Source organism: Lupinus angustifolius, unplaced genomic scaffold, assembly GCF_001865875.1.
Source record: "Lupinus angustifolius cultivar Tanjil unplaced genomic scaffold, LupAngTanjil_v1.0 Scaffold_50_72, whole genome shotgun sequence".
Classification (NCBI taxonomy): Eukaryota; Viridiplantae; Streptophyta; class Magnoliopsida; order Fabales; family Fabaceae; genus Lupinus; species Lupinus angustifolius.
The window spans coordinates 1-67,195 of record NW_017722400.1 but is presented as its reverse complement, the minus strand read 5'-3'; the positions used below and the strand labels follow the sequence as shown (position 1 = coordinate 67,195).

Genomic DNA, 67,195 nt, shown 5'->3' with positions numbered 1-67,195 from the left:
TGATATGATTATGAGTAGAATGTTGATTATATTATTTGATATATTGGTAATGTTGGAATAAATGATAAGTTATGAATTTCTTCATGATGTAAATGATAAATGATGAACTATATGTTAAAAATATATTTTATGTTTGAGTGTGATATTCTGAGTAAGTCCACGCCGTCAATGAATTTATGTTCATTAGATGTCTTACTCTCTCTGTTGTATTGTTCTTGTTTTGTATATATTTGCTATGCAGATGTCCAATAGCAACAATCACTTTCGAGGTTATCACTTCATGATGTCCCCGATGGGACAATGGGATAGTGACGAGCACAAATATACATACACAGGTCCCTGCGGTCTGTCGTTGCACATGGTGTGCAACGGGGCATCGATGATGATCTCTCAACCCGACACCTACATTGACACTTCTTTCACCCTGCCGCCAAGGAGGCTAAGGTCTCCAAAGGATGGACTTCGATACCCGCCAGTCAGGAGTGATGGCGCTGCTTCCTCCCACGGTCAGAGGACGTGGTCGGATTGTTTGGGTTCTCCGTCATCCAGTAGAGCCACGAGGAGCCGGGTTCTTGGAGGAGGTCCATGCAAGAAGGCTTCAGTTTTGAGAATGTCATCCCCTCCGAATTATGCCACTAGGTTATGGCATAATGAAGTGGAGTAAGAGGAAGAAGAGGACGAGGTCGTTGAGCTCGTAAATGTAGAGAGCTCGGTGGAGGTGATCGACCTCGTGTCTGACTCGGAAGAGGAGGAGGACCCGAGTGAGGGGTCCAACATTCCTGGAATCTTTTGAGTTAGCTCGTGGCCAGTCAATGTCCCCTTTTTGTTTTTGGTGGAGGGCTGTGTTTCTTTTTTATTTTGTATATGTTAGTGGCGATGTAGTTTTCGCCTCGGTTGACCTAGTTTGTATGAACTAATTATGACTTAACTGATTATATGCATTAGATTATTCAGGAAATTGTGAATCAGGTTAAGTTATCATTCGATAACGATAAGTTGATTTTCCGCATTCGAGTTACTTAAAGTAATGTCCCGGAAAAGGAAGATTTGAAAAGGAGGCAATTTTATATAATTCATTTCAAGAAAAAAAAATTACCCGTTTTTCTGCAATGTTTTCGGGGCGTTACACATGATGTTTCGAGATTTGATTTGCTATGAGTGGCTGGTCAACGCATATGCGGACTAGTATGGAGAGCTTTTTTTTGAGGGATTTTTGTGTGTAATTCTTGGTTGTAATTTTTACATGGAATTCTTGTCTTTTTAGTGCTTTTTTTTTTTGTGTGGAATCCCCCCCTCCTGTTCTTTGGCGAATAAGACAATCTATTTATAGACTATGACTTATCACATATGCTTAATGAGGAGAATATCTCCCATTAATTGATTAGAAATAACTCATATTTGCAACCTAATCAAATTGATTTAAAATTTTCTTGATTTGATTTGATTTACTTATTTTCATATTGCAACTTTAATTTACTTGATTCCAAATCTCTAAAAGGTTTAATTTTACATCAAATCAAATCTCTAAAGATTAACTATTATAATCAAAAGGGAATAATGTATGTCCTGGTGGGAGGAGAAAAATTATCTCCTCACACCCATTCATTAATTGACACTTGTCATATTTTATTTTTTGTTTTTTTATTCATTTTAAAAATAGCTAAAAGATAATTACGTGTCACTGTCTGATTGGTGTAAGGAGAGAACTTATCTCCTCACACCAGGAGATGTTCCATCCTCTAATCAAAATTATTTGTGCAACACAATCAGATTGATATAAAAAATTTCAATCTTAATTTGATTTGCATATTTCCTAATTGCGATCTTTAACTTATTTTATTGATTTGCAACCTTGATTTATTTGATTCCAAATCTCTAAAGATTTAATTTTCTAATCTAATTGATTTGTGCAACACAATTAGATTGAAATGAACTTTCTAATTTGATTTGATTTGCGTATTTCCATATCGCAATCTTGATTTGATTTTTTAATCCTTAAATATTTAGTTATTATCAAGGTGATTCATGCAACTTAATCAAATGGATATGATTTGATTCAAAATACGTATTTTCAAATCATTAATTTATCCGATAATCCAATCAAATCTTTAATTCACTCATCTTTTATTTTTATTTATTATTATTATTATTATTATTATTATTATTATTATTAAAATAACTCGAAAAAAATCATTCTTTGAAAATTCAATTACTTTAAACTTGAATTTTGGTTAACCTAATCACTTAGATTTAGGAACCTTAACACATGGTTTAGTCTTATTATTTTAAGTTTGAATTTTGGTTAATCTAATCATTTAGATTTAGGAACCTTAACATAACATGTTTAGTTTTATTATTTTTAGAAAAGTATTTTTGGAATTCTATTATTTTTTATTTAAAAAAGTTTTGGGTTTTTTCTGGGCCAGACAAAAATGGCTGTTCACAGATATCCCTCTTTTCTTGTTGTTTACCTGATAGCAAGCAAACTGATGTTTGAGAGGTATCATGGTATGTAACCAGTAAAGAAATGAACGTTTTTTTGTCAAGGTTCAGAAAAAGTCCTTGAGGAGATTTGATGAAGTAGATCGATGCTCTGCTGGTGGGCCAGAGATTTGCTGAGATAGTTCCCGCGTTTGCCATGATGAACTAGGGATTTGTTGAGTCAGTTCTAGTGTTTGTCGTGATGGACCAGGGATTCGTTGAGGTAGTTCCCGCGTTTGCCGTGATGGACCAGTGATTCGTTGAGGCAGTTCCCGCATTTGCCGTGATGGACCAGAGATTTGTTGAGGCAGTTCGCGCATTTGCCGTGATGGACTAGAGATTTGTTGAGGTAGTTCCCGTGTTTGCCGTGATGGACCAGAGATTTGTTGAGGCAGTTCCCGCGTTTGCCATGATGGACCAGGGATTAGTTGAGGCAGTTCTCGCGTTTGTCGTGATAGATCAGGGATTTGTTGAGGCAGTTCTCACGTTTGCCATGATGATTTAGGGATTTGTTGAGGCACCTGTGCTGCCAAAATGATTTGGGGATTTGATGAGACACCCGTGCTGCCAAAATGATTCACGGATTCGATGAGGCACCTATCCTGCCGAAATGATTCAGGGATTTGTCGAGGCACGCCTGCTACCGAAATGATTCAGGGATTTGCTGAGACACTCATGCTGTCAAAATCATTCAGGGATTTGCTGAGGCAGTTCTCGCGCTACCAAAATGATTCAGGGATTTGTTGAGGCACCCATGCTGCCAAAAGGATTTAGAGATTTGCTGAGGCACCCATGCTGCCAAAAGGATTCAGGGATTTGCTGAGGTACCCATGCTGTCAAAATGATTCAGGGTTTTGTTGAGGCACCCATGCTGCCAAAACGATTCAGGGATTGGTTGAGGCACCCATGTTGCCAAAAGGATTCAGGGATTTGCTGAGGCACCTATGCTACCAAAACGATTCAGGTATTTGCTGAGGTACCCATGCTGCCAAAACGATTCAAGGATTTGTTGAGGCACCCATGTTGTCAAAACGATTCAAGGATTTGCTAAGGCACCCATGCTGCCAAAAGGATTCAGGGATTTGCTGAGACGCCCATGCTGCCAAAATGATTGATTGTGTTTTTTTGTATGATGCTAGAAAATTCACTTGAGGAATGTAATGTTCCGCACTGATTGTTAATGCATACATTGTATAGAAATGTATTTTGAGATGTATGATATGCAATTTTTTGTTTTATTTGTTTAGGTTTATTAGAGGAATGATGTAGAGATGCATATTTGAATGTTCTGTTATATGCAATGCAATGATTTGTTTGCGCTTAATGGAAGAATAGTGTACGGATGCATGTTTGAATGCTTGGTTATATACAATGGACTGTTTTGTTTGTTTGTTTGTGCTCATTAGAAGAATAATATAGGGATGCATATTTGAATGCTTGGTTATATACAATGCAACATTTTTGTTTGTTTGTTTGTGCTTATTAGAAGAATAATGTAGGGATGCATGATGTTAATGTCTATGTTTGTGATGTAATTATTAATGTATGAATGTTAATATTCAATGATTGATATAGTTATGATGTATGTATGACATGTATGATATGAATACTATATGTTTTGTTTGAATGTAATGGAAAAATGATTAAGACTCGTGCGCCAATGTTCTAATGTATCACTCGTGATTCTTTGGATGAAACTCATCAACTTTTGTATACTCGATTGAAGCGACCTTTGTTATCTTCTGTTGAGTGGTACCATAACTTTTCACCCATCAAAATCTGCCCCAGTTTACTTGAAGATACTTTTTTTAAGGTGATCCGTAAAATTGCTCCGATATGATCTTGAGGATAGTGGCTAAACCCATCTATTTTGTCCGAGTGTAGGTTTGCTGAAGACTTCTTGTGAGAGTGTTGGTTTTCTTGTGACAATAACACTACCCCAGTGTCCTTAGTTTGAACTCTTGTCTTCATCCAGGTTACTATGACTTAGATTCTCCCAAAAGTTGCCCCAGTTTGGGTGATTGAGGATATACAGTAGTAGGTAGTCTTCACCTTGGGGTCTTCATTTAATTTTCCCTAATTTTTGCCCAGAATACCTTATGTAGGCATCTGTCGGGAATTCTCTCATTTTATTATGATTCAAAGTCGCCCTTGCAAGTTTTCGACTTAGGACCACTCTCCTTTTCCTAGGTTGCCAACGTGGGTTTTTAACCTAGCACTCTTTTTCTTTCTTTTTTTTGTTTTGTTTTTGTGAACGCCCCTAATGTGGCGACCTTAATTGATAGGAAGTAGGAGATATAAATGAGTCGTTGTTGAAGTTGTCCTTGAAGATGATAACTTAAGATCTTTCTCCTTACTTGAGGCATTTTGGCTTATTTTGATCGAATCAATTTGGATCCAAGCAAAGTCACTTCACTATTGCCCCAGTTTTAGGCTTTTTATAAACTTTCACAAGAAAATGAGATCAACTCCAAAATTGCCCCAGTTTGGGCTTCTTGTGACTTTTCACTCCCCAGTGTGAGATAATCTGAGTCATTCTTCTCTTCAAAATGATCTGGCAAACTTGGACTGTAAGACTTTAGAGCATGAATCATCTTAAAACATGCCCTAGTTTGGGATGCTTCCAATTTTTCTTTGCTTTTAGTGATCCTTATTTCATGCATAAAGTTTTTGAAAACAATGATCATGCAAACTTTGGTAAGTGTTTGGGCTATGAGAGGTGATATGTTGGTGTTGACAAAATTTAATATGGGTATGGCTTGGGTAGACATGGTGATCATGATGATAATAATAGAATTCAAGTTGAGTTTGACTAATGTAGATGTGATGGTGGTTAGGATAAAAATTTAGTTTGTGTTTGGCTTATGAGTGACGGTGAAGTTATGATAATAGTGAGAAAATAAATTTTAACTTATGCATTAAAGATGAGATATTTTAATCAAAATTTTATGAGCTTAGTAGAGTCTGCGTTTTTTCTTCATGATGTGCATTTTAGGCAAATAAGTCTTCGACAAGGTCTTTTTAAGCTTGTATTGTGGCTTGACTAAGGGTTTTCAAGAAACAAATATAAGGCTCAAAACATGTATTTCCCATACCCACCTTTCTCCTTTCTTCTTTATCCTATTTTCAACAGTTTTCTAGCATGACATTCAACTACTAAGAGAACTTTTTAGGTTTTGATAAGGATGACCTAAGAATAAGGCGATACTTTTTTTCATGAATGGTTCCTTTTGTGGTTATTCATTTTGCACTTTAGTTTGCCCTAACTTTTGGCCGAGATATTAATTGAGGATTCTCAGCAGGCTCTTTTTCACTTTTGTTTTTTTCACTTTAAGGAAGGATCATTCTTTGTATTCTTTTATCCTTTGATCACATGAATTGCAAAACAAATACATTTTTTCTTTAATAGTTGAATGTCAAGGAAAACAATTGAAAAACTACCATCCCTGGGTTATTGACATATTGAGGGTTATTCAAAAATTATATCTTTTCGTGATGTCTAGGCTGAAATGGGGTGACTAGGTATATCTCCATGGTGTTTAAGAATTACAAAAAATGCCTTGTGTCATTAGAAAAATTTGCTTGAAGATGTACATCATATTTTTGTTTCATATTTGCATCATTCTCCATTTTATGTTATTTTGAATCAAATATTTCACAGTAAGGCATAGATTAATTTTATTTGGGTTTATTTGGTTATGTGTTTTTGGATAAATATTGTGAGTGAAGGTAGTATGGTGGGGTATAAGATGGTGAAACTTGCATGATCAATGCATTAGTATATACTTAATAAAAAGATATGCAGTTGAAAGTAAATCTTTATTCATGAAAAAGAAAACTTGGGTGAGTGTGAGATGGACTTGGTCTTGAGTGGAATCCTCAAATGAGAATTTTTCAAATTGGTCTCTAATTTAGCTGGGGTTGAAGACAATGCATTATTGAATACGGTCTCGACCAAAAACTTGGAGTTCTCTGCCTTCTTGAATGTCTTCAGTTTCAACATTGATTGTTTTCAGTCAAGTTTAACAATATTGTTCATAAAATCGATCTTCAATTGATGGGTCTCCTTAGCAATGAGATCATGAAATGCATGCAGAAAAGTGATTTCTTATTGATGCATGATATGCATGAAGTGAACCTTTTTTCATGTTACATTAATTGAGATGCAACTTATAACTCAAAATGATGCATGAAATGATAATTTTGAGCTCATATTATGTGTTATGTATATGAAGAGGCATTTTGGGATGTATAAATGATATGAGATTAATATTTTTGAAGTATATGATGCATGAGGATGTATGTGATTTTATTTTTAGTCCATGAGACTCTTATAAAATGCAATTTATGATGTATATATGACTTTGAACGCATGAAGACTATGTGAAGATGTATGAATTTTTTTTTTCCTTTTATGATGAGATGAGAAGGTTTGCAACAATGAATGCAATGAAATTAAAATATATGATATGGTAATGCGTGAAATAGAATATTTTGAATGATTTATTTTTACTTTATTTGATGTATGCATAAGTGAGTGTATGTATGAGTTGTGTTTATTTTTTTAAATTGCATGTATACATGAGTGAATGAATGTTTACTAATTTTTTATGCATGAATGAATGCCTAAGTCAATGAATGATTACTTTTCTTTCTGAATATATCATTAATTTTTTTTAGAATAATTGAATAAAATGTAGATGAATGTATGATTATTGTATTATTATTTTTTCCAAATGAATGTATAATTTATTTATTTATTATTATTTTTAAAATACATGTATGTATGCATTAATGAATGAATTAGTAGAAGAGTACATGAGTAATGTATGTATGGATAATTGAATGAATGAATAAATGCGTAAACCACTTAATGAAAATATTTTTTTTAATGTGATGAACGAATGAATAAGTCAATCGATTTTTTTATTTTTGAATGTATGATTGAAAGAATGAATAAAATTTCTTTTTGATTGCATGAATGAATGAATGTGTGAGTAATGTACTCTTTTTTAATGAATATATGAATGCATAAGTCAAGAAATGTTTAAATGATGTATTTTTTCATTTTGAATGCATGAATGAGTAGTGGAATGAATCAATGAAGAGATAAATGTTTGAGTTATATGTGTTTTTTACATGAATTATATATTTTTTTATGCATGAGTGAATGGATGAATATATAAATAAATAAGAGAATTTATAAATGATGTATTTTTTCTTTTTTCTTTTAAAAAAAATACATATATGAATAGCTAATTAAAAGAATGTATGAGTAATGTATTCTTCTTATATCCATGCATGAATGAATTATTTTGAACAATAATTTGTTTTTGAGTTAGCGTATACATGGGTGAAATGATTTTTTAATGTATGTATTTATGATAAATGAATAAATGCATGCATAAGTAGTGGATGATGAATTTTCATATATCTATGCATGTATGAATGTACGTATAAGTCAATCAATAAAAAAAATTCTTTTTTAATCTCATTGTTAGGGGAATAGGAATTCCCCTCAAAAGTGTGATGTTTTACATGATTTTTATTTTGCATGACAAAATTCCAAACAATATGTTATAATACAAACATTATACAAATCACAAAATTCACAACAAGTACAATGTCCTGTACCAAGGTTCTAACATATAATGGACGCCCTTGGCAAGTTCTAGACTCCCTATAAAGGTGCCCATATTGCATATCTCTGAAATAGAGAAACTCAAATATTATGATATTAGAAACAAGAGACCAGCTCGAGCGACTAACTCATAATAAAAGGTAACAATATGAGAGGTCCACATCACCAATACTTAGAAGCGACATAGACCATTACCAATGAGGCAAGTGTCCCTTCTATTCAAAAAGGTATCACTAATACATGGAGTGTAGGGCATATGTGTGCCTAAAATGTGTACATGATATATCACACAATAACAAAATAATACATACATAAAACATGCACTTAATATTTATAATATTTATAACATGACATGTATGAATGTACGTATAAGTCAATCAATAAAAAAAATTCTTTTTGAATGCATGAATGCATAAGTCAATACATGAAGATTTTTATTTTTGAATGCCTAAGTCAATCAATAAATTTTATTTTTTTGAATGCATAAATGAACGAATAATTGAGTGAATGTTTAAATATGTACTTTTTATGTTTATACATCCATGAATGAATTTTTTGAATAATATATTTTTTATTAATACATGATGAATGAAATGTCTAAAAATACACCCATATTGCATATCTCTGAAATAGAGAAACTCAAATATTATGATATTAGAAACAAGAGACCAGCTCGAGCGACTAACTCATAATAAAAGGTAACAATATGAGAGGTCCACATCACCAATACTTAGAAGCGACATAGACCATTACCAATGAGGCAAGTGTCCCTTCTATTCAAAAAGGTATCACTAATACATGGAGTGTAGGGCATATGTGTGCCTAAAATGTGTACATGATATATCACACAATAACAAAATAATACATACATAAAACATGCACTTAATATTTATAATATTTATAACATGATATACCCCATATATACAACATATAATTATTAATTAAGCATGCAATTGATGTTTATAACATACAATTAATAATTAAGCATTCAATTCATATTTATAACATATAATTAATAATTATGCATGTAATTCATATTGATATCATAACATACGATAATAATTAAACATGCAATTCTCGTGATGTTGAAAATCAACTAATTAACCAAATAGAAAAAATAATATTAAACAAACAGTCACACATTTTGTTAATTATGGGTCGGACTCTCTCAAAAAATTCCTCAGCATAGTCGCCAACTGTCGCACCCCAATTTTCGGCTGCACGACTTTATTTTAGATTCACTACTACATTTTATAATTAAAAATGTAGAAAAATCTTTTAAGCCCGATTACCTTGGGCTTTTGAACTTTTGGTATACAGGTTCGGGAGTCGGTTATGAGGTAGAGAATGTATTAGCACCCTACATGCCCGCCTTAAGCGGTACCCTTCATTAAAATATGTGACTTTATTATTATTATTATTATTTTTATTAAATTGTCTGATTAATTAACCAATTATTAAAAAGAAAAAATATTTATTTTTATTATTGTGTCTGACAAGATTGACCTCGGTCCTACGTATCATATTAAGGGAATAAATGCTTACGTAGTTCTTTAGTAAAAAACATTTGTTGATTGACAAATTTTATTAGTGAAAATATTTATTATTGTGTATTTAAGAAAAAAAACGTTTTGATTAATTATTAGTTTGCATTGATGATCGTGCTAATAAAAATATGGTTGTTACATTAATTTATGGTGATTTTTATTTGATTTGAAAAAAAAGATATATCATTGACTTTCTATTATAAAAAATAAATGACTTACTAGGCTCGATGACATGTCGGAACTAGATTGGTCGACACTACAAAGTGTGGAGAATATGACCACGTGTAGATCTGCACACGTTGGGTGAGGAAGAGTGCACTTAGACGTTGGGATAATCTTATGTTCATGTGAGAGTAGTAATTTGGAGCGACATGATGTACTACAATCGCATGATGTTTCGAGATTTGATTGGCTATGAGTGGCTGATCAACACATATGGGGACTACTATGAAGAGCTTTTTTTTAGAGATTTTTGTGTATAATTCTTGGTTGTAATTTTTACATGGAATTTTTGTCTTTTTAGTGTTGTTTTTTTTTATGTGGAATCCCCCGTTCTTTGCTGAATAAGACACTCTATTTATAGACTATGACTTGTCACATATGCTTAATGAGGAGAATATCTCCCATTAATCGATTAGAGGAGGTTAAGGGAAATAAATCATATTTGCAACATAATCAAATTGATTTGAAATTTTCTTGATTTGATTTGAAATTTTCTTGATTTGATTTGATTTGAAATTTTCTTGATTTGATTTGATTTGAAATTTTCTTGATTTGATTTGATTTGAAATTTTCTTGATTTGATTTGATTTGAAATTTTCTTGATTTGATTTGATTTGAAATTTTCTTGATTTGATTTGATTTGAGATTAATTATTATAATCAAAATTATTTGTGCAACACAATCAGATTGATATAAAAAATTCCAATCTTAATTTGATTTGCATATTTCCTAATTGCGATATTTAACTTATTTTATTGATTTGCAACCTTGATTTATTTGATTCCAAATCTCTAAAGATTTAATTTTCTAATGAAATTGATTTGTGCAACACAATTAGATTGATATGAACTTTCTAATTTGATTTGATTTGTGTATTTCCATATCGCAATCTTGATTTGATTTTTGAATCCTTAAATATTTAGTTATTATCAAGGTGATTCATGCAACTTAATCAAATGGATATGATGTGATTCAAATTACATATTTTCAAATCTTTAATTTTTCCGATAATCCAATCAAATCTTTAATTCACTCCTCTTTTATTTTTATTTATTATTATTATTAAAATAACTCTAAAAAAATTATTTTTTGAGAATTCAATTACTTTAAACTTGAATTTTAGTTAACCTAATCACTTATATTTAGGAACCTTAACAAATGGTTTAGTCTTATTATTTGAATTTTGGTTAACCTAATCATTTAGATTTAGGAATCTTAACATAACATGTTTAGTTTTATTATTTTTAGAAAAATATTTTTGGAATTCTATTATTTTTTATTTAAAAAAAATTTGGACTTTTTCTAGGCCGGACAAAAAATGGGTGTTCACATAAACTCATTAGTATTGTTGTGATAAATGTCATAAGTTAAATTAAGAATGTTCAAATACAGACCGATCCAAAAATAAAACCGAAAACCGATCCAAAATAGATCGAAACTGCAAAAACCGAATGTGTTTGGATCGTGTTGGACTTATTTTTTAATGACCATTGGTCCAGTCCGGACTTTGGTTTCACTTCTTGGATCGAGACCGGACCAAATTAGTATGTAAAGTTTAAGTGTTAATACTTTTAAGTGTCTTCCAAACTTAATCTTAAGTCTCAACTCATTCTATAACACATACACACACACACACACACATATATATATATATATATATATATATATATGAAGAAGATTCAATGTTGATCTTGATTAGGTGCTTTATTATCAATTTTATTGTTGTGAAAGTTATTATTGTTATTAATCATGAGTAGAACAATCTAGTTATTAAACTTATGTTGCAAGTGCTCATATTATTGTTATTAATATCTTGTTGTTTTGTTATCTTGTTATTGTTGATGTCTTGTTGTTGTTGCCATCTTTTGATTTTATTATTATTGTCTTAATGTTTATTATTATCTTATGATGTTGTTTACTTATACTATTATTGCACATATTGTAATAATGTTGAACAATATTTTTACTGTTGTTTTATGTTTAATATTTAATCATTTTTATGAGTTTTGAATGTAAGTGCAATTTCAATATTTTATATAAAAAAACTGATCCAAACCGAACCGAAACTGTATATAATATTTGGACTGGATTGGATCGAACATCTTAACATAAATAGATTAGACCGGACCAGACCGCATGTTAATTACGTGTTTTGATCAGATCATTTTTTTTTTAAACCGATCCAAATGGACCGCGAACACCCCTAAGTTAAATCATTATAAGGCATAAATCACTTTGATAAAAGTTATCACATCAACGTTTATAAATTGGAACTTTTTTTTCTTGTGAAAATGTCATCAAAAGCTTTAATTTGTCAAACACACTCATAATCTCTCACCCTTATTAATTAGGCTTAAAATACTATAAAAGAGAAGAAAAATAAAAATTCTTAAAACTTTAAACTTAAGATGAGTAGAAAAGTACTACATCCATTTGGTTCTAATGAAAGTGGAAAGAAAGGTAGAAGAAAATATGCGGAGAGGAAAGTAGAAAAAAAGGTTTTTCCACTATTTAGTTAGAAATAAATAAAACCAATGAAAGAAAAAGGCAATGAAACCTATTAAAAACTTTTTTTCTCAGGAGAAAAAATAAATGGAAAAGTCACATTTGCTTTTAATTTAATATTAGTAAGAGATGTTCTTTGAACACTTTTTTAATTTACTAATATACATTTTTTCTTTCATACCATACAAGTAAAAATTACTTTATGTTATTATTTTTCTTTTTTGTCATCTTTCATTTCACTCATTTTCCTCTTAAACTAAATACAATGTCAATCATATTACAATTTTATTAAAATAATTTATTTATTTCTTTTATCTTTATAACCATTCTAAATGTATGAAAATTTTAAAATTATTTTTATCGCTTTAGTCTGTTTTATACAACGAGAAAAAATAGTGAGACTCACATTTTTATATATTCTCTCAAATATTAGGAATAAAACTAAACTAAAGAAAACAAGAAAATACATAATATAGTGGGTCTATGCCTTTATATTTATTTTCATGTCTTTTTTATTATTATTTATAATTATATATTTTTTCTGTATGTATTTCTTTTTAATTTTCCATCATACCAAACAATTAAAAAATCACCATATTTTTTATTCAACTTTTCTTTTATTATCTTTTCTTTCCTTATCTTTTATGAGGTAAACTAAACATAGTGTAGATATATTTTTAGATTGTACCATACAAATTGAATAAATATATATTTAATTAAGTTCATTTAATATTTTATGATTTTGCTCTCTATCTCTATAATACTACATAATTATAGTCATTCATTTATACTAAAAATAGTGATTAATGTTATATGTTATTTTGATATTATAAAGAAATAAATGAGAATAGAAATCTCATTTGCTAAAAATACATTAATACAGAGAGTAAGGCAGTAAAAGCAACGTTGGGTACATTTTAACCAAATTGGCTTTAACTAAATTTACATAGCATGATTGATGTGAGTGAAGGAGGGATTTACCCATCCATATCTATCAAAGATGAGACTAACAAACATCGCATTAGATATTACAAATTTCATTCTTATATAAGTTCCGTACTCTATTTTATAATTATAAATTGATAATAATATATTTTTTCTTCATAATAGTAAATTTTTTATATTTTTATTTGGGTTCCTTAATTTAGCCCACATCTTTCAACCTTTTTATATTTAGGATTCATATTTTATGATAAGAATAAATATAAGTATATTCTTATGCAACGAGTATTACTAACCAAGGTTAGTAAGAATTCAACAATAGGAAATGAGACAATAATATTCTTATTTGAATAGAGTAATATAAGAATGAATTGATAGAGACGTCTAAGTATTATTAAACCCTAAAGATATTTTAGTTATGCACCAAGAAAACCTAAGGATATTTTAGTTAAAAAGTTGAACGAAATATGAGTAGTATAGTATTATTTGCAGTAAAAGTAAGCGATGAATGGTGCATGGGTTGATGAGTTGGATGGTACCCAATGTTCAGTAACCAATAAGATTAAATTCTGATCCATTGCATGTAATGGGAAAGGGTGGATGCGACAGGTGGAAATGCAACAAATGTAACCGACTGGGAAATGGAGATTGTTACATGAATCTATGGAAAAAGACAGGGCGACCAAACCAATCCTAATGGTAATAGGTGTTTTCATGCATGGCGCCCAACCCCACACGCGTTATGATCATAATATCTCGTGTAAATTACAAGCTTTTAATCAAATTATACAAACTATATCTTAATATAGTATAAGATATATAAATGTAATATTTTAAATAAAAAATACTTGTTGAGTGTAGTTAAGTTAAACAAAATAGAGAATATTGTAAAGATCTAAATAATATAATAGTTAATGACTATTCATTATTTTTAATATGTTACATAATGATATAAGAATGATTCAAATATCTCTTTCGAATTATTAATGTATTTTGTATTGAACTAAAAATTATAAAAAAATATTGACTATTATAATATTTGGATTTATCTCTATAATATATCATATTTAATTTAGTTTCATCTATTATAAGTTTTTTTTGTTTACAATATTATACTTATATTTTCTGGATGGATAGTCAATAGAATGTATGGATATAAATATGAATTATTTTGTGTTGGAGTATAAAAATGGAGAAGTGTTTTGTGTAAGGGCAAAATAACGGAAAAGTTCTTTGTTAATTTCATTAAAATTAAAAAAAATATAGCTGTTATTTACTTTAACATATTTTTAGTGAACATATTGTATGATTTCCCACTAATGAGTTTAAGTTTCAACTAAAATTCACCATCCGTGATGCTTTAATGATTCTAATTTAAATGTGTTATTTCAAATTAATGAAAAAAATATGTTTGAAACCATTGATAGTAGACCTTGTAAAATTTCTAGGGCTAGCTGGCCACTCCATTGGCTTTGGACATTCACCCTTCTAATTGACTTTAATTTCCACAAATCTGAAAAGACTATAGACATTGGTTATTTCTAGAATGTAATGTATTATTACTATAAAAATTTATATAAAGTCAATTATTTATCATTCATTCATTTTGATTAAGTAACAAAAAGCTTTTCACATCTGAATATGATTAAGTACTTTATAACTTAGTCAGTAGTTTATTATTATTTAGAAAAATAAATCGTAAGTTGATTTCAGACTATTCAAATAAACTAATATGTTTAAAAATAAAAATCTGTCCAAATTACCAATTTACAACTGTTCTTAACCAATGATATTGCTCTGTGTAAGCATGCATGGACCCACTCCTTCCATCCAAGCCTCATAGATTCTGCCATGCTAACACGTCCCCACCGTACAATTACAAGTGTCACTTTCTCCTCTCTTATTTCATCATGTTGCCTTACTCTAATTGGCTAATTCTCAACATATAATAGTACATTTAGACCGGTTGAGATACTATATTTTTTTAATATTATTTTATCAAAAAATAATTAAAATAAGGACAACCAATTTTTTCTATACCACTTATAAAATTTCCGTGTATTAGAGATAATTTTAAAATAATTTTTGAAATACATTTTTGAAATAATTTTAAAGTTTTTTATTTTATTTTTCTCTAAAATCTAACTCAATCTAAAAATCTAACTACTACTTAAATTTTAGAATGGAAAGAAGAAAAAAGAAAAACTCAAAACTATCTTCCATCTTACAAGTGTGTTGTATAATTTAGTCTTTCTCTTTCCTTGTAAGGCTTATAAAAGCCAATTCACAAACATACTATAAATCTCTCACAAACAAAAGACACATCTCCACAACATAAACCCTTCAAACACAGACACCAGTCACACTCTCCTTTCCAACGCTTGGCTCCTCTCACCATTTCACCTCCTCCTTTATAACTCTTCCCCTTATGCCATTTCCACAAACCTATACACCCTCATCACCCTTTGTCCCATTGCACTAAGTGCATTGTTCTTTTTTTGTGTGCAAGAAATCAAAGAAAAGCAACCATGATCAAGACCTTAAGTCCTTATCCTAATCCATCAAAAACAGCAGAAATCATGTCAAGGTACAGGCCTATAGCTCCAAAACCAGAAACATCCTCAACTTCCATTAATGAAGGATCCACCTCACAAAAAATCAACTCCTCTCCTTACCTTAGGACCCTATGGTCACAACTTCAAGCTAGGCCCACTAGGACAAGAAAGAGAGGTAGAGTTCCATTATCACTACCCTCTTCGTTCAAAAGACATAAAACTCATGTCCTAGGGCTTTGTCCCCCTTGTCATGTAACTTCTCCACCAAAGAACCTTTGCTTTCAAACTTTTCATCCTCTTCCACAACCCCATTTTCCACCACCTAACCATGGCCTTGGAATGCTTAAGAGTGTCACAAATCAAAATTTGGTGACACTTCCTCTTCTTCCATGCACACCTGAACAATGTCCTGCACCCAAATTTGACTCATCTGAAGAGGTTGTTGCTATTTATTTGAACACCAAAGCTGGAAATATTCCAGAAGAGAGGGATTTCTTGCAACAACTTCAAAGACCAGCTGGTGTTATAGGCAACAAAGTTATAGCACCTCAACCTATAAGACCCATTGGTTCATGCATAAATGTTGGTTGCATTACTGAAGATTCAACCTTGGCACCAGAATCTGCAGTGAAAGCCAAAACAAAACATGAGGTTGAGGTTGAGGTTGAGTGTGAGGCTTTGCCAGCTGTGATATCAGACTCAAACAACCGAGTCAGGATGGCAAATTCTGCATACAAGGAGATGGTGGGTCAACCAGAATGTGCATGGCTTGAGTCTATGGCTAGTGGTGGTGCTGGTGGAAAGGCTGTTCAATGTAGCAAAAGGATCAGTGGGGAGGTTGCACTAAATCTTTGTGATTCAAGTGTTATACCAATTTCATCAAATGGGTTTTCATGCTGGGTGAGGATTGAATGGGAAACTGATCAGAAGAAGAAGGTATCAATCAATGCTTTCTGTGATGTTTTAAGGTTGCCTTGTGAATCCAGGGACTATCTCTTCACATGGAGGTTCCATACTCGTTTCAGAGAAACTTCTCAATGAAATTGCAATGTTTGAAAAACAAATCAGTATTATACGTAGTTCTAGACTATAGTGTTAAGCACCTTAATCTTAGTGGTCATACATATATGTATATATGTTATTATAGTATTAGGGATAAAGTATATATAGTTTTGTGAGTCTCTTTTACTGAAATGTCTGGAATGGCTTGTGTTAGTTTACAATATGTATTAATTGCCAAGCTGTTTATTATATTACAAAGTTCTATAAAATATTTTATATGCACTTGATTACAATATATCTCAGCTTAATTTCTCATAGTCTTATACTATTGCAACTAAGCATTCACACATTTAAAGTTGTTTGCATAAGAAAGTAGGTGGTCAGCATAACTTTTTAGACCTTTTGTACCATGTCCTACTTATCGGTACCGAAGAGAACCGTTTATCAAGTTTATATGCGTTAGTGAGTGAAAAGATTTGATACATTCTTCAAGTGTTTGAATGAGATTTTTGAGAGGCTAAAGGGTGTTATAGTATACCAGATGTTGATTTGAGGGAACAGAAGAAGGATTATTGCAGAGGAGAGTGTATCCTTGTCCTGAAAGGTTGCAAGGGTTGGTTAGGTAGACTTTTAAGAAGGTCTAGATCAGATACTGCAGATATTTGAAGATTTAAAAATAGTAGGTCCTCTTTTATTGAGATTCACAATCTGTTTCTTTGTGTTTTATTTTATTTGAAAGCTGGTGTATGTACTATGTAGTTGAATTCAAAACTTGGAAAGGCATGTTTATAAGTACTTAAACACGATCCAATTGAACTTTTTATTCATTGTGCTTGGAGAACATGTAATCCAATTCAATGTAACTCAGTATATAATATATATTCTTCCTGTAGAGTTTTCCTAACTTGTACATGTAAACCAACATTTGACATAGCAAAAGTATAATTAACTAAGATACGTGCATTTCTAATACGATTTGCTTAATTTTGAAATCTAATTTTATGCTAAAGTAGAAAGTTCTTAACCAGGAATTTCTCTTATAGCACTAGAAGTTATTTATGGACTCTTCACAGTGTTAATGATTTGTAAAAACATTAGTCATGTGAATAATTTTTGGGGGAAGACTTCCTACCTTTAACATTTATGTCAATCTTTCACATATGTTAACTGAAATATATGTGTCATTTTTCAAAGAGGAATCTATGATGAATTCATGTTCTGAAACTTAAAAAATAAAATAGTCTCCTGATTTTTCACTTTATGTCAATTATTATCTGATTAAATGTACCTGGCCGAATAAGCTTACAAAATATAAGGGTCTAACAAACAAAATTATAACAAGTATTAAATCCGAACATTTTTAGTCCGTTTTGGATTTGGGCTGGCCCGACCTATTTTATGGTTACACGATTTTTTAATTTTAAAGATGAAAAACTGTTCAAATGAGGTTTAAATGTCATCATTGAAGGCAAAAAAAAATTTATTTTTATTCTTGTAGTTTTTAATGTTGCTATTCTTATTGCTTGTTTTATGTTCCTTCCTTTGCTCCATTTTTGTTTTTGTGTTTCCTTCTGTAATTGTTGTTACTTTTTTTTTATTGTTGGTGGTGTCTAAATTTGAAGTATGAACTGATGAGTAAAATATCAATATCAAATGCTCATACTAAATTTAATTAATAGAAGTCAATGCTATTGTTATTTTATAAATTTTGTGGAACCGGTCAGAATAAACCTATTGCTTATATAGGAGAGCACATTTGTTGTCCCACGCTTTGAACCACTCCATATACCATGAGCTTATTATTGATTAGAAAAATATTTAATAATTAAATTTTAACTTAAATATATTTTTTCTGACTAATCACATGCTCATAGATAATGGAGTGTCACACAGAGGTTCCATACATTTTAGTATTGGGATTTGGAATATAAGTCAAGCCTTTTAAACCTAGCCGAAAGTCAACTTGTGACCCAAAGTTGACTAACTAAACTAGTTGGGTATCTCCCTTTTATGCTCTTTCAATGCAAATCACATGTTCCATTTTGATGTTCCAATCATGTATCTCTCAAATAAAAAGTAACATCTAATTAAAAAGAAAAATTATAAAATAAAAATAATTTTTTTATATTACTTGATGAAATGTGATTAGTTTGGGACACAAAGATATAAATTTTTAAGACATATGATCCTTGTTCCTACTATATAGTATATATAAGGGTGAAACAAATGAGAGCCTTTTTCACTCAACCTATAACATACTAGATTAAGTGAGACTTTTTCTTCATAAATAAAATAGGTGAGACTTTTTAAAAAGCTTATTTAACTTAAAACATTAGACTTTAAGTCATTTTTCTGGTACACATCTAAAAGACCGACCTATTTTTTTTTGTTTCCCATAGGTATGCTCGCACTAGAGATAATTTTGTCCGAGCCGGAAATATCTACAAGTATGTAGTGCTAACTCTCTCAGCATGTATTTTTCATCCACAAGACTCGAACCCAAGACTTTGCTTAAAGAGAATCAAACATGTACCACTTCAACCAACACTCATTGATGTGCCGATCTATTTAATTATATAATAATATTTATTTATATTATAATATTTTAATATAAAAAATATTATTATAAAAAATGTACCAAAGCATATAATTTCATTATTAGAGTTAGAAGAGTTTAGTTAAACATACTCACATTAGTCTATTTAAATGTAAGTATATTGATATATTTCAAGATTTTATAGTATCACAAACCTTTAAATAGACTAACAATCAAACCTTTAAAAATACTATACATATATTTTGACATTTTTTCAAACAGATTAACATCCCAATATCACACTCTTACATGCGACATAGTTCAACCTCTCTTAAACTCATTAACTTCTTTCCGGAAGTATATATGTTGTCTCACAGTTTATGACACTCTATGTACTATATGTTTATTTAATGATTAAATTATAACTTAAATATATTTTTATGATTAATCACAAGCTTACGACATATGGAGTGACACAAACTGTGGCACGCTGATGTGTAACCCTTCTTTCCACCCTCTAGGATATATAATGACCAAGTTAATGAAGTGATACCTATGGGCCCTGGGCTGGGGCTGTTATATGATCCCTGCCTTAAACGAATCTAGAATGAAACGCAGTGACATTATTCCATACGTGACGCTTTTGGTTGTCGTTTTAAAATTACAACCACCAACTGATTCGGTTTGGTTCACCAACAACAGTAACGCATATGCTGCTGCAGTTTAACCCATCAACAGAATCATTCCCTTTCTCTTCAAAGAATCTTCCCTCAAACTCAAACTCGATATCTACCCTTTCCAATTTCTCATCTCTTTCACCCAATCCAACTACAAAAAGAACTAATGGCAAATCAGAAACATTCAAACGACATCGTTTCATCACTCTCCTTCACCGAATTCCCTGAAGATGTTCAAATTACCATACTCTCCTTCCTTAACCCTTCAGACATTGCAAACTTCGCTTGCATCTCAAAACGCTTCGCTTCTCTATGTCAAAACGACACCAAGCTTTGGTTCACGTTGTGTCACCGTAGGTGGGGCCCGAAGACACATATCAATAAATGGATCAAAGGTGAAATTACGTATAAGCTTCTCTATAGAACCCTACATGGTTGGGATAATCTTATCGGTTTTTGGCGCCGAAGCGGCAGCGAAGGAAAAACCGCCGCAGTAACACCGTCATTGGTATTCTTTGAGTGGGGCCCTTCGTTTTTATCAGGTTCTAGGGTTTCGCCGTCGAAAACTGGAACCTATGAAGTCATTAAATCCCCTTTTTTATGGATGAGTTTGTCATCGGAAGGTCGGGTTGTTAAATTTATTGATCCGTCCGGCCGTGCTGATTTGAATTCGGAATTGTTCGAATTCGGGTGTGGAGTTTCTGAGAATGAATTGATTCCGGTCAATGTTAGTTTTATAGGAAAAACTCACTTTGTTGTGGAGGAGAATTTGAACATTGCTTGTTCCAAATTTAAAGAGAACATGAGGCATGGATTTAGGAGAAGCTCAAGTGGAGCTAACTTTGGCGGAGGTGATGATTATGGTGCCGGAGAGGATGTAATTGGGATTGAATCATCAGGGAGCTTGCCAGATCGGGTAGTGACTGAGATTTATCAGCGGTTCGCGAATAGGACTAGTCCTGGAAGCGATAAATCGAGGAAGCAGAGGAGGAAGGAGAAGGAGAGATTGGCTAGGAGGAAATTGGATCCTGAACATTTTGTCAAAATTGTGAATTTCTCGCCGACACCATCGCGTCCTTTACAAGGCCTATGGAAGGTTTTTCCTTGCTCTTTTTATACTCAATCATGTCATAGAACTTATATACCATGGTGCGTGTAGAAAACATTGTAAAGGACAGAGTAAGGGTAGTAGATTATTTAGAGGATAGCACGATCACGATAGGTATTAAGAGACCAAGAAAACTGTAGACAAGACCATTAAGACAGATTTAGATGTAAATGGTTTGTCTACAAACATGATTTACAAAACAAGACATTATTGTATTGTTTGACATGACGACCCATCTAGTGGGAAAAGGCTTCGTTGTTGTTATTGTAGATTGTAGCTAGTTGAATAATTAATGTACAAAAAGAATAATGTTAAAAGATGAGAGAAAGACCGAAAGAGCAAAAGAATCATGATCCTTTTGCCAATATGGAAATAGCTAGTTTGTTAAGAAGGGTTAGAAAATTTGATCTTTTGGGATATCTTAATTAGGTAGTGTGGACAATGTTGCAGAGATGATTTATCATTATTGATTTCTGCGCCAATGTAGATCAGGAAACCATATGTATCTACTGGTTGCATTTTAAGTGAACCATGGACCTACTGCACAATTACCCTTTTCTTTTAAGTCAATGGTGATTTTAAAGATGAATAGTGATGGAGCTCTTTGTATGACTGTATGATGAACTCTTTGCTATCATTGTTGCAGGGAATATGTGATGACTTGACTTTAGCGTTTTACCTTGTGGCATATGATGACATTGGGGGAATTTCCTGCCGACTAGTTGGGGATTATCCAGAACACTTTTCCAGTTATGCACCCATTTTCTGGACATCTAAGGCTGCATTTCTGGAATCTCCATTTTCTCTGGAGGAAGAATCGTTGTATGACAATAGGATTCATCTTCAACCACTCCAACCAGACGATGAAAATCACGAGCAGTTCCCTTTCTCAGATGATGAAGTGGTAAATCAAATTCGGCAGCTCCATTTGTCAGAAAATGAAGTGGTACATCGAATTCTTCACATCAGCTCAAGTTATGATTTAGTTATATCAGACCTGGCAATAAATCCAAGGTGTGCAGAAGGAAGGATTTGGCAGTACCAGAATGGCACTTTTGGATTCGGATTCATTCGTGACAATTTTGTCATAGACATGAAGCATATCATCCAAGATGGTTATATTCTGGATACAATAAATCCTTCTGGCGAGTGATTCATGTATTCTCATTCTTTATTTATAGATCAATAATCTAGCGGGATACCACATGTATCTTGTGGCTTAGTGTATTGTTAGCTGTGAAAATTATTGTGAAGGTAGTTTATGTTTCAATGCTACTTTCTTTACAGTGTTTTAGGCAGAAAGTATCAAGCAGTCACTGTTTTATTGCTTGAACTTTCACTGATACTGCTTTACACATGACTTCCTTTGAAATGAAGTTTGTATCACATTACCTTTATTAGTTCAGATGTTTACTTATATAATTATATACAGGACTGTTACTTCAGGTGACAGTTTCTCATACACTTTTGGAATGCACCAACTAAATTGTTTTTTGAATAAATGCAGACTGAAAATAGCACAGAAACAGTTTGGTGTAACGTGCAAATGTTTTGATTTATTTACTTCTATAGTCTCTTATAGCATCTCCAATGGCTCATTCTTCCATCATTCTTATTGAAATTAAGAACATTCTTCCATCATTTGCTATTGTCAAAGTTTTCTATAAGAACATTTTTCAGGTTATTTTTATTAAAAGATGTGGATCCTAGGGGAAGGAGGAGAGAGAAACTGTGTGGTAGATTATGAAATAGGTCGTGAAATCAAACTAAGAATAAAAATGATATTTGTTATTATGGTAAAAAAATATATAATATTCTTAATTAGTGAAAATATGTATTAAAATATAAAATATTACGGAGGATCCAAATATGAATTAACTTGACATTTTCCAATAGAGATGTTCTTACCTTCACCCCAAGAATTGAACATATTGTTTTCCATTTTTTTGACTTTAATATTTTTGTTCTCTTGAACCTAGCCTCTCACTATTTTTGTTGGAACTTTCATGTTCTTGCTTTTAACTAGTCTGAAAAAAAATTCTCATTCGTGCCCCTCTCATGGGTTCGGAGGAAGGACATTTCAATATTAGATTGAGAAGAAATATAAAGTTGATTGCATTTTTGTATACTTGAAAGAACTTTGTGTGTCTGGGTAGCAGGAAGGGAAAAAGTTTATTTCTATAATGTTGAATATCAAGACCATATTTTTATACCTAGACATATTTATTTAGGGAACTGATTCATTTACTCCAAGAATACGTTTTTAATGGTGTAAATTAATAAGTAAATATAAATTATTAGATTTTCCTAGAATTGATAGCTAAGTGAAACATTTATTTATATCTTCCGTTTATTCTACCCCCATCATTAGGCAATAGCTAGGAATACCATATGTTATCTCCTAGGAAAGTTTGTATAAACTCAATCACGTAAGTTGTTTTAAGAAGTGTTGTAGCATGAACTTCTCAATGACACTTTATGAAAATAATGCTCTTGCTGTCTCATTTAATTCACAAACTAGCAACAACAGAACACAAAGTGACCAAGATCCACACACTTCAACTAAGAAAAAAATGGAATACCATATTTATTCCAGGTAAAGACTTCCCAGACTCTAAGTAATAGTAAAGCAGGAATGGTAGCAAAAGCTTATTGTGCAGTAATATGGAATTTGAGAAAGGCAAAAATTGTCAGACTCTCAAAACTCTTTTTTCAAGCATCATGTCTCAGCTGCAACTTAAGCATCAATTTTCTCATCCACTGCATTCTTCTCTTTGCCACCTTCAAGTTTGCTTAAATTTCCCTTCTCCTTGATCAGTTGAATATGGTGGTGCTTGCAGTAGAGTTTTCCCTCATGAGCAATGTAGTTTGAAGGACTGATAACACATCCTCCATAGCTGCATTTGAAGCAAATCTTATGGTATGGAGTTCCATTCACTGTAACCTGTGTCATCAGTCATCACAAAATATAAAGAGTATTATACTCATCATGAAGTGTTTCTATTAGATAAAGGGTAAAGAATTGTATGCAAAGAAATGCTTTGTAATTATCAATTTTGGCATTAACATGTGTTGATGGACTTATGGTGTTATTGTTACCTTCTCAGTGGGATACACAGTTTTCTGGCAACCAGAACATTTATCCCTTGTTCCACCAAACATACTTGAGACTTTGACTGATGCAGGTTTCTGATTAAAACATCTCAAAAATTAGATAAATGTTAGAAAAGTGATTGTTCTGTTGTGGAATGCTAACACCTAGATTTAGTATATTTATTACCTTAATGTCACTGGGTTTTTCTGGCTTGGCCACTTTTGGTGTCCCTAATTAGGCAAAAAGAAGCATGTTTGAGTTAATGAGAAGAAAATGGTATTGGGATATTTAATTATTCAATTCAATTCAATTCTTGATCCTTTGTTACCTTCAAAGCTCTTGTCAAGGCTACCAGTTCTTTTGATTGTTTGGTCATAGTGTGGCCTGCAGTAAAGAACTCCCTCGAAAGAGTTGTAATTACCAAGCTGCAGATACATTCATTTGTCAGCAAATTTCTTATCATGAAAAAAAACAAACCTTAACCTGTGTTTGGGAGTTAGGAGGGAAAGGGAAGGAGAGAGATTAGAAGGGTTAGGAAGGGGAGGAATAAGACAATAAACTAATGATAATGTAAGAATATTTTTTATTTTCCCTTAAAAATGTAATTAACAATGACAAATGGACAATAATATGTAATTATATATTATTACTAAACATATTTCCATATTTAGTTATTTTGATATTTTGTCTCAAAAAACCCCAAATTTGGGGATTTTAAAAATAGACACATGGAAGGTTTGAAAAGCACTCCAAAACCTTCCCCTCTCCTTGATCCACCTCCCAAACACGGGGAAGAGGGCTTTGAAAAGCTATCTCTTCTCTTCCCCTCCAAAACCCCACTCTTAAACAAAGCATAAGGCAAATAGGTTGTATTATTATATGTTTGTTGTCTAAAATTTTGACAACAAAATTTAGGACTACACACAAACCAAAAATGATCCAAAACAAAGAATTTGTTGGGTATTTCAAGTATGAAAAAAAGTCTCATCATACAGAAATCATATTGTTTTAAATTATGGTAGCGATCGTGACTGTTGTAACCGTTACGGTTACTGCAATTGTAATGCAGATTTGGCCATTATGGTGAGAATTATTTTGTAATTAAAAAATATTTTTTAATTTGATGTGGTCTCACGCGGTTGCGATGTAGCCCGATGTAATCACATCATTGTGATTTAATGTCATACTGCAATTGCAATGTGATACGGTTACAACAATCACTACGACCACAGTAATATAATCACATCATATAATGCAACCTGCAATTGAAATCACTATGTTGAAGTGAATTAGTTAAAAATCATATAATGTCTAGACTTATAGACCGTACCCATACAAGAACAATTTAACCCTTGATTGGAATCTCCTATAAATAATATTCACTAGGAAGGGACCCTTTTCTATCTTTTTTGTCATATGATCATGTGAGGCAAAAAAAGTTTATATTTTTTATTCACTCAAAATTTGTGAAACTTATTAGGAGCATTGTATTTATCTTTCTCCTTCACATGATCACGTAAAAATGATATGAGAAGATAGATTCTCATATTGATCATGAAAGTGCAGACTAATTAAACAAAGGGCAAACACATTTACACATATTCATTTACCAACCAAGTGCACACACCAGATCTAATGCTACAAGCTTGAAATGACAAATAAAATGAATAAGAATTAAGAGTGTAGAGAGAAAAAGACCTTAAGAGTTCCTCTGCAGTGGTGGCACTTGAAGCAAGCTTTGTGGTAGACTCTGTTATCTGCAGTCAACTTATCAACCAGATAAACTGTTTTGTCACAAGCCATACATTTTTGGGTTGTTCCTGCAAATGCCATAGTGCTGCAAAACAAACAGGATATGATACAAGACTTCCTAACAATTATAATGTCATTGTCAATCTTGATACAAGTTTATGCACCTAACTACACACTCCTCACTCCTCACTCCTCTAATATTATTATTTTATTATATTTGTCCGCTCAAAAAGAGAAAATTGGATTTGGAAACACATCTAATCCATCATATTTGAGACAAATAAATTATTGATTTTTGTTATCTAAAATAGTTATTTAAAATATTACAATTAATTTTTTATTATATTGTCAATATTTTATTATTTCTGATCTTAGTAAAAGTTTTTCTCTAGTTTACTACTATTGATATAAATGACTAAATCTAACATATAATACGACAAGCATGTACTAACCAAAAAAATTGTAAGGGTTTAGATTTGTAATTATATTTAAATTAAATAAATTAAAAATTTGTAAACTTTGCTTTTCCTTCACATTCAAGTATATGATATGGTATTGGAGTGAATCTCACTTTTAATCAAATAAACGTTGAACCATTTATTGAAAAATGTACCTTGTAATTTGGTTGGTGAAAAGTGTGATTTATTTCCTTAAACGCTTGCTTTTGGAACATTAACATTTATATAAAGTAAGATAAAAGGTATAAAGAATGACCCCGCCAATCAATACATACTATCTATACTATATATAAAGCCAAAACTTGAAATAACTTCCCTATAGTGTAATTTTCATTTCCTATTTTGCCCTTCACATTATTTAATTTTTACAAAAAAACTATATAATATTAAGCGACCACCACCAATAAATTAATTAACCACATATCCCACTTAAATTAAATATTGTCATAAGCACAAAAAAAAAATATAAAGTACACCGAAGACAATAAATACATTCTAATTCAAAAAAATAAAATATATAAAAATTAAATATGTAATATCACACAATATTCGCCGGCCGGCACGAAATGCCTATACACACTATTTAGTTTTAATCTCAATACTTACTATTAGTTAGATCGTATATTTTATTATATAATTTGGTTTAGTCAATGCATATATCAATGGAAAGCCACTTTGTAAAAGTGGGATCGCATGTCTTCAAAATGGTCACTGCCAGCAACGCAGATCCATCCACATTCTTTTAGTTTATTTGAGTTTGGCAATAAATAAAAAATAATACTTTACTTTAATTTTATTTTACAAAAATAATATATTAATATTTATACGTCTAAATTTAAGTAGGTAGACAGAAAATGATATATAAATTAGGGTCAGATAATTGTATTCAAGCCCCATATCACCCAACATCTATCTGCTTTCATTCTCTAATCCCACCTATCAAATACTAACACATGATTTCTTGAGTTACAAAAATGAATAAAATTTAAGCAATTCTTCCACTTACAATCTATGGAATTATTTTCTTACTATTACATAACATCCATATCTCCTTTAATAAATTATATGAAAAAAAAAGTATATTTTCCCGTTTTGATATGAAGAAAAACCATGAGATTACTATATTTATAGGAAGTTTAAAGGAAAAATAAATGTTACATTAATATTAATATTATATCGGCTTGTAATGATGTAGTGGTACAATGGTTCAATAAAGATTCACTGATTAAATCACATACCAATTAAATTTTATATTTTCCAATAAATTTATAACTGTTATTATTTTCAATATATAATTCAATCATTAACATAATTCAATGAATTGACTGATGAGGATCAACCATGCTAATTTGGCACAAACCTACAACTACAATAATGAGGTATGTATCATATAGGTTGTATGTGATGAGAAAGCTTCATCAAAATGTATTTATATTTTTATGATATTATTTAGGACGAAACTTCAATTAAAAATAAAATTTTAATATATTGTTAAAATTTTGTTAATTATCTTTACATGATACGTCTCTCCACAAATGTCAAAGTCTTTGTTTCACTGACGTGCTTATTGCAATTTTGCAAAACACTCCAATTATGATGAGGGCTTGTGTTAATCAATCTTTGCATCATCTCTATTAATATTAAAGCTAATGTTTACACAGCAAGGGCATTTGGTCTAGTGGTATGATTCTCGCTTTGGGTGCGAGAGGTCCCGAGTTCGATTCTCGGAATGCCCCATTTTTTATGTTTTTATTTCAGATCTTCCAATTTATACTGATGATGCTCCTGAATGATTTCAGAATATTATCCTGTTGTTGTCACCACTCTCTTCTCATTTATTTCTGGGTCCGACAACTACATATATGTCAACATTTTGAGAGTTGCTGAAACAGTATCGTGACAGCAAATGTAACCACATTGACTATAAATACTCACAAATGTATGAATTATCAAGGTTTTCAAAGTTTTGGGATGGTTACCGAAACTCTTAGTTAACATCTTAATATCAAGTGTCTTTCTTTGTTTTTGGGCCTAGCCCCTCTTTCACCATGGAAATAATAGAGAGAAAATCATAGTAAATAGTGATTGCATGAACAAAAAGTACCTTTATTATGAAAGAAAAAGAAACTGCTTGTGAACCAACTATCACGGGATGAGGGATCTAGATAAATAATGTACTGCCTCCAACATACATCCAATTTTATGTCTCCCATATTTATCAACTTTCTGCAGGTTGAAATAAAATATTTTTGTCAAGATCCTTATCACTCATATTTATAACACTTAACATATTATCACTAATTATAATTAAAACTTGAATGTGAGATAATGTATAAAAATAAAATATTATCCATGTATAAACTATTTTCTCTTTATTAATTTCATATTCCTTATCACTATATAAAATAAATAAAAAGTATTATTTTTTTTCCTTTGTTTGACCTTATTATCTTGATTCTGAGTCTTAGTTATAATAGAGATAATATAAGTTAGGACCACCTATTATAATTATGATATTTACGAAATTAGGCCACTTGCAACACTACAAGTTTCACACTCCAAATGTATGAGAGGACATGCAGTGTTGAAGTATGTATGACAATATACTTGAGTGAGTAAGATGATATTTATTAATGAAGAAATAAGTACTATAAAAATAAAAATAAAATGATAATATGGTATGGCATTTTTTCCTTTTATATATAATAAAATAATATTTTTCCTATTTAAAATACAGAAAAAAAAAACAAGTATTTGCATCTCCATTACAAAAAATATACTAGTTCATAGTTGGGTATAAAATAATTAATCATTTTCTAACTTAGACAACCCTTAGCCATGGTAAATCACCCAAAGGCTGATGACATTATACATGCTTGGAATTTTCAGTAATCAGAAACTCACTGATAAAAAATGATGAATTGAGTATAGCCAATGCTTATCATCCACCACATGAAGATAATATAACAAGGTTGGTACTTGGCATTAACAATATTTTTCTATCACATGACATCATTGTGGCTGCTGCAATCACTAATCAAAGCACCAAGTTTTGCCTACAAAATAAGTTAGCATGTCACTAGCAGGAAATAATAATTAGTTCACACAATCATGTGATTTTCCTCGTTGTACACCCCATGTTTTAAATTACCAAGTCAATCCAACAACAACATAGTGGAGAATTAGGAACACAAAATAGCATAATAATGTTATGAAGGGTCAAGTTTGAAGGTAAATGCTACTATAGTTCCATTTTCTGGATTCTAAGATATGATTGACTCATATTTCTGGATTGATAATTTTTTCTAGAAAATAATAATACAAGTTATAAATTTGGGCTAATGTAAAAAGAATAAGGTGTAATAAAGCTATATATTTATGTATTATGTAAATCCTTAATGACAAGAACAACCATAGTTACAAACACAAATTCTTATTCTTTAATACATAGTGATAGTTGTTTAATACATTCGGAGACATAAATGTAAATTGGTTGATCTCATTAACAATTTTTTATGTTATATTTATTTTCCTTATTCTCTTTTAATATTTGATTGCTCGCTTTTTAACAATAAAATCAATTCAAAGGACAATTTCACTAAACTAATTAACACCATAAAAAATATAGTGGTTTGTTTGTTTGAGGGTGACATTTTCTTACATGAGTTATTATACAAATGAAACTAATTCATGAGGATCTAAGTCAAAATATCCTTTTTCTTTAATCTGCATTATAATCCAAAATTTCAACATAATCGATCCACATCATTCTATTAGAGATATATCATGAATTCTACACGTTATAGCAAATATTTCCAATTATTTTTGTTGCTGACAACTAACCCTTATTGCAATCTAATTACGGACCTCATATTCAAACCATGTCCCTTCTAGAAGATATTGTTGATATACATGAAGTATATAAGCACCATTTTAGAAGAATCTATATTTATGAATGATAGGCTAATTTCATACCCTCCTCCCCCAAGTAAAATGTTGTCTGATTTTATTTGGTACTACAAAATGTATCATTTGAATTTATGGATAAAGAACTACTCTCTTCCAGGATGTACATTTATTTCTGCCAACAAATATAGCACACAAGAATCGAAACATTGACATTTTGATCTTTTTAAGGATCTATTAGAGCTTTATATCACTTGATCTACACCTTCTTAGTAAAATATTCAACTGATAGTACGTTTTTCATTTATAATTAGTAGTTCATTTCCTACGGCACTATATTCTTTTGTTTTCATTTAGATTTGAGAGTACTTGGTCAACAAGAAGGACTAAAAAATTAAACAAGATATATCTCCACCTCACAATTAATAAGTCAAAATCAATATACCCTTTAGAAACTTCTATATGATTGACTTTAAATTAAACTTTTATATGATGATAAAGTTATTTATATTAGAATTAAACCAAATTGTATTCTAAGATATTCCAACTTGAGATTTTTTTGTTAAGCTAAAACTACCTTATACAAGTTTATCTAAAGTTTGATGATCCTATTGTTTTGATTCCACTCTTGATCCCTTCTTATGAGTCCACTTTGTCTGTTTTAAACCTCAATACCTAGCCACCATTCCTTCCCAAAATTCGCCAAAAAAACAAAAAACCTCTGGTGCAACTAAAACCATCTTTTCCAATGCTGAAACCTTTTGTTTGTGGAACTTTTCATCATGAAGATGATGATAACCCATTACTTGTAAGCCCTGGTTTTAGCCCAAGAAAATCCAAAAGAAAATATGAAAACCCTTACTCCACACGTGGCCTAGACAAGTTTTCTGAACTTCTTGCTGATCTTGATGAGAAAAGGCAGAAGATTTACTCAGAGATGAACCCTAATGATATATCTTTCGTTCGCTTTGTGTACTCCAACACGGATGATTTTGTTCCTATAGTGGTCAAGGTGAAGAACAAGGATCATCATAAGCAACATAGGAGTGAAGAGCTGAGAGTGATTAAAGCAAGACACTTAACTCCTTCTGAGTCAATGAACAAGTCTACAACTGAATCCAATGCTGCTATTGTGGAAGAAATAAAACAACAACCCAAGTTGGAACTTGAAGCAAAGGAATCTACGAAGAACTTCTCTTGGAATATGAAGAAATGGGATATGTGGAAGCCCTATTTCTACGTGCCAATTGTTATTATATTGATTTTGATGTTGTTGACTATGTTTGGAAGATCATTTGCTACTCTTTGCACTTGTGTTTTGTGGTATATAATCCCAACATTGAAGGATAGCTCATCATTAAATCCAAGGAAATCTATGCAGAAAAAAGATCATATTAGAGGGTTAAGTGAAATTAAGAAGGTGGTGGTGACCAATGAAGTGAATACTAATAAGAAGAAAGATTATGTTAGAGGGTTTAGTGAAAAGAAGATGGTGGTGAATGAAGGGATGAAGAAGAAAGACTATATCAGAAGGTGGAGTGGGAAGAAGATTGAGACTGAAGGGTTAGTTTCTCTAACAAGTGATCATAGTCCTGAGGCTTCAAAAAATTACAAATCTATTACAGCAAAACATGGCTATAAGAAAAGCTGGTGAAGATTATTATATGTGCTATTCATTCCCTTTTTTTTTTCTTTCCTATTTTATGTTTTTTCTTGCTAATGTAAATATGTGTATGCTTAATTTTGTTGGTGATGTGGTCGAGATGAGTTGAAAATTCAACCCTTCTCGTTACATGTTCTGAATGTAAATTACACTAGAGCTAATTGGAATCAATGGCAATCCATGTCATGTTAATTGTTTATGAATTTGAGAAGATATAAGTCATATATGTATCAAGATCCTCTATGTCAGATTTTTCTGTCTCTATATATTAGTTTAATGATGTTTTGTCAAATATTTAATTATGTTAGTATAACAATTAATGATAAAATTAAATAAAGTGTGATATTTATTATTAGGTAAAATCTTATTAAATTGGTAAAGAGCATACAAAACTTTTACAAATCATTTGGGTTATTGAAAGGGTATGTACATCCATGGATGTATTTAGTCACTTATCCTCAGCTCTAGAGACTCAGTTTAAGAAAACTTTATTTGAAAAAAGTAAAAAAAAAAATTCAAGAAATTATATTTGGTTGATCTGAACTTTAGTCTAACAAATTAATTACATGGCACATTTTTTTAATCATCATGCACCATGAATTTGCCATTTTATTTCAAGATTAGAGTTACAATTGTTGAATGAGATATTTAAAATATCTAACAAATGATCACAAAAATTGTTATGAGATCTTAATTCACTAACTCTTCTAATATAATAATAATACATGACTTGGTCATGTTGATCAGACATGACACATAGGTAGTCCAATAAGATCCTTACTGGTCCTACATTAGGTAGTATAATAAATTTAAGTCATAAAACTTTATTACTTAATAAGTTAATCTTTTAAGTTGAGTTATCCTCCTATCTTAAAGCACTTGTCTTGGATAAACATATCTTACATGCTAAGGCATGCCTTACTTACTTGGCCCTGGAATCCTAGTGATTTGACCAAGTTCATCATATCTCAATTGTCTATCATAGAAGTTGGGACACCCCTTACACCAACTTGAATAAATATTTGTTGTCATAAAACATTTTCCAAATCATGTTTGCTAATATTTAATTCTTCAAAAGTTGGTTTCAATTCTATGTAATTATAGGAAAAGACTTATAAATCCAACTAGTTATCCCCTTTATCGACAAGTTCTTGCCCTTTTTCCCTAGTTTCTTTTAGGGTTTAGTGTAAATTACCCATCCATTTAAGAGTCAACTAATAACAAGTTTATCTAATAATATGAGATCCTATTGAAAATTACATATTCATTGGGTCTCATTAATGGATCCTCATGTGTCATACAAATTCAAAGTTCGATCCACGTCAACTATAATATATTTATCGGAAGAACTAATAATGCATCTTAAAATAGAATTAACAGACTAATTATTTATTCATATATATCCCCATTCACATGAACTTGACCAGACTCCACCTAGTCCAAGTCAATGACCCCAAGAAATTTTATCAATTCCATATACCAGAACATTGTATGAGGGAAATTTCTATGGGTACCGTTAACATTCCTAGAGCCATATATAATGTTAGTGCAAAAATTTATATACAATCAATATATTATACATCATTCATTTATATTACTTATATTTAAAAATCAAGAATAAATATAAATGACATATGATAAGTAACAATGTAAAATTTCTTACACTATTAATGCATATATCTTTTACTCCAGCATATTCCCTATAAAGCAGAAAAAAAAGTGACATGCTTATTAAGGATGTTAGTCAATCTCATTAAATTTATCAATTTTATCAAATAAATAAATCCTGTTACCTAAATTGTCATTTATAATATTATTGGGAATATGACAACAATATCTTTCCACTTAAAAGTACAATAAAAACACATTATCACATTTTGATTGGCTGTGTCTACATAATCACATTAATAAGGTATGTAAGTACATAGTCACATCCCATCTAAATTTTATTCAGTTGTCACATGCTTGTCAAAATAACATTTTTCTTAAATTAATTTAGCCGGTCATGCAGATTTTGTTCCAATAGTCTAGTAAATAAGGATTCCCATTTGGAAGAGCTCACCAAACACTTTGCTAATGATGACTAACTGCACCGCATTGAAGGAAAAGGAACGATATTTAGAAGTGTTTTGATGACTCAAACCTCAAATCATAATTTCAAAAAGTGAATTAGTGTTAGTACAGTTGATTTCTCAACATTATCCCACCTCATGAGCTTGACCAGACTCCAGCCAGTCCAAGTCAATGACCTCAAGAAATTGTATCATCTCCATATACCAGAACATTGTATGAGGGAAATTTCTATGGGTACCATTAACATTCCTGACGAGTCTAAAGTCTAAACTTGAGCTCAGATCATGGCTAAGAAAATTCCTGAGTACTTATTCCTGCATCAAATAAAGGGGTTTCTGATCAATATTGGCAGACTAGTCAAAAAAATTCTGATGGTTCAACTAGTGAACCAAATGACATGACATAACTGAACAGATAGTTGGGACAATAAGAGAGATCCTTGAGTCTTAAGATATCAAAATTAACCTTGAATCTCCTAGGGCGCACATTATCTGGACTGTGGCGAGAGCCATAGGCCTGACGTCTAGGAGCTTCACTTCTGTTATGATCTGCAGCAACTGCTGCTACCTTGTTCTTCTCTAATGTTTGATTCCTTGAGTTCCAAAAAAATCCATCTTTGTCCCAATTCACCTCATAATCAGCTTTCAATCGCGATCCTTGCTGTTCATATACAACTCATAAATGGGCAACAATAAATTATATTAGAACAAAACCTATGGTGTTCTCTACTTACTTGTGGTGCTCTTTCCGGATAAGAACATATTATGTGTAATAACTTTTGAAAAAGGGCACAACAAGAACCTAAAGAACAACACCTAACTTAACTCCATTGTGTTAACATTTTTCAGAGATTAACATATACAAGCTTCCAATTTTGCAAAGCATTGTTCATGCTAATTGCTACACATACTTTCCCACTTACATCATTCATGAATATAAGGCAAGTTTGCAAATGCTTTTATAATGTCAGTTTCAGTAATTGTTGGTAGTATTATTTGAACTACTGTCATTGGCAGCACAATGATCTGGATTGCAAAATTATGTAATAATTTATCCATTGGGAAATAAGTCAGAAACCAGTCAATACCTTTTGCAATGAGCGACTACAAAGAACTCTCAATGCATCATGGAAGTCTCTATGTTTCTCAAACTGAACCACGATCTTGCAGTAAAGGCCTGAAATTAGGTCTTCACTGCCTTCATTTGCCTCCTTACCTAGATCATCGTCCTCAGCAACATTAAGATTCCTATTGAATGCAAGTTATGGATCAAAAGAATTATGTACAATGGGGTTATTGACAGTAATATGGTACCTAATAAGTCAAATATGAGAATTCCCACATAGGCAACATAAACATTATCTAAGCTATTATTAGAAGGCTTTGGTGGGGGGTGTAGCACTAATATACTTCAGAACAACAGGTTAAGAAAGTTGAAAGAGTATGTAGTAGGGTTCAAAAAAGGCAAAGCGAGAGAGGACACTATCACATCACAAACCAGAAAACACTACTAGCCTTGACAAGTGTTTTGGCTAACAGTGTTGCTGTTGCCTACAGAAGTACAGATCACCTAGCAATGTGGGATATGTAGCAGCTGAAAATTGAAATGGATCCTAAGCCTTACAGGCAAGGTGTTATGGTACTTATTACCAGCTGAACAATCCCCCATTGGCTGCAACAAGTTATTTGGATTTATAGTTATAAAGGATAAGGAAACAAAAGAATAACAAAATAAGAATGCGATCTTCAGTTTCCATGCTTTTTACAACTCCACAATTCAAGTATCACCTCCAACCCACTTATGACTTGAAAACATTCAATTTGAGCATAGTACAAAAACATATAACGGACTGCTATGTTTCCCTTATAAGAACTTAAGAATTCAATGTCCCAAAAACAAGTGGAATGAGAGTCTTGGAAAACAATCAAATAATGTAGGTACCTGATCTTGCCAAATGTTGAAAATATGGTATGAGTGACCAGCATAGAAGGCTTAGATGAGACTCTCGGCTCAGCAAACCACCGTGACGGCACACCCCTCAGAATAATGGTATCTGGTTCACGCTTCCCTCTGGAATACCCTATCAAAAGTTCAAACATGCATATCCAATTATCCACTAAGAAATAGCATTTGGAAGCGATGCTAGAAGGAACAGAACATAACATATGCAGGACTATAATTTCGTAAATAGCATTTGGAAAAGATGCTAGAAGGGACATAACATAAAGTTTGCTCTAACGCTCTATATTCGTCGTATCTATTCTTTTCTCGCATGATAAAAAAGTAAATTATAGAATGGATTACTACCTATGCCCATATCTTGGATAAATGGGAATTTTATTGATAGGACCTTTTCAATTTTAGCTAATATCATTTGTCGAATCTATAGATATAATGGAATAGGACTGTGGAATTAAAAAGTATGACGTTATTGTTCCACTATGGGGCAACATTTGGTGTCATACCATCATGTTCTACGGTTCTATTCTATTTATGAAATACGCCAAACAAACCCATATGTTCTGTTATATCATGTCCTGACACGTCAGTCAAACAATGTCTAAGGGCAAACCAAAGAGATCATAACAAAACATTCCGCTCCAATATGTTCTATTAACACTGAAAACTACCTTAAAGTCAATTACTAATATAGTACTAACAATACAACTAACATGATCACTGCCTACAATTTAAAGCACTAAAACAAGCATTTACTCCTTTCAAATCTTATGGCACACAAAAATAACACAAACCCCGATTCTGAAAAGCATAAAACTCTTCCCAAGCTTTCTTCATGCCATGAAAATCATCCGAAATCGGAACAATCACATTAAGCCTAAACCTAACCCCTTCAAGGTTCAACTCAATCCCATCCAACTTCTCAACTAGCCCCTTCCTCCACTCCAAAAACTTCTCCTCAATTTCCCTCAATTCATAATCCTTCTCTAAACCCTTCTCCAAGAATCCAAGGTCCCAAACGTGTAACGTTCCCGCTGCAACAGCATCTTCACGCTTTCTCTTCTTAAGATCCTTGAGACGCTTAACCGTTAGATCCTCTTCAGGGACAGAAATGGAATAATGAAATGATGAATGAAGGAAATCGAGGAGAGCGCGTTTCATCTTCCATTCGTCGATAGGGTTGGTGAGAGTTAACGGTGTTGAAGGGTATATGGTGAGGTTGAGCTTCACGCGCGGGACGAGAGTGAGACCACTATCGATTTCTAATGATTCTGTTGGACCAAGTTGTTTCAGTTTCAAAGGTTGTTGTTCTTGTTGTTCGTCTTGGTTGTTCATATTCACTTGCTTAGGTAGTAGTAATAGTTTTGTTTTGTGAATAAAGATTTGATTTTTCGTTTGCTATAATTGATGTGAGTGGATTCAGAGGTGAAGATCGAATTAGGGATTTGGGGTATTGGCGGGGAAGGATGAAACGTCGTCGCTTTGTGCTTATTAGGGGAATATGACAAAAGGACTACGTTGCAATTGGAAGAGTGATTGATATTTTTCAATTTTCACCAATCATTACCCAATCATCAATTTGAAAATAACATTTTTATTATTGATGTCATTAATATTACTACTAGTGATACTAATTTTTTTATTTTTGAAATAAAATTGTTTTAAGGACATCGTGTCATGGTTTAAGATAAATTTTTTGTATCGGTTAACCTTAATTTTTTTTTTAAATTAAATGTTTCTTTTTTTAATATAAAGTTTTTACTTTTTTGTTTTATGGATATTCCCTCATGAATAATTTATTCAAGGATATTTGACTATGTTAACCAATAGGTGTAGTTCCCGTAAACAAATTTTGGCATTAACTCTATACCATGTTTGGTGTATTAATCAGATCTTATAAACAGCTACTTCATATAAGATTTAGCAAATGTTAAAAGATATAATATATATACTGAATGTGTAAATATTTTTTATACTGTTAATAAATTATTCATCATTTATATGCTAATTATTATGATGTACTGATAGTATAAAAAACTTTATACGGACTATGCACAAATTTTAAACTCATTAAATAGTAACTTAACACAATTACTAATTTCACCTTAGTAAAATAACTTTTCTACTCTTAAATGTGTATGTAGTAGAGCTTTTTGCCGGAATGAATATTTTTAGATGCATAAAAAAAAGTATTCATTATTTAAGCACGTTTGGTAATTATAGTAGAAAATATCCATTCTATTTTTAGCTTAAAAAGTAACATTTTATAAGTTTGGCATGATATTATTTCAAAATCGCTACCTAAAATTCTAAATACTGTCTATTAATTAAAAAATTATCGTCCAATTTATCTCTTAAAAAACCAATATAACATTAATGCCTTACTTTACAATTCTATCATTGTATAGTTACTAAGAAAAATAATGAGTACAATTATAACGAGTCATTTTTATGGATGCAGATTATATTAACAACAAGATTCGAAGTCGTGAAATATAAGTTGACTATTTACCCAAACTAACATTTCTTCCAGTCGAACTTTATGGAAATGTTTAAGAATTTAATTTAATCTTTCAAAAGGAAAAAAATACTTTTTATATGCAATTTGTTTATCATTTAGTATTCATTTTTTATTATCATCGACTTATACAAAAATAATGCAAATAAATAGTTAATAATATACCAACTGTGTATAAACTTTTGTACAGACAATACAAAAATATTAAAAAATTATACACAGTTAATATATCTTTTACAGTCCTTAATATTATTTTTATGAGTTTATTATATGTGTGAGAGTAAAGTTTTTTATAGTCACATCATATCATTCATTATTCATTTTATTATTTTTATTTGACAATAATAATTAACATATAAATAATATATTGACAATATAAAAATAATTACATTATTAATATATAGATATAGATATTAAATCTTATTTTCATTTAATAATTACCAATAATAAAACATAAATATTAAATAATACAATAATAATCTGTAAAATTGACAGATCATCATTTTCTCTTTATTGTATTACATAATTCTTTTTGTGGTGTATGACATAATCTAGTTGAAAGTAGCAACTCCCAATAGAAGCGGTAGACATAAGTTACTCAACCTTCCTTGTTTTATTCCCACACAAACCTTAACGCGGGTTACGTGAAGTGGAGTGCATGTCCTCCTTAATCTCTATACTGTCTTCTCATTAACCATTAATACCAATATTAATCGCATGTTTCACAACGTCAAACCTATCCAAAATATAATAATAATATTATTATAAGGTAATAATAATTAATAAGTGTCAGTTATAGAAAAGGGGTAAAAAACAAGAAAAAAGAAAAAAACAGGTTGTAGAAGAAGAGAAGAGAGAAGGGAGAAAGAGAAGAGTAAGATGGCGTTCCTCTGTAGTTGCTTCACCGGAGGAGCCAAACGTATGACTAAGGAAGAAGAGAGATTAGCCTCTGAAGAAGCTCGTCAACGAGCTGCTGAAGCCGCTCAAAAAAGGTGCTTTTTCATCCTCCATTTTAATTGCAATTTCGTTTATATGATTTTAAGTTTTCATTTCGCTGCAAATTTTAATTTTTTTGGACATGATTTGGATTTTTATTTGATAATTTGCATGGTTTATAATACTCTTGATCACTGTACTGATTAATAACATTATGCATGACAATCAATCTATCAAAGATGGGTAAAGGTTTCAGAAACTTCGAAAACCTTGATGTTTTGGATAATTGCTGGCATTTGCATCCTTGTTGAAATAATTACCATCACTATAAGAATTGGGCGACTCCGAAAACCTTTACATATAGTGGTTGTAGACCCATATTTAAAACCCTGACGACAATTTGTTTCTCCATTTGCTTTATACATCTATCTAGTAATCACTCCCTTTGGGCTTTGATGTTTTAGTTTTATCCCTCTAAAGCAATAACAAGCCCTAAATTTAAAAAAATGAAATGTGGTAACTATTGACTCTAAACCTTTATTTAATTTCATCTAATTGTGTATGTGGTTTTACAGTTAAAAAGCATAATATTTCTGTTTCTTTATAGAACTTAATCAGCTCATTAGTGCTTCTCATCCTTGAATGCCATAAATTAAAATACGGTATTGTTCTGTAATACATTGATATTCATACGCTACAGAAATCAGAAAAGTATCACAATCACTGAGGCGAGTTCGCTTAAAATTCCATAGGTATTTTGCTTATTAACGCAACTTTGGGGTTGTGGTGCCTAATTTCGAGTTAGGTATAGGATAACAGGAATAGATATTCTATGTGAGATTCTTACATATTCTGACATGTTTGTGGAGTGGAAGTCCATATAATAGAAGATGCATAAGACTACTGTCAATGTGAATTAATAAATGAAATGAGGCCTACTTAAAATGAATTGTATCCATTGGTAAGCATGGAAAAACAATAGACATTTTTTCGGAGTGCGTGACGGCCCCTCTTAATAAGTATCGCTCACAGGAATCAAACGTTTGACCTTTTAGTCTTTTTGGAGATCTAACACTAGACCAACGCCTTGTTAGTAATGACTTTCTGTTAATGACAGTATAAGTAACTCTATGCAGTATTCTTTTGTGTATAACCAAGGTTATTCCCTCACCCGGAACTAATCCTTTTTGGGGTGCGTGACTGTTTCTCCGAATAAGTGTTGCTCTCAGAAATCGAACTTTTAACCTTTGGCCTAGTACGACACTTGGCGATCCAGTATGGACTTACACAACTAGACCAATGCCTCGTTGGTTAACTCTATAAAGTGTATACTAATTTATGTGTTGATTGGAATTGCAGACAAGAGCAATTTGACAAGTCAGCAGCAGGACGAGCTGCACGTGCTCAACTACAAGGAATGGCAAAACAAGCTGCAAACTCAAACAAAGGCGAACCGGTTCTAAAGGTATTACAGTTCATTATTCCATGTGCCTTTTTCGAAAGTATTAATCGACACTGGCATTAAATCTGTTCAAATATCATGATATAACTCTAGAGATAGATTTAGTGCTTCTTGATTAAGAGTTTGTTGCACTTTATAATTACTTAATTTCTTCAAAAGGTAATTACCCTGTAATTTGCTGCTTTGTTGCCCATGCTTTTGTAGCTAACAATCTTCATATGGATTTATACCATACTCATTTAATTATGCCTTACTAATAATATTTTTTACTCTTTCATCTGTGGATGCAGTGGCAGATGGGTTGAGGTTAGGTAATTTATTGTAGCAGTCAGCTCTTCCTTACATGTAAGGTAAATGATCTATCGGATAAATTCCTAGTGGTCTGTTTTTTTGGTTATGAATTTTTTGTTAGTTAAATTTTTTATGAAAACAAGCTCATTTTTTCTAATGACAAGTTATTTTAAGACAGTTAGCATTGACATGCATATGAATGTATACTAAGTATATGATAATAGGTGTGCCCATTATATGACATTTTGTAACCTTACATTACTTACAGGCATGGTATATTCTTAAATTTGTGGACTAAATCAATTTGGAAATTTTTTAAGGCACCAGTAGAAATCAAACAAAAGCATCTTTTAGCATTTTTACTTTTGGCTGAAAACAAGAATTACGTAAACGAAGTTTAATGCTTACAGAAGTTAAAAATTCCTGAATATCCTGTTCGACAGTAGCATATGCAGCATACCCATGTCTGCAAAATGTTACGCAACTACAAGACTCCTTCATATGAATATAAGAGTAATTAAAGAATTAAGTTGACAGGGTACTGAAACAAAAAGATTTAGTTTCTGGTGTAGGCTAGGTTGGTTGAATCGACCAAACTTAACAAAACAAGCTGACTGAACCATACCAACCCAGGTGCTTTATGTTAACTGCTTTACACCAAACCAGGGCATTCTTAACACATTGAACCGTGCTATCGCAGAAATAAACTGAAGTATTTTTGTTTTGTGTGCATTCAACATAATGAAAATTTGTCTTCATTGTTTAAGTGATCATTTTGCTCATTGTTTTTTACATGTGTCAGTATTACTGATAGGTCCAGTTGAGCTTCCCATATTCCAAAGATGAACAAGTGGTCTTCACCGCAACTGTATCATCTGTACAATTTTTTTTCCAGACCAATAAATGTTATGTTTGATTGTGAATAGAGTTTGTGGTGAATGCAAATGGAGATAAGTTGAGAAGATAGTTTGATGATTTTTTCCCTTTCTTGCAAGATATTTCATCTAGCAACCCCATTTTCTTTCTATAACAATTAAAACTTGTTAGTTGTTCATTCATTTTTCCAGCTTAGAGCATCACCATCAGTGTTTTTATGTGAAACAATCAAATACCAAACGTACTCTTAAATCATATTGCCCTTCTTAATTTATATATGAAAAGCCTTGTAATACAACTATTATAACTGACAAGGTAGAGTTTGCTATACTTGAACAAACTATTAACCTAGTAACAGTAACCGTGGGATGAACATATTATAGTTTTCTACTATGATCATGGTTGAGCTCACTTTCCCTTTTAAAATTAATTATAGTTCCTCAAAGTCACAATCACTCGAATTTTTGCACTGGAGCTGAAAGTTTTAGCTCATATGCAGCTTGAAAGAAATCTGCTGCTTGTTGTAATGAGCCTTCAGTTTTAGAAATCAATCCAAGGCTGAACCATGCGTCATGGTTTGTGGGTTCTAATCTCAATGCATTCATTAAAAAGCTTTTTGCAATTGGAAGGGACTGCATATCAAGTTTAATCAACAGTTGTGCAGTTGAGATGATACTGGGAATGTAATCAGGTTCTACTGACAGTGAGATTGAGAAGGAAACAAAGGCCTCCTTATATAATGATTGAGCTTCAAACAGCTTCCCTGTAGTTGTTCACAGCCATGCAAATTGCAGATTAGTGATTTGTTAATGCATGGTGTTACTATGGTAGGGGTAAGCAACTTAATCAAGGAATCAATAAGGCGTTGGTCTAGTTATATAATGCCCAACTGAATCCTTAGATAGGCCAAAATATTAAATGTTCAATTCCTGAGAATGACACTTGTTGAGAGGGACAACCGTGCACCCCATAAAAAATAGTTCTTTACTCATAAGATGAGACAATATCATTGATTATACAATAAAAAACTTAATAACACTTGTCATGTGAGAGCTTATGAACTTCCTATAAGCTATTTTAGTTTATTTAACAAGTAGCTTTGGCGCTTATTGAAGTAAGCTAACAAAGTTTATAGGGGGGTTCTAATATATTTTCATAAGCTTTTCCAAATAGTTGCTAATGCGTGTATATGATAATATAACCCTAAATAAGTCCTCTATAAGCTCTTGCAGAAGGCCAGTATGTCCATAAATGCAATGCAGAATCATGCAGTAGTTCAACCAAAAAAGACTGAACAGACAAGTATCATGTTCCATACCTGTAATATGCCAACTTCTAGGAGAGAAAAATTCTATCAACTTGGCTTTTTCTACACAAGCTTTTGCATCAAGAGAGGAACTAAGATCTGCATAAATGGTAGCCAAATCTTGCCAGGCTTCCATTTCCAACTTCCTTTCTGTTAATGCCTGCAAAAAGATGAATATGCAAGAAGAGAAACTCTGGTCAAGAATTTAGGAGATGAAAGCAGTCCTTGCACTAGCACAATATTCAATGTTGTCCCTGTCAAAATTCTCAATCTTTTACTAATACGCATAGGATCATCTTGGCCTCACAAAATGAAAATTCTTGCATATAAAAAGGCATAGGGTTGTTGGTTAATGATTTTAACTTTTAACTTTTAGCTTGAGTTATCCAGTTTTGAGTCTTGACTCTTGACTCTTGACATTTATTCATGTGTCCATGCAACTTCCAGCAGACAAGTGTTGTTGAATCTTTACAATCAACTTTAGTAGAAGTCCATACATGGTATGTTATAGTCTTGGTTCCTTAGCAACAATACACACCTCATGTCTAAATGCTTCTACTTGATAGACGTTCTTAGCTTGAAGCCAAAGCTCCTTTTTTGCTTGAATTAGTGCTAGCAGGATTCTGTATGTCTCTACTGCTTGCTTGGGTTTCTGTTGAGCAATTTGAAGTACAGCTTTCAACTTTAGAAGTTCTAACTGATCTATCCTCCCAGACTCATCAAAAGCAAAATCGACTGTAGTTTCCGCATCCTTAAACCGCTGCTTTGCAGATACTATGAGTGCTAACAGCTGCCAACCTCTTCTTGAGCTTCCAACCGTCATGCCCGAGTACATCCTTATATTGTCATAAGCTGCATCTAGATTTCTTTGAACTGCATTTTCCAGACCAAGGCTGAATATCACTTCTGGATCATTGTTTTCAATTAAAGCAGCATCATTTAGAAAGTTCAAAGACTCTCTTTGAAATGCAGTCCTTTCATAATCATGGACAGATGTTCTAGCTGCGGCCCCATAGCAAATACCAAGAATTTTCCGGCCTTGACTTAAAAAATGTTCGTTTTGATGCTTGGCTAGATCAATAACTTGCCGTGAAAGTTGAATGCCTTCACGAGCATGGTTTGGATATTCGGAACACAACTTGGCAGCAAGCATAAATGAAGGAAAATGGGGTCTATGCTTTCCTGCAGAACTACCACAAGCCTTCCTCAAAAGGTTCAAGGCTGCTTCATTTTGTCCTGCTGCACTGTAACAAAGAGCAAGAATGTACCATCTCTCAGTTCGATCATACACGCCCGGAAGGATCTGCTCTACATGATCTGCCAATGATTCAAACAAACCAGTAGTTGAATATGCAAAAGTAAGATGATCCATTATTTTAGCATCCCAGTCTATTTCCTGAAATGCCATCTTTGTCAAAAGTATTAATAGCAAAAGTATGACTTCTTCAATGTTACTATTAGGTGTTGTTACACTCTTCACTTGCAACTGGGAGGGTAAGTTTACTTCAAAGCCACCATAGAGCAGTGTGGTAGCTAAATCTTTTTGTACCCTGGCCAACCTTAGTGGCTCCAAATTCCAGGGTTTGACTAGAGCCCGCCGATAAGCCGTGACAGCTTCATCTAGACAGCCTGCCTTGATCAATAGATTTGGAAGCAACTCCAATGCTCTGTGGAAGATTTCTTGCAACTTCCAATCTTCACCAATACCCCCAGGCATTCCATTAGGAATAGCAGATTCAACTGTATCTAGAATTATCCTGCATTCTTTTGCAGCTTCTGCTAAATCATAAAGTATCAATAATGAAATGGACAAAAACTTAGGTGTTTTTTTCCCAATAAGGACATAGCATGCGTAATAGCTTATCAATGGAATATTATGTGCAACAGTTCAGTTATTATACATGCTTATCTGCAATGTTGAACAGCACCACCTGCAGAACTGGCCCTATGTTTTCTCCTAATTAGAGTTGGCACCCATGAGTCCAAAGTCATTAATGCATAGTGTAATTGCATTTATGATACATTGATGTTCATATGGAGAATTGTTAAAGCTCCACTTAATCAAAGAATGAAGTTTTCTATATCACATGCAAAAATTGCAATTCGATTTCTAAGAGTGACGGGAGGGGCAACCACACCCCCCGAAAGAGATTAGTTCTTTATCCATAAGGTGAGGGCATACCCTTGATATAGTAACAAAAAAAAAACATGCAAAAATTGCACCATTTAGCAAGGTATGTATAATAAAACAAAATATAAAATAAGCAAAATATGCAAAAACAATAAAGAGATAAAAAGGTGGTAATACCAGTGTATCTCCCAAGTTCCTCTAAGCATTTGGCTTTAAGCAGAATTGCCTCAAGAAGCAAGCTTACTGAATGCATTGACATCACATTAGGAAGCACATAATCTGCTTTAGAATGTGGTTTTCTTTGCTTGGTTTTTTCAGCAATAGCCCTTATCATCCTTGGGGTTAAAACCCTTATTTCAATTCCATGAAACACTTGAAGGGCAGCATCATAGTTCCCTCTTTGATATTCAAGCCTCCCCAATAAAGCCCGGGCTTCCTGAAACTCATCACAAGAGATAAAAATATAAATAAAATAGCATTTTGACAAGTAATTTAACAAAGAAAGAAACACATTAATTCCTACTTCATAGTTTAATGAGAGAGTTTCTTTTAGAGTGGATTCAACATCTTCAACTTGGGTTTCATCAAATTTGGATTCACAATCTCCAGTCCTTGAAGAAAGCCCACTTGCAGAGAAATCCCTTGTTGCCAATGACTCTGGTGACTGTGGTGCCTCGTCAATTTTGAATTGCTCCCCAGAGCATGAACACAACATCTTCCAAAAAAATATGAATTTTTTAGTTGAAGTTAACAGAAATAACTTCTCAGTGCACAACTTCACCAACAGCAATACCTTCAAACCAATTTGATAAGAAACATAGTATGTTAAAATTCAATAATTTATTAGAATTATTATAAATTGATCAACACAGTTGAAATGACTAGAGTGGCTATTGAACTAGACCAATTTTGATCATTAAGTAACTTATCGAAGAATGCAACACAAAAACTCAAAACTTAAGACCATGCCAGACAAAATTCTCAGAGAAGGGATCTGTAATGTGTTTTTATTTGTCACCTGAACAGAGAGAGAATGACAAAGAAACTTTATTGGTAGTGTAAATTTCTTTAATATATTTTGTGCGTATATATCTCTCCCACATCACCACAAAAGAAAACCACATTCATCTCCATGTTCTTATCACAAAATTATTATCAGAAAGATATGACAGGGTTTTCAAAGACAATGATGGATATCATAAGACAGAAGAGAGGACAAAAGGTTTTCTAATATGAACATGATCGTGCATGTGAGAGTTGAGAGTGGGAAAAAAGGGGAGACAAACAATGATGAGAACAGAAGCTTTGCACACTTATCATAGCCCACGTTCCAAAAAACTTGAACTTTATGGTTTAAGGGATCTAACACATTAAAAAAGCTAAAACTTATAGCATAAGGTTAGCAGTTGAATTTTGGAGGGAAAAGAAGGCTGATAAGTCATCTCATAAATGTATTTCATGGCTCCCAAACTTTATATTTCTCTTCCTTCCACTCCAAAATCCAACTCTCAAACTAACAGAAAAGAAAGTGAGAGGAATGAAAAATGAGAAGAAAGGAAAGAAAAAAAAAATGGTGGGACTATGTATTATGTTTTCTCTCTATTATTGGGAGGAAAACAAGTAGAAAAATTAGATCATGATCTATTGTCCCAAAGTATCTCACAAACCAAGTTTTAAATCAATGACGGTGAAGGAAAAATAGAAAAAAAAAAAGACAAAATATAAGGGTTAGATTCTTGGGTTATACACGTATAGATAGGGACAATCATATATCACGAAATAGATTATTTCCTTACTCACCATGATGATGAAACATTTTTTATAGTACAAAGAAAATATCATTATTAATAATAATTATATAATTTTATCTCCACCTTCTTTCATTTTCTATCATACCAAATAACTAAAAAATTACCATATTTTCTACCAATTTTCTTCTCTCAATTTTTGTTTCCTCAACTTGTCTCTAAACCAAATACAGTAAAAAAGAAGGAACTGGGAACCAACCCAAAGCTTATGGGAAATGTCATGAGCACAATTTAGAGATGACTTTGAAAGTTTAAGTTATTTAACATTAGAATTTGACAGCTTTCTCTTTAAAAAATGAAATTATCTATCAAAGCAACAACCAGTATTGTCTCATTTTCTTATGCACATAATTCATAATTCATTTAAAAATGTGTTTTTAATGCTCTCTCTCTGATTGAATCGAATGTTTGTCAATGGAATAAGCTAACCCGAGTGGCAATGTGGTGCAGAGAGTAGTAGAAGATGTTAGTTGATTGTTTTTTAAGTTAGTTTAGTTTCAACAATGTTTGATAGAGTTATTGAATGTGCTCAATTGTCAATCTCCACTCCATACTGATAATAAAGTATGAATTAGAATTATTTTTAGAATAATCAAAGTCTTCTCTCATTCTATTGATAAATAATTATTCTCTTAAGAGTGTGTAAATGTCTCACACAAATATCACTTATGGCGATTGAATCTTTAATTTTTTGATTTTTTTAAGAATTTAGTATAACTTTACACTATTAAAGTAACGAGTTGATATATGGAATAGGATTTAAAGAAGAAAATTAAATAATAGAGAAACAAAAAAGATGGGCTGCTTAATAATTAGTAATGGAAGAGGCAACATGTGACCTCATCAAAGTGTCTCCATTCATTAGTGTTGCCTTAAATGTTGTTTGCTTTTGTCAGTGAATGACTTTAAGGCACTTATTAATGGGTTTGTCCTAAATCTTCATAAATGAAAATGGAAACAACTCAGACATAGATGACTATATAACTTGAACTTGAAGACATTTGTGGTTAACCCAGCAAATTGAAATAGATGATATTGAACTGAAAAATACTTTTTAAGCATCTAGAAGCACTTAAACCCATACAACCAGAGTAAAAAAGTCATGGATTATAATCTCACTTTTTGACTTTAACCAAGTAATACAGATTCCATGAATCCATGTAACGAGATTAGCGGATAAATTACATAATTTCAGAAATTCCTAGATGCTAAAAAAATTGCATTATGAAACTAGCATTCCCAGTTTCATCAATTCAAATTTAAACAAATTTTAAAGTTGATACCAACACTAAACATTAGTACCTTAAGATGCTTAGGTTCTTAACAATTGTGTTTTTTTAATATTCACATTAACTCAAGGATCAACCTAACAAATTTAAGTGATTATCTTCCATTTGTACAAACATACATTTGTAGACTTGTTTTCTTTTGATAGTAAAGAAATAGTTATTTAATACGCAAAAAGCTAATTTCAATGTCTCAATCAATATGGAGATATCCTTTAATAGTTAGAAAAAAGAATCAATCATGGTTGAAAATTGTCAAAAGCCTATCATGTAGGGGTAACCTTTGTGACTTCATGGGAATCTAGTTGTTTAAGCTTTAAGAGCATGAGTAAGTAGTAGTTTTTTTGTCGTTACATGATTTTCTGCAGTTGAATTGAAATGAATATTTCAGTGAAATACTCATGTCAGCTTCCTTAAAGTCCTCACTGTTCCATATTATTTGCTTCTAAAAGAGGGTAAAGTGAAAAGTACAAAATTGAATAGAATATGCTATGAGCTGAAATTACTCAGTAATGTATGGATAAATATATCACTGTATTACTTTCTTACAATAGAGATAAATTCATTTGAAATTTTTAAATAAAATGTCTTTTCGACCTTCTTTAATTTTATAATTGGGTCTGAATCCTTTGCAGCTGTAAGCAAACTTCACCTAGTAGAAACTAGAAAGAACATAGAGAATAAAAAGATAAGCTCAAGCAATGGGTCAATTTTGAAACAACTCTCATGGTCATTCTTTCTACGTATTAAATTAAGTAGGAAATTAAATCTGAACACTATTACTTCCATACAACTGTGGTGCCTTCTTGTGGCATAAAGGTCTCTCAATTAGAAAAAGTATACATAAAATCTCATTAATATTAATATTCTATATTATGTAATATGAAATAACACTTTTTCATTAAAAATAAAAGGAGAAATATGAACTTATCTACTTGAAGATGATTTTGTTCAAAATATCACAAGTAAGAATCCTCTCAAATATTGGAAAGACAAATGCTTCAAAAACAAAAGAAAATACAACCACATTCATTCTTTTAAGTTTTAATTACAATAAAATAATACTTTTTTAGATTTGTCATTAAATACAAAATGAGAAACAAGAACTCATCCTTTAGTAAAGATCCTCTCTATTAATAAAAAAAAATCTTATTCAAAAATAAAGAAAAATACATTAGAGTTTAAAATTTTTTCTCATTTAGTTGTGAAAAAATAGAGAAGAGAGATAAATTTGTGGTGGGTCTCTTGCAAATTATCCTTTCCTAACATGTGTGAAGAAAGTGGAGAAAGAGAAACTAAATTCCAAAAATGACCAAACTACTCTTATTACTTACACAATTCCTACATTATCTAATAGGATATAATTATCAATTCAAGAAAAAACTCACTTCTCTTTTTCTTGTATTTCTTTCTTCTTTCCTTTATACCAAACAACTCTTTTAATTCTACTATCTCACCTCTTTCGTTCTACTTTTATTCTTTCTTTCTATCTTCTATCTTCTCATCTTTACCCTAAACCAAACAAAGCTTAGACAAGCTGATTATTATGCAACATTTTTATCATTTGTAGAAGCAATATGTGATTGTGGGCCTGTGACTTATGGGTTTGAAGGGGTTCCTTTGGGCCTGGACCATGTTAAGGATAGGCCTTGTATAAATTCCCGATCTAGACAGAAGGTAATTGGGCTCTTAACATCCCCAGCTGGACAACTTTCTTTCTTTCTTTTTTTTGCTTTTGAGAAAATCATGTGTAAAAGTGTAAATAACCTTAACAGTTAGTAGGTCGAGATCTCTATATGAAATCAAGTAGCAAATACATTGTTTTTGTTATTTACTCACTACAACGAGAGAAAGCTTTTTGATGCCTGATTGGTTTTGGTATAATGTTAGGACTTAAACACATAAGAAGAGTCCAACCCAAAAGTCTAGTCTATTAGTTGGAGAACCTTATAGCTTAAGTATCATATTGAGTTAAGTATGCTGAGACTCCTAATATATCTTAATTTAGAAAGAAAAAAGAAACATTGACATCTAATTTTGGCTGTGAAGGTTAACACACTTAACAGGACTGTTAAATAAATAAACACTTGTAACAAATAATTTCTCACATCCAAAGCTCATCTTTAGATGAAAACATGGAAAAAGAGGAATATAATTCACATATATTATCATTGAATTACATCAAATAACCCAATCAAGCTGACTAGTATAACAATAGATATGGATCCACGTTCGAATGATGAGTTCTACCTAACTCACAATTCACATAGAACAAATTAAATAGATTTTTCTTTTCTGTGTTCAATATATATGCCCTAGGCCATTGGAAATTATGCTTTTGTCACAACTCACAAGTACGTGTTTTGTCTGTATGGTGTTTCAGAACGTACAAACATGTAATGTAGTCCAACACTGTTAGTAACGAGTAAAAAACATTAGGACCAGGTGTTCGATTTTTATTATACATAAAATTTATCGTTGCGAAAAACTTCTATTATCTCTACTCTTAAAATTGATTAGTCTCCAATTATTCACTAAACTAGAGTTCATCTTTAATGAGAAAAAAGGTACAAACATTCGAGTTTAAATATGAAGGCCTTTGTATTGTATTGGTGTTGGAAGTAAAAAAGGATAAGCTCCCCATGTAATAAAAGCTGATGGGGATCATCTATCTCATTTGCTGTCTTTGTTTAATAGAAAAAAAATTTATTTGATTAAAAATAAAATTTACAATAACATAAATTAATATTTATATATTATTTTATAAAATTTGATTAGTTTGATACATGATAACATAATTTTCTTAGCACATAGTATCCTTCTCCTAATACAAGCACTCTTTGATACAAGGCATTTTTTGAGTGGAATGGTTGAATGTGGAAAATTTAGTGCTAATCACTGCATGTAAAATAGGCATGTGAGCACACTGCCCAGTGGGTTTTGGGAGTGGCAATTTTGAATAGAAAGGAAGAAGATAGGGACAGATAGTTAAACATCCGGAGTTCCAAACTCTTAAAATAATTATGTTATCCTATTTTTAATCAATTAAATTTCATAAAATAATATAAAAATATTAGTTTTTATTTTTATAATTTTTTTTAATTAAATAATAATTTTTAATCAGATACGAATACAAAATAGGATACAAAAGAAAACATGTGATCTCCATTTCTCAAACTCTCTCTGCCCTCTAAAATACTACAAGGTAAAATCAATAAGCATAGAAGCTTTTGTAGAAAGATATGGCATGAGAGTTAGCGTCTGTGGGGTATAACCCGTTTCTGTGTCAGAAATTAGTAAATCTACTAGGCACCGATTACAATTACTGAACATGAATATATATTGTGGGGAGTCATTTTTTTCTAAAGATAAAAATATAAGAATAAAGTATTATGAGATAAGTGAGAATCATTATTCCAACTATTCACTCTTTCCATCCTTCTTCCAAAAAAATAAAAAACATATCATCATCCAGTTTGGGTGTTATTTTATCTCTGAATCAACTATTTCTACTTTCGTAACTAAATAATATTGCTTTTTATAACTGAATTAAGATAAAAATAATTTGATTGTGGTAAGAAAATGTTCACTGTTTCACGAACTTCCATTTAGACTCTTGAAGAATAAAACCTTTACTTTTTCTTCTTTCACCAGAAGCTACTTTTTAGTCTTCTTGAAACTCTTTCTCAAGGATCTGTACGATGATGCACATTAGTAAAAACACAGATATTTTCTACCAAATAACTGCTTCTAACCCTCTATATATCAATCATAATAAATAATAAGAAAGTTGATGTGTAAATAACTTCATCTCATATAAAGTCACCAATCAATTATAATTTTGTCCCTTTCTTAATTTTCTTTGTAGATCTACTCAGTGCTTTTATTTTTCATAATTATCCGTGTGATCATGAAGTATATGGTCATATCCATGGTCTAATTTATCGTAGTACCTAAATTAGTAATGCAGAAAGCCTTAAATGTTCTTGCTATCTCTTGGCAGATTCAGATTCCACTCCATTATTGTAGTCAAACCTTTCATGGATCACTTCACTGGAATCAATGTAGTAGTTTATAATATATACTCATAATCTCATTAGCTAAAGTTTAAACATGAATGAATATTGTAGCAAAAAAACATGAATGAATATGATATGTGAACCTTGTAAATAACTATTACAGGAAAAAAACTGTTAGTAAAGATAAAAATACTTAAAAATCTTTAATATATAACACATAATAAATTTAATTATAAATATATATCTCAAAGATACAACAATGCATAAAGGAAGAAGAAGAATGAATAAGATCTTTTATTTATTAGTCAAAGAGAAAAATCAGAGATAGGAAAATTGACTTGATCTTCTAAAGGGGAAAGCCCTTTATACTAAAGATGGAAAGGAAAGATAACAACCTAACTAACTAAAAACGGAAAGGGCCAATAGAAAAAAAAATAAGGCCCAAACAGAAAGGAAAGGAAGAAAGGAAAGAAAGAAAGAAAGAAGAAAAGAAGAAGGAAGAATAAGAAGATGGCTTGGGAAGGAAGAAACCAAGATTCTAACACCCCCCCTCAAGCTGGACGGTGCAAATCGTGGAGGCCCAGCTTGCTGATAAATTTGTGGAAAGCTTTAGGTGGCAGCGGTTTGGTGAATGCATCAACAAGTTGCTCTGAGGTGGAGATAGGTAGGAGATGAACAAGGCCCCGTTGAATCTTCTCACACACAACATGTCAATAAATTTCTATGTGTTTAGTACTCTCATGAAAGATAGGATTGTGAGCGAGGTAAATTGCAGATCAATTGTCACAAAAAACATATGTAGGAAGGGATGGAGGTATATGAAGGTCGGTGAAGAGATAATGAAGCCATTGTAATTCACAAACAACACTCCCAAGGGCTCCGTACTCTGCCTCGGAAGATGATCTACTTATTGTGTTTTGTTTCTTGGTTTTCCAAGAGTTGATGAAAGAGCCAAGGAAGACACAAAAGTCAGTAATTGATTTTCGAGTGTCCAAGCAGGATGCCCAATCAGAGTATGAGAAGGCTGAAAGTTTGAGATTGGATGTGGATGAAAAGAGGAGACCTTGGGCACGGGAAGACTTGATGTAGTGCATAACTCTCAAGGCTGCTTGATAATGGAGTCCAGAGGTTTAGATATAAACAAGCTTAATTGTTGGACAACATAGGAGAGGTCAGGTCTAGAGATTGTTAGATAGATGAGTCTGCCTACAAGTCTCCTATAAGAGGATGGACCAGTGAGGCGGATGCCTTTATCAATTTGGAGTTTAATGGATGGGTCAAATGGTGTTTTGGCAAGTTTGGAGGCCAGGGTACCTGAGTCTTAGAGAAGGGAAAGATCATAGTTTCTCTAGTTGAGGTGGATCCTTGATGAGGATCGAGCTATTTCCAAACCTAAGAAATATCTGAGGGAACCCAAGTCCTTTATTTTGTAGGCAGTGTCCAAGACGTGCTTAACATGGTTGATTTCTGTGAGGTTGGTGCCAGTGAGGATAAGGTCATCAACATAGATGAGGATAGCAGTGAAACTAGATGAAGAAGCTTTGGTAAATAAGGCTTGATCAGCTTGTGAGTGAGTGTAGCCTATTGATATCAGTTTAGGGGAAAGGGTGGTATGCCATTCCCTATTGGCTTGTTTAAGGCCATATAGGGATTTGTGGAGTTTGCAAACTAAGTTGGAATTAGGTTGAAGCAGGCCTGATGGAGGTGTCATGTAAACATCTTCATGGAGGAAGGCATTGTTGATGTCCAATTGCTCTAGGAACCATGACTTAGCTACTACAAGAGCCAATATGACACGGATAGTGGTGATTTTGACTATAGGAGAGAAGGTGTCAAAATAATCTACCCCCTCAAGTTGGTTGTACCCTTTGGCTACAAGCCTTGCTTTGTACCTTTCTAATGTGCCATCAGCGTGATATTTAACTTTGTAAACCCATTTGCAACCAATGGCTGATTTATCTTCTGGGAGGGGAGCTAAGGACCATGTGTTGTTGAGAGTGAGAGCAGTGAGTTCCTGTTGCATAGCTTCTTGCTAGCAAGGAAGATTGCAGGCCTGTTTATAAGATGAAGGCTCTGTGATAGAGGAGATGGCACAACAAAAATTCCTATAATTCGAAGAAAAATTAGTATAGTCAATAACAGAATGCAAATGATAGATGAGTGTAGAGGTAGAAGTAGTGGTTGCAGGGATAGATTCTGCAAGATTACAATGATAGTCTTGAAGGTGTGTAGGTGGTCTTCTAGTTCTAAGGGAATGTATTAAAGGAGTGTAGAGTAGTATATGGGATAAGAGTGAATTAGGGATGTTGGCATTATCTGAAGGAATGAGGTCAGAATCATGGTGTTGAGCAGTGGTGGATTGAGGGGCAATTCTACATAAGGATTGTTCAGGTTCTATGGTTGTAGCAGCAAAGGGAAATAAATTATCATAAAAAAGGACATGTCTAGATATGAAGAGGTTGTGATTGTGTAAGTCGTATAAGATAAAGCCTTTAGTTCCCTCTTTATAACCAAGAAACACAGTTTTCTTGGATCTAGATTGAAATTTAGTCCTATGTGAAGTGATGGTGTTAGCATAAGCTAAACATCCAAAGACACTCATATGGTCAAGACATGGATGTTTGTTAAATAGAAGTTGATAGGGAGCTTTATTGTGAAGAAGATGAGTAGGAATTCGATTGATTAAATGCACAAGATGTTGAACAACAAAAATCCAAAGCTTGGGAGGGATATGAGACTGAAAGAATAAAGCTCTAGCAACATTAAGGATGTGTTGATGTTTTCTCTCAACAATCCCATTCTGTTGAGGGGTTTCAACACAAGTTCTTTGGTGCAATATTCCCTTAGAAGCAAAATAATCATGCATTAAGAACTCTATGCCATTATCACTTCTAAGGCTTTGTAATTTAATGTTAAAATGAGTATTGATGTAAATCACAAAGTTGATTTTATATTGCCTAGCTTCAGCTTTAGTCTTAAGCATAATGGTCCAAGTGAATCTAGTAAAATCATCCACCAAGGTAAGGAAAAATTTGTGGCAAAAAAGAGAGGGGACAACATAGGGACCCCATATATCAGCATGAAGCAATTAGAAAGGCTTAGTAGTTTCAGAAGTACTTGAAGGGAAAGGAAGCTTCTTCTGCCTAGAATAATGACAAATGTCACAAGGCTTTGAAAACTTAAAATTCTTGATAAAACCATGGTATTGTTTATTAATAACATGCATAGCAGAGTCAGATATATGGCCTAGCCTTAAGTGCCATGGAACAGAGTCAGTATTAACATTGTTTGAAAAAACAGATAAACTTGGTTTGAAAGCATAATGTGTATGCAAAATGAATAATCCTTACTGAATCCTAGCTGAATCAATCATCTTCTTGATATGCTTCTGCAAAATGAGACATTGGCTCTTAGTAAATATCAAGTAGCAATTTAGATCTTGAATCAGCTTATTGATAGAAATCAAATTAACATGAAATTGGGGAACATATAGAACATTGGTTAGAGTAAGGGTATCAGATATTTTAACAGTTCCTGATATGGAAGTGAATATCCTGCTACCATTTGGCAAATTGATGATCATTGGTGTAATGGTATCATATGTAAGGAATTGCTCAACATCATAAGTGATGTGATCTGTGGCTCCAGTATCAAGGAGCCACTGAATTTTTGCATTTCCTGAGTCACAAAGTTGGGTTGTTGTATTGATGATAGAGTTTGTATTATTTGCACTATTGTTAACTTGATTTTGCAGATTTTGCTTGATGCAACATGTCCAGCAGGTCTTGAACTTGTTCTTAGGTGAAGGTGTGATTGTAGTTCTTTGTAGATGGAGTGATTCTTGCTGCTACATTAGTATCTTCAACTTTATCCAATGGAAACCCCATAGTAGTGTTGGTTGTTCTACTGGACCTGTTAGATTGGAAGCCTGGAGGGTACCCATGTTTCAAGAAACATGTATCAATAGTATGGTTGGTTCTTTGACAGTGGGTGCTGAACCTATTAGTCTGAGATCTACCTATCCCATTGGTGGATCTACCAACTCTCCCTCTACTAAAAGGGACACCTCTTCCTCTAGGATTTCCGAAATTTCTGGGTTGGTAATCCTGTCTAGAGTTAGCTAACAGGATTTGGCCTTCTAATTCTGTATTGGACAAGGCGGGATTGTCAAACTGCTCCTCTTGTTGTATCAGCAAGGAGAGCACTTTATTGATATTAGGAAGGGGCTCCATTAACATAATTTGAGACCTTACTTGTGAAAATTGGTCATTTAAGCCAATTAAGAGCCTTATCACATAGTCTTGATCCCTATAGTTTTTCATTGATTCAACAACACCACAACTACATGGTGTGAGACATTTACAGGTTCTTGGTGCTCTAAAGTTATCAATTTCTTCCCATATGGATTTTAGTTGGGTAAAGAACTCAGAAATGGTTTGAGTTCCTTGATTCATATGGTAGAATTCTAACTGCAACTTGACTATATGGAAAATATCACCTTTTGAATACCTATCCTTTAGATCTTTCCGAACTTGAGAAGCATTGTCAATCCATAGGATCAACTTGACTATGGATCCTTCTATTGAATGTTGAATCCAAGAGAGCATCATGTTGTTGCACCTTACCCAGGGAATGTGAAGAGGATCATCTGGTGATGACTTGGTTAGACTTCCATCGATAAATTTCATCTTATTCTTTGATTCGATAACCATCTTGAAAGCTCGAGCCCAAGCATAATAATTTTTCCATTCAATAATGGAGTGACGAGAACAACGGCTAGGCTTTCATTGGAGTAGTGCAGGAAATATGGGTTTGAAGGATTTGTGTTGTGGTCTGCCATTGTTTTGCAGAACTCAGAGAAAAGAAAAAGAGGGATTTGTCTTGTTGCTTTATACAGAGTGACAGATGAAAAGAGGAAGGAGAGGGAGGTTGGTAATTAGAGCAATTGTTGCTCTGATACCATCTCAAAGATACAATAATGCATAAAGGAAGAAGAAGAATGAATAAAATCTTTTATTTATTAGTCAAAGAGAAAAAACAGAGAAAAGAAAATTGACTTGATCTTCTAAAGGGGAAGACCCTTTATACTAAAGATGAAAATGAAAGATAACAACCTAACTAACTTAACTATAAACTAACTAAAAACGAAAAGGGCCAAAGAATAAGAAATGGCCGACAGAAGAAAAAAAAACTAGGCCCAAACAGAAAGGAAAGGAAAGGAAGAAAGGAAAGAAAGAAGAAAAGAAGAATGAAGAAGAAAAAAGAAGAAGATAGTTTGGGAAGGAAGAAACCAAAATTCTAACAATATATGTTATAAGTTTAAGATTTAAACACAAATCCTAATACCATGAGCATTACATTACTATACAGTGATTTCTAACATAATCTTAAAAGGAAAAATCAATACATGACATTTAATGCAGTGATTGTGGACATGCACTATATATATGTCCCACCCAAGTTAGTATAATAATTCAAGAAATATTATAATAACCAAATGTAGTAGGTAAATTTGGAGCATGCAACTTGTTTGAGGAATATCCAACACCAGTATGACCATCTCTTAAAGTGTCAGTGATTCCTTGACTAGGAATAAACTACTATATACGACTCCTTGAGTTGGACAAGATACCTTAAATATACAAGTAAATAAGTTCAATTTATTCCAATTCTACACACATATATATATATATATATAAAAGGTGCTCTTGCTTCAAAACCATGGGACTCTCTGCTAGTGTAAAAACGCACAAAGTTGATAAAGCGAGGTTGCGTAGGTATCTTTTTCAGACTTCATTAGCTGTTATATATATATAATCTGAATACCATTTAAGCATAACCTCGATGAAAATTGGAATAGCAAGGTAACCACTATTGACTAAATAATTATAAATTACAATTTCATCATTTTACTTGAAAGCCCTACCAATCCGTGAAACATCAACTCTAGTGCGGACATCGAACACGACACGGCATAAACACTCAAACACTGGCAATGTTAATTCTCTCGCAAATAAAATAAGAATGTCTGCATATAAAAGTATTATGAGTGTGTTTTCAATTGTAGTTGTCATTGCAATTACGGTCATTACAGTCGTTGTGGTGTGAATTATTTTGTGAGTAAAAACATAATTTTCACATTAATGCGGTCCAATATTATCAATACGGTTGCATTGCAGTCTGATACAGTCAAAATACAGTCCGATGCGATTACAATGTGGCTTGTTGCGGTTCGGTTCGATGCAGTTACAACGGTCTTCGCAACCGCAATATTACGGCTGCATGATGTTCTCGGCAATTTGATACACTGATTATGTGTACCTTTTAAACTTGAAGTAAACTTTTAAATGCTTAATTCCCAAGTTTAATGGAATATTGTATTGGGTACATGCAAAAAAAAAATGAACCTTGTAATCTTTAGTAGTATGAATATATAGCTCGTTATAACTTTTTTTAGGATGAAGTAGCTTTGGGAATTTAAAATTGTGTGAAAAATTCACATCATCATGAGATTATCTCGCATCATAAAATCTAAAGTATCCATACCATTCATTGGACTTATTTCTATCACGCGCAAAAGAAAAAGATAAGAGCACGTTAAATATTGCAGAGACTTTATATTGCCTGTAATTGCAGAAAAAGCTTATCATATAACATCACAAGGTCCTAGCTGTTTGAATATTAACTGAATTAAAATTAAAATAACCCTACCTTGAATTATCGTTTTCTTTGCAATGCTTGCGGCCTAGGAACAAAATGCATGTGGGTGTTCATAATTTCACTATACCTCCAATTAACTGGGAAAGAGACAAGGAAGGATAATAACTTAACAAACCCTACTAATAGGGGCAAAAATGACTATTTAAAGTTGGGAATAATTGTTCCATTCAAGCTTAAAGGGTAGTTTCTCATAAAAAATTATGCTTCCAAAATGGTTTATGTCTCATACACTACACCGATTAGATACTTCGACACTTAAAAATCCTGCATATGTTAAAGGGTGAAGGATGGTGATCACAAATACTGTTGCACACTACCTTCAACAAAGGCATATTATCCAACACAGTATGGCACATTAAACTTAAAAGATCATACTTCCCACCATTTTGTATTAATAAATGCTCTAAAGTCATTATTTAAAGTGAAACTTGGGTAAATCAATCTGAAAAATATAAGTCCATCACATCATTTCCCAATATAAAATTACTTTTTCAAATTCCTTAAACAATGCATTTCAAATTCTTTTAGTTATATATTTGCTAATTAATAAACTGATGATTGATTACTAATTAATTGAAACATTACACAACGAATGAGGATTACTTATCTCATTTTAGGCGTCCAATGGTATTCCAATCTAACGAAAAATTGATATATAATTAAAAAGAATAAACATAAAATCACATAATAACTTTTGTATGTTACTTATTGGAATGTTATTGGTTTAAGATATAAGAACGTGAATTTTTTTGGAACATGTAATTCTTATTTCTACACCAACAAAGTATTGATATAACCGTATAAAATCCATTGGACTTATAGATATCAGATTAAGCCAAACGTGAAAATATTGACTATTAAGATCAAGATTTGTTAGAAGACAATCATATAACTCCAGAAAATGATTAATATGTTATGTATTAGGTGAGAAATATTATTGGTTATATCAATAAAAAAGTCATACCTACAATTATTATCAACTAACAAAACTCAGATATAAATTATAGGGTTTTGTATTTTTTAATTTAAAAAAAAAATAAAAATCTGGGTCCTTCAAATAAAATCGGTACTATGTATTAATATTTTTATCCAATACTGAATTCGTGGGATGATATATGCTCATAATTCTAGAGGGTAGAACTTGAATGCTGTCATTTATGTTTTATAATTCTACTAATTGTGCTAGCGCTTTGAGACTATTTGTCGCATATTATTTATTTATTATCACATTAACAATGAGCAAAAATTCATATTGATCCTCAAAGATGCAATGATAATGAGCAATAAAATAATAGTATCAAATAAGTCCTTGAAACATTGTGACCAACTTTCATAGAATTAACTTTGTGACCATTGCATTTTTTGGAGAATTATTGATGATGTTCACAACCACTTTTACACTATCATATGACTTAAGTACACGAGGAAATGGCTAATCCAAAATATTGTTGGGCTCTACGATCGTTTCATAATTTAAATTAAATGATAATGCAATATAACAGTTAGCACCAAAGTGGATAGGATACTTTAGCCTTGTATCATCTAAAATTCTTTTCTTCTACTATGAATGTTATGTTTCATGGCATTTAATATCTCACACAGCTGGCACCCCGCAAATATTAATTCATTAGATGAGAGTTCCAAAGCTGAAATATCACTAACTCAGTAAAGCCTAAAGCTGTTAGTTTAATTGGAGTAAGATTTTGCTAAATTTTTAGGATGACCAAAAGGTTAAAGGTTCATGTGAGTGACATTCAAATAATGAAGGAATATTTTAGTAGTACAAAATAATGGTGTAGTTTTGATACGATGATAAATGTCTCATTTTCCATAAACTGGAACCGGAGTTCTTGTCTTGTATATGAAAAAATCTCTATCGGGAGAGCTTCCCCGCTGTATTATGGATGTTCTCGGTTCTAATTGGATTTACTAGTACAAAAGCTACTGTAAAAAAAGTAGAGTACCTAAACCAATAGAGTTCTTTCATCATTCATGTGTTATGTCACTGAGATTACCTGTACAAAAAAGTGTACAAATAATATGCAAATTCTGCTTTACAAATGTTACAGCACTTAAAAGTTAAAACCTATAAGATTAGAGACACACTATAAAGCTAGCTACATTTGTACCCAAATTCTAATCCTTATTACCCAACACAAGGTGATCACTGTTTTCAATTTGTGACTCCTACAAATGCATATTTCATCTAAATCACACCTTTCCTATATACCCTTTTCTGTTACCACTTGTTCCTTCATTGTTTCCACTGTTCTATACTGGTCAACCATATAGTACACTGCATAAATCTTGTTATCACTATATAGTTGTTGAAATCACATTAAACTAAGACTATTTCCTCCTTCTTTTTGAAGATAAAAAATGGATGATTCTATGTCCACCCTTCTTTGCCAAGAAAATGTAACATTCTTGGAAGGTGCATTTGGAGATGAAGAGTATCCTTTTATTCCATTGCATGAATACGGTGTTTTTTCAGAGGATGAGTATATAGCTATTTTGATTGAAAGAGAGATCAGTTTTGGTTTTAAGAAGGATGAATCTTATGTGCTTGAGAATTGGATCAAATGTGCCCGCGCAGATGTTATCAATTGGATTCTCAAAGTTAGTCATACAATCCATTTTCTTGTACGTAGAATGAGCTTCATTAATGAAAATGCAACCTTAAGATTGTTATTTTAATTCTATTGTTCTAACTTAACATTCTATTCATCCTTGTTGATTAAATGAGCAAAGACAAGAGCAACATTGGGATTCCACTTTCAGACTGCTTATTTGTCTGTCACATACTTCGATCGATTCCTTTCGAAGCGGTCCATTGATGTAAGCTCAAATTTTCTGCCAAAGGAAACATTGATCACTCTTGATTATTGTAATGAATGTTCTAATGTTCTGATTAATTCTACAATTTTCTGCAGAATGGTAAGTATTGGTCAATCTGGTTACTTTCTGTTGCATGCATTTCTCTAGCTGCAAAGATGGAGGAGTATCATGTGCCATTGTTATCAGAGTTTCAATTAGAAAATCACTGCTTTGAGAATAAGGTGATTCAGAGAATGGAGCTTTTGGTGCTGAGCACATTGGAGTGGAATATGAATATTGTCACTCCTTTAGATTTTCTTCCTTATTTCACCACAAAGTTATGCAACAAGCCCCCACCAAGTAATATTTTGTCCAAGACTATGGAACCCATCTCCATCTTAATGAAAGGTGAATTGTGAGCATTGAACTGTATTCTCTAAGTTTTTTTATAAATAATTCGTCTTTTAAATCTATTTTCTCGGAGGCATAATAGTTTTACAAAAAATGTGATTTGAACAACTGATTCGAATAACTTCTCTCGAGTTTATAAGTAGAACACACTACTTTGTGTATTAATGCAACATCTCTTCTTTCACAGAGGTCAATTTGATGGATCATAGACCATCTGTTATGGCAGCAACTGCGACTTTGGTGGCATTAGATCAACAATTGACAATGGAAGCAATAGGGTTGAAGATGAGTTCAATAATTCATCAATATACATTTCTTGATCATGTGATTACTAAATTTTTTCCTTCATTAAATTACACAATAACTTTTATTTTTAGATTACTCTAAATCAACTTTGGCCTCTTTGTTTTCTTCACAGAAAGATATATTTGCATGCTACAATCTAATTAAGGGATTATACAAGGAGAAAACTAGAAGAAACAAGCTTGTGCATTCTTCTAGTCCATCATCACCCAAGAGAAGAAGATTTACATTCAATGATGATAAAGAAAGTTGTGATGGGAAGAAACTCCCCTAATGAAAACTAAATTGAGTTTTCAAAAATGTGAAAATTTTGTTTTCTAAAAGGTGGTGTTTTTTGTTGCCTTTTATAATAGTCTTACTTGAATGAAAGAAAAGGTATTTGATTGTTAGTAGACAGAAAAATATTGGTCTAGAAAGTTGCTGTATGAACAACCAGTTAGGCCAAAGTTTTTGCTTTACTCTATTTCTTATTATTTTCACCCTTAACGTGATAACGGATTTTGTCACTCTTAGATGGAAAAAACCTATGTTGGTGTGATTGGAAATATGGTCTTTGTTAGTGCATATCGTCACAAAAGTTCTGTAAAGATGAAATGTGATTGAATTTGTCTGAATGTTTGGGACTGCCTTTGAGATGGGCCCTACTGTTTTGCCTACAAATTTTATTGGTTTGGTGTGTAGATGGGTTGGTTTTTGTTTGCTGTGTTGATGGGTCATGAAAACCCAGTCATTGTTTGTGAAATAAAGAGGATTTCTATGTTGATTATGCTTTGATGCAATAGATATTTTCTGTACAATGGCTAAAATTTGCTATGTTTGTCAATTTTTAAAGACATGGCAAGTGAATGATTGTTCTTTTGCTAAATGTGCATCACTTTTATACTCCCTAGCATCTTAAAGTTGGTCTTGTATTTGTAGGAATAAAATGATAGAATATTCTTTGGTATTTATAAAAAAAAAATTACATGTTTGTTCTTCCTGACATCTTTTTTCTCAAATAAGTTTAGTTCTTATTAGTTGAGAATACACTCAGCCTCTTCGATTTATATAGACACATTACGAACAAATATTACCAAAAGTCCAAGTAAAGATATATGACTTGTAAATTTTTCAAAATTTGACATGTTACTATACAAATAGTAGAAGGCATTTGCCTGTTATAACACTTAGGATTTAACTAACTCGTATGAATGTGATACATCATACATGACTATAAGTCCATAGTCAAATATATATTGTTCTACTTGCTTACTACTTTGAACAAAATCAATCTGAACTTAGAAATCTTAAAATGGTTAACCTAAAGTCCAGACATAAATTATTGGTATTTGTTGTCAAAATCTGAAGGAAAAAGAAGGTACAATTGCTGAACAGGGTTCTCTCAAGGTGCTGATTGGTGAAGTGCCGAAAAATGATACTCTGAATTCATTATGGCCTACTTTCCAACTTGACAAAGTTTGATTTTAGATGACCCAAATGTTTTTTACTTTTTTATACCAATTAGAAGCTATTTTGCTTGAGTTATACCCAATTGAGACTGAAAAATCTATCATATCTTATAATAGTTGAGTTATATCTGCCAAAAAAAATCTATCATATCTTATAAGAGTCCTCATATCATGCATAATCATAATTGAATCTAGCCAACAGTTAATAGGCAGAATATACTCGTCAAGATCTAAGACCTCAAGATCAAGCCCAGTTCAATTGCTCATCACAAACTTTTCACTCTCTAGTACCATGTAGCTGAAACAAGTAAACTGACCCTAAAATAACTAAACATTCCAGATTCCCACTTCTTCTCACAATTACTAGATTAGAAGAGAAAACCATGACATCATTTTTTTCAATTTTATTTTAATATCCAATACAAAGTAATCCACAATGTGTTCACAATGAGTTGAAAAACCGATTTTGCATTATCCGAAACTTTGATCTCCAGGCTTAATCAGAAGCCAATATGGATGACATGATGAACAGGGAAATAAAATCTCAAATACAAGATTCAAGAGTCATGGTCGATCATTTATTTCTGGAAATGAGATCTTCTATAGATTCAAGAGTCATTATTGATTATGCAAGATTTATGACAAATTTATAATTAATTTAATTAAAAAATGATAAAAAAAATCTGCATTTTTATATATATTTGGTACGCATGTCAGAGTATGAGTTCAATATTGGACGCTCTAATATTGAAGAGGATCGCGACTTTTATTTCCTATAGTAGTCGAAAGATTCTCTAAATTTAATGAGATTGTGACACATGACAAAAAAATGTATTTAACGACCATAATTTTTAAGTTATTTTTTAATTAAAAAATTCTTCATTTTATTCCAATACTTGACTTGGTTGGAGTGATTTTATGAATAAATTACATTGTATTACAAATTAAAAGAATTTTTTTAGCTGTCCATGTATAAATAATAAAATGAGGGGCAGGGGTCAAAATAGTTACATTAGTAAAATAATACCTTTCATATGAAATGTAAACATCATTGTATTATGATAGGATTACTTTACATCTTACTCATCAATTATAAGGAAATTAATAGTTTGCATCTTAAACAAAACAATAATCAAACATTTATTTTATTATTATGTTATGTTGATTATATGAATCGAACAATATCATAATTCTCTATTATAAATTATGTTCATCAACAAAATAATAACCTCTAAATCTTTTCTTGACATTTCTCTTCCTTTAACAATTGAATTAGATTTACTCTTGTTACAAGAGCTTCTAACATTTTCCTCTACACATGTCCAAACCAAATAGATAAAATTGTATTATCTTTTTTATAATATAAATTACTTTAATTTTATCTCAATTGTATTCATTTCTAATTTTATCTTGTTTAGTAAATCAACTTACTCTACTATATGGGGTTATTCTCTTTAAAAACAAAAATTCCAATTAGTTATACAAATTTAATGTCTTTTAATAGACCATATAAGCATGTTCTTCTACGTGGAGTTGTATTAATGTCTTGTATCAGCGTGCCACTAATGATATGGGTTTAATTATTTTCAATTGTTTTTACTTTTCCCAAGCTTGAAACGAAAGAGAAAGCTAATCATTGATGATAGGAGTATGCCCAATCCAACTAAATTATATAAGAATGTTGGCTGACAGATTAATGAAAATAATGTGAAGAGAAAATAGGAACTAATACTAAATAATTAATATTAAAAAACTCTCAAAATGACATGATGAAAACAATCACAAACAAGAATATAAAGTTTTCAATATATAAGTGGGACAATCTAAATACAAAGAGAGAACAATTAAACTCTTTCTTAAAACAGAAGATTATATATCTATATATGAAATATGATAAACATTGAGAAGACATTACAAGTATTTTACACCAAAAAATACTTTGGTTTTATAAAATTGCAAAATACAATGTTCTGAATGAAAGTTCTTTATTTATGAAGAAACTCTCCAATGTTATATTTATTGTCACCATTCTGAAGCTAAGGAATTAGCTAAAGCTTGAAGATGGTTCAACAATCAACATGTCGAAGGCTCAAGTGGTGTTTTATTAGACTTATGTCATAATTCTTTATTATCTTATTAGATGTCTAAGATGCTTGCCATAGATATTGAGTCTAAGTTAGATAAACCTAGGTGTGAGTCTCACAAGACTTAATAAAGTAATTAATCCACTAAAATGAGACATCATCTAGAAATATATGATAAGTAGGTCCGTGCATTTATATACATTGATTTTATGCATTAAATGTATTATATTTTGGAAATCATGTATTGCATGAGCATATATCATATAAGTAGTTTACCATTTAATCTTGTATTAAAAATAGACTGATTAATCGATTAACCCCATGGCTTAATCGATTAACGTGAGTGTTTTTCTACTGTTTCAACATCATAACTGAAAAACCGTTTTTGAGAGCCAAATTCTGTTTTGTATAAATACTGGTTTAATTGCATAAACGGCTATGTAGAAAAAGAGAGAAAAACACAAGGAAAAGATATAGATCATCATTGTTAGAATCTATTGAGAAAGCGTTGAATTAGGAGAAAGTATAGATCATGCTAAGGCTTTAGATTTCATATTCACATTACATGTTTCTTTGAAAAGCTTTCTTGCATATTCTTGTGTTTTCTTGAAAGAAAAAGAGATAGATCTTTTTGATTGCATGTTTTCAGAAACCTCAT

At 32.0% G+C, this 67,195-nt stretch overlaps 8 protein-coding genes and 1 non-coding gene across 9 annotated transcripts; 6 read left to right on the top strand and 3 right to left on the bottom strand.

Moving 5' to 3' along the window:
- Positions 1-15,641: 15,641 nt before the first annotated feature.
- On the top strand, positions 15,642-17,130 carry LOC109338971. The gene has a single exon (XM_019576321.1). It carries the CDS (start codon positions 15,867-15,869, stop codon positions 16,932-16,934), a length of 1,068 nt encoding a protein of 355 aa, XP_019431866.1. The 5' UTR covers positions 15,642-15,866; the 3' UTR covers positions 16,935-17,130.
- Positions 17,131-20,056: 2,926 nt separating this feature from the next.
- LOC109338969 (F-box protein At3g12350-like) lies at positions 20,057-22,735 on the top strand. The gene is made up of 2 exons (XM_019576320.1): positions 20,057-21,204; positions 21,863-22,735. Exons 1-2 carry the CDS (start codon positions 20,275-20,277, stop codon positions 22,367-22,369), a joined length of 1,437 nt encoding a protein of 478 aa, XP_019431865.1. The 5' UTR covers positions 20,057-20,274; the 3' UTR covers positions 22,370-22,735.
- Positions 22,736-23,755: 1,020 nt separating this feature from the next.
- On the bottom strand, positions 23,756-26,143 carry LOC109338972 (LIM domain-containing protein WLIM1-like). Its single transcript, XM_019576322.1, has 5 exons — positions 26,009-26,143; positions 24,639-24,735; positions 24,497-24,540; positions 24,316-24,405; positions 23,756-24,160 (listed from the first exon to the last, which is right to left on the bottom strand). The coding sequence occupies exons 1-5, from the start codon at positions 26,141-26,143 to the stop codon at positions 23,954-23,956; spliced, it is 573 nt and encodes a 190-aa protein (XP_019431867.1). The 3' UTR covers positions 23,756-23,953.
- A 2,041-nt stretch (positions 26,144-28,184) lies between these two features.
- TRNAP-UGG lies at positions 28,185-28,256 on the top strand. The gene has a single exon. It is a non-coding gene; the product is annotated as a tRNA-Pro (tRNA).
- Positions 28,257-30,953: 2,697 nt separating this feature from the next.
- Positions 30,954-32,276, top strand: LOC109338968. Its single transcript, XM_019576319.1, has 2 exons — positions 30,954-31,097; positions 31,141-32,276. The coding sequence occupies exon 2, from the start codon at positions 31,175-31,177 to the stop codon at positions 32,078-32,080; it is 906 nt and encodes a 301-aa protein (XP_019431864.1). The 5' UTR covers positions 30,954-31,097; positions 31,141-31,174; the 3' UTR covers positions 32,081-32,276.
- Positions 32,277-34,186: 1,910 nt separating this feature from the next.
- LOC109338976 lies at positions 34,187-37,620 on the bottom strand. Its single transcript, XM_019576327.1, has 5 exons — positions 36,916-37,620; positions 36,104-36,242; positions 35,250-35,409; positions 34,628-34,822; positions 34,187-34,476 (listed from the first exon to the last, which is right to left on the bottom strand). The coding sequence occupies exons 1-5, from the start codon at positions 37,454-37,456 to the stop codon at positions 34,471-34,473; spliced, it is 1,041 nt and encodes a 346-aa protein (XP_019431872.1). The 5' UTR covers positions 37,457-37,620; the 3' UTR covers positions 34,187-34,470.
- Positions 37,621-39,455: 1,835 nt separating this feature from the next.
- LOC109338975 lies at positions 39,456-42,385 on the top strand. Its single transcript, XM_019576326.1, has 4 exons — positions 39,456-39,631; positions 40,935-41,040; positions 41,328-41,387; positions 42,131-42,385. Exons 1-3 carry the CDS (start codon positions 39,519-39,521, stop codon positions 41,340-41,342), a joined length of 234 nt encoding a protein of 77 aa, XP_019431871.1. The 5' UTR covers positions 39,456-39,518; the 3' UTR covers positions 41,343-41,387; positions 42,131-42,385.
- A 66-nt stretch (positions 42,386-42,451) lies between these two features.
- LOC109338973 (tetratricopeptide repeat protein 7A-like) lies at positions 42,452-46,466 on the bottom strand. Its single transcript, XM_019576323.1, has 5 exons — positions 46,165-46,466; positions 45,819-46,077; positions 44,049-45,286; positions 43,523-43,670; positions 42,452-42,967 (listed from the first exon to the last, which is right to left on the bottom strand). Exons 1-5 carry the CDS (start codon positions 46,354-46,356, stop codon positions 42,657-42,659), a joined length of 2,148 nt encoding a protein of 715 aa, XP_019431868.1. The 5' UTR covers positions 46,357-46,466; the 3' UTR covers positions 42,452-42,656.
- Positions 46,467-61,558: 15,092 nt separating this feature from the next.
- LOC109338974 (cyclin-D5-1-like) lies at positions 61,559-63,624 on the top strand. Its single transcript, XM_019576325.1, has 5 exons — positions 61,559-62,093; positions 62,226-62,312; positions 62,408-62,699; positions 62,890-63,026; positions 63,121-63,624. Exons 1-5 carry the CDS (start codon positions 61,854-61,856, stop codon positions 63,277-63,279), a joined length of 915 nt encoding a protein of 304 aa, XP_019431870.1. The 5' UTR covers positions 61,559-61,853; the 3' UTR covers positions 63,280-63,624.
- Positions 63,625-67,195: the final 3,571 nt, after the last annotated feature.

What these genes read in the sequence shown, in the direction of transcription:
- LOC109338972 (XM_019576322.1), bottom strand. Translation starts at nt 26,143, where the DNA reads ATGGCATTTGCAGGAACAACCCAAAAATGTATGGCTTGTGACAAAACA. An exon ending in CCTTGACAAGAGCTTTGAAG is followed by an intron (nt 24,541 to 24,638) that starts GTAACAAAGGAT and finishes TTGCCTAATTAG; the next exon opens with GGACACCAAAAGTGGCCAAG. An exon ending in CTGTGTATCCCACTGAGAAG is followed by an intron (nt 24,161 to 24,315) that starts GTAACAATAACA and finishes CTGATGACACAG; the next exon opens with GTTACAGTGAATGGAACTCC.
- LOC109338971 (XM_019576321.1), top strand. Translation starts at nt 15,867, where the DNA reads ATGATCAAGACCTTAAGTCCTTATCCTAATCCATCAAAAACAGCAGAA.
- LOC109338969 (XM_019576320.1), top strand. Translation starts at nt 20,275, where the DNA reads ATGGCAAATCAGAAACATTCAAACGACATCGTTTCATCACTCTCCTTC. An exon ending in CTTTACAAGGCCTATGGAAG is followed by an intron (nt 21,205 to 21,862) that starts GTTTTTCCTTGC and finishes TCATTGTTGCAG; the next exon opens with GGAATATGTGATGACTTGAC.
- LOC109338974 (XM_019576325.1), top strand. Translation starts at nt 61,854, where the DNA reads ATGGATGATTCTATGTCCACCCTTCTTTGCCAAGAAAATGTAACATTC. An exon ending in TTATCAATTGGATTCTCAAA is followed by an intron (nt 62,094 to 62,225) that starts GTTAGTCATACA and finishes AAATGAGCAAAG; the next exon opens with ACAAGAGCAACATTGGGATT. An exon ending in TTTCGAAGCGGTCCATTGAT is followed by an intron (nt 62,313 to 62,407) that starts GTAAGCTCAAAT and finishes AATTTTCTGCAG; the next exon opens with AATGGTAAGTATTGGTCAAT.
- LOC109338975 (XM_019576326.1), top strand. Translation starts at nt 39,519, where the DNA reads ATGGCGTTCCTCTGTAGTTGCTTCACCGGAGGAGCCAAACGTATGACT. An exon ending in GCTGAAGCCGCTCAAAAAAG is followed by an intron (nt 39,632 to 40,934) that starts GTGCTTTTTCAT and finishes TTGGAATTGCAG; the next exon opens with ACAAGAGCAATTTGACAAGT.
- LOC109338968 (XM_019576319.1), top strand. Translation starts at nt 31,175, where the DNA reads ATGCTGAAACCTTTTGTTTGTGGAACTTTTCATCATGAAGATGATGAT.
- LOC109338976 (XM_019576327.1), bottom strand. Translation starts at nt 37,456, where the DNA reads ATGAACAACCAAGACGAACAACAAGAACAACAACCTTTGAAACTGAAA. An exon ending in TTATGCTTTTCAGAATCGGG is followed by an intron (nt 36,243 to 36,915) that starts GTTTGTGTTATT and finishes AACTTTTGATAG; the next exon opens with GGTATTCCAGAGGGAAGCGT. An exon ending in TCAACATTTGGCAAGATCAG is followed by an intron (nt 35,410 to 36,103) that starts GTACCTACATTA and finishes TGCATTCAATAG; the next exon opens with GAATCTTAATGTTGCTGAGG.
- LOC109338973 (XM_019576323.1), bottom strand. Translation starts at nt 46,356, where the DNA reads ATGTTGTGTTCATGCTCTGGGGAGCAATTCAAAATTGACGAGGCACCA. An exon ending in TAGAAGCATTTAGACATGAG is followed by an intron (nt 43,671 to 44,048) that starts GTGTGTATTGTT and finishes ATCTTTTTGCAG; the next exon opens with GCATTAACAGAAAGGAAGTT. An exon ending in TAGAAGTTGGCATATTACAG is followed by an intron (nt 42,968 to 43,522) that starts GTATGGAACATG and finishes GAACAACTACAG; the next exon opens with GGAAGCTGTTTGAAGCTCAA.